The sequence below is a fragment of the Erigeron canadensis genome, chromosome 7 (assembly GCF_010389155.1).
Source record: "Erigeron canadensis isolate Cc75 chromosome 7, C_canadensis_v1, whole genome shotgun sequence".
In the NCBI taxonomy this organism is placed as follows: Eukaryota; Viridiplantae; Streptophyta; class Magnoliopsida; order Asterales; family Asteraceae; genus Erigeron; species Erigeron canadensis.
The window spans coordinates 36,883,542-36,955,630 of record NC_057767.1 but is presented as its reverse complement, the minus strand read 5'-3'; the positions used below and the strand labels follow the sequence as shown (position 1 = coordinate 36,955,630).

The 72,089-nt window shown below is 33.6% G+C and overlaps 5 protein-coding genes across 6 annotated transcripts; all 5 read left to right on the top strand.

The window, feature by feature from the left end:
* Window positions 1-10,408: 10,408 nt before the first annotated feature.
* Window positions 10,409-13,315, top strand: LOC122606997 (60S ribosomal protein L19-3). The gene is made up of 5 exons (XM_043779914.1): window positions 10,409-10,559; window positions 12,067-12,189; window positions 12,342-12,655; window positions 12,993-13,045; window positions 13,131-13,315. Exons 1-5 carry the CDS (start codon window positions 10,448-10,450, stop codon window positions 13,153-13,155), a joined length of 627 nt encoding a protein of 208 aa, XP_043635849.1. The 5' UTR covers window positions 10,409-10,447; the 3' UTR covers window positions 13,156-13,315.
* A 674-nt stretch (window positions 13,316-13,989) lies between these two features.
* LOC122608691 (splicing factor YJU2-like) lies at window positions 13,990-15,042 on the top strand. The gene is given in 2 exon segments (XM_043781781.1): window positions 13,990-14,478; window positions 14,480-15,042. Coding segments are annotated over 2 exon segments (846 nt in total). The 5' UTR covers window positions 13,990-14,116; the 3' UTR covers window positions 14,964-15,042.
* A 25,153-nt stretch (window positions 15,043-40,195) lies between these two features.
* LOC122607034 (probable galacturonosyltransferase-like 7) lies at window positions 40,196-43,080 on the top strand. 2 transcript variants are annotated; one of them, XR_006325012.1, is made up of 3 exons: window positions 40,196-41,320; window positions 42,587-42,620; window positions 42,724-43,080. XR_006325012.1 is itself a non-coding variant. In XM_043779954.1 (2 exons), the coding sequence occupies exon 1, from the start codon at window positions 40,217-40,219 to the stop codon at window positions 41,285-41,287; it is 1,071 nt and encodes a 356-aa protein (XP_043635889.1). In that variant the 5' UTR covers window positions 40,196-40,216; the 3' UTR covers window positions 41,288-41,320; window positions 42,724-43,080. The 2 variants fall into 2 exon arrangements, 1 of the variants encoding a protein (XP_043635889.1); XM_043779954.1 differs by lacking the exon at window positions 42,587-42,620.
* Window positions 43,081-50,602: 7,522 nt separating this feature from the next.
* On the top strand, window positions 50,603-51,031 carry LOC122609461. The gene has a single exon (XM_043782506.1). It carries the CDS (start codon window positions 50,603-50,605, stop codon window positions 51,029-51,031), a length of 429 nt encoding a protein of 142 aa, XP_043638441.1.
* A 9,990-nt stretch (window positions 51,032-61,021) lies between these two features.
* LOC122609460 (extensin-2-like) lies at window positions 61,022-61,339 on the top strand. The gene has a single exon (XM_043782505.1). It carries the CDS (start codon window positions 61,022-61,024, stop codon window positions 61,337-61,339), a length of 318 nt encoding a protein of 105 aa, XP_043638440.1.
* Window positions 61,340-72,089: the final 10,750 nt, after the last annotated feature.

Sequence of the window (72,089 nt, the reverse complement as noted above, 5' to 3'; positions counted from 1 at the left end):
AAGTCAGAACAAGTTGAGATGAGATAAACTTAAATTTCATGCGAAAAGGGTATATTTTAGGGATATGCACGGATCAAAACCTGGCATAAACCGTGATGACCGCGACCTGCAAGAGCATGAAAAATGAAATCGTGACCCAGTCCGTTCGGTTCGGGCGGGTCACGAGTTTCCTTCATAACTTTCGGTTTTTGGCTTCACCCGACTCGGCCCGACCCGTCCAACCCATGACCCGCGAATGCACTAAAAACATGACCCGTGACCCGGCCGGTTAGGGTTTCAGACGGATCGGTTCGGGCTGGGTTCGGGTCGAGCACGAATTTCCGAGTCTTTTGCTCATCCCTAGTATATGTTTTTAATAAGGTGTATTGGAATTATGCCTTATTCATAATTCATAGTTTCATACTACTCTAAAAAGAATAATTGATTGATAAGTTCAAGATGTAGTCCTAAAAATATTTCGAATTAGCGAAATGATCAAAATAATTATAGTTAGAAGTTTATAAGAAAGACAAATATGATAACTATGTCAAATCACAAATGTATGCATCAAATTGATTATGTTTAATTGGGATTAGTATGCTTTAAACCCATCCTTTATGATGATTTTCTTGAGATGTTTAAACTTACATTTTCTTTTTACGGCAAGCTCCTATTCTTATCCTTAAGTTATACGAATATCCGAGATGGAACTCACGGCTCGATCTTGTTATGATATCATCCATCACGTTACTGTTAATTATAATGTGTTGTTATTTAATTAATTAAGATTTACTGTTCAATAAAATAATTAATTAGGATTTCCTTATGAATCATAAAAGCTAAGTTGTTTAAAATATGTATAAAATGTAATATGTTATGAAGGATATGGTGAAGCTAAGGAATTTGTATTGCTAAAAACGTAAATCATATGGTGAAGGTTTCTATTCATAAAACCTAAGTTAGTGAAGGATATGGTAATTAGGAGAAATCGAGAAAATATATTGATACATGTGGCTTGAGATCAAACAATCGATAGCTCAAACTTTTAATTTGATGTCAAAATGTCAACTTTTTCTTTTGCTTTCCAATTTGTTTTAAATGATTTTGTCTAGCACCAGAACTTTGATTATGTTCCAAAAGTTTTCCAAGTAACAAACCTTTTAATTGAACCATCTTTAATGTTCACATCTATGGTCTATGGAAAGTGATAATTTTATCATAATTTTTGATTTATATACCATACATATATTCTACTGACTTATACAGTATGCTTTAATAGTTATACAGTGTAGTAATCAAGTAAATATTTGCGATACGGATAACACTTCTCATGATCTATATATCCATTTACATATCTTTGATCTATATATCCATTTACATATTATTGTACGTACCTCTATAGCTTATGTCACGGTTTTCTTTTTTAGTATTTTATCACTAGAGCATTTTTCCTTTTCTTACAATGTACATCAACATGTAATAATGAAAATGTTTTTGGAGTTTACGGGGTTAATTAGCATCGAAGATTTTGACATATTTTAGTCGAGAAAAATGAAAATATCAAGTCTGTATGTATTACGAACCAAGGATTACATGTAACTGAATGAAATTTAGCAAATAATTAATAAATGATAAGTATACTATATTACTATATGTGATATGAAGAATATTTCATTTGATCTAGCAATCAAAAACTTATTGGAACCGTATTATGATTCATATAGGAAATGATATATCATTGGGAATATATATTTACCCTTGGATTGAATAACATTGAAAGTTTTTGTTAGGGTACACTAACATAGTTTCCATGCACGTAATGAGATAAGAGTGGAGATTTTCTATTAGTGACATTCAACGATTTAAACTACTGATTCTGGCAGCTGGTTTAATAGTTAAAAAAATAACGTAGTTTCATTATTTTTTTGGAAAAAAAAATGGGAGATTTTCATATATGTCATATTTTAAAGACATAATTACATATATGTCCAAAACATGTTTTAAAGGCATTGTATTTATGCATTAAAACTTGCACCTAAGGCATATATGTAATTCTGTCTTTAAAATGAGATATATATGAAATTAAAGAAAATAATAAAAAACTAATTTATATATGTATTTTAAATTACTTAATTTTTTAGCAAAATAATATATATATATATATATGTTAGTCCTAATATCCGTACGATGTACGGTAGCTATATATATATTGTATCATAAAAAAATTCGAATACGCCGCATACATGATTCGTGGGTATGAAATAAATTCAGGTTAAAGTAAATCAATGATCGATGTTAAATTATAATAAACAGTAATAATAAATATAATATATGTTTAGTTAAAATTTTAAGTTTACCATAAATTTTTATAATCACATCAAAATCGAAACTTGTAAGCATAGTGAATGACGACAAATAGCCTTGTGATTTCGGATCATAAACTCAAATTTTTGAAGTATTCATGTTAATAATTATTAAGTGATATAAGTAATAGGAGTTGAAAAGTTGAGAAAGAAAAAAAGATAATTTATTAATGAGAAACAATCAATTAAATAAGGTTATAATGACTTTTGTATTAATAAGACAAGTGTTATATTTTAATACTAAGTCTAATAAGAAAACTTAATCTATATACATTTGAAAAAGCTAATTTAATTAAATAAATAAATTAAAACGACACGTGTCGATCAAGGATTACGTCACGTGTCATTTCAAGAACATTTCAATTCTGTTTTAGTTTATTGGTGTATATATATATATATATATACTAACTAAGATATTAAGTTATAAGAAATTCCTATAACTTAATGGGACTGACATAGGCTTTTAGAGGCTTTTTGGGGCTAGAAGATGGGGCTGTAAAAAAAATCTCTTATAACCTTGTTTGGAAGTTAAAACTTAGGCTTTTAATTATAAAAAGAAAAAAAAAAGCCCCAAAAGGCTTGTAAATAAAAACTCATGTAAGAAGCTTTTAAAAAAAAGCCCCAACCCTTATTTATCAAAATTACTCAACTACCCTGAAAAAACTTGCACTATCATGTTCGATCCCTGTCTAGAATATGCTCTTTTATTTTGTTGGGTACAATTCCATATCTGGGTTTAAAGAAATTTGCAACAATATATAAATTCCTCTAGTGCAATTCTTTTCTATATAGAATTAAAGTGGTTTTCTTTATTCAGTGATGAGCACAATCGTTGTCAGTTTGACTCTTAACTATCATGTCTTTTAACTGTTAGAATGATTCTTAATTCATTGAATTCACAATTTTGCTACGCCCATCACATATGTGAATTTCAGTATTATTCTTTTACTTACTATAATTCTATAGATTACATAAAAATTTTATAAATTTTCTATGTTTTTTCTATAAAAATAAATTATATGTCTATTAATGTAATTATGCATTTTTTAGCTACATCTCGAAACTTGTTTGCCAAACAATTTTATACAATTAGAGGCTTCATTTTTATAACCCCAATCTCCATCTCCAATCCCTAATTTCAACCCCAACCTTTAATTCCAACCTCAACCCCTAGCTCTAGCTAGTTTTGCCAAACATACCCAATATATTAGGTATTTTGCATATTTAGAATTAGAATTTAAAATAATTTAACATTTCTTAGATTATTTTTAAATGGAAAATGCTAAATAAAGAATTGAGAATTATCACAAATCGTCCATGTGGTTTGCTCGATTCGCATTTTTGTCCCTGTACTTTTTTTTTATCATTAGGTGTTCCTGTACTTTTCATTTTCATTGTCAAACGTCCCTGCCACTAACAACCGTCAAAAAACTCCGTTAAACCCCTCATGTGCAAAACATGTGAGGGTATAATTGTCCATATATATACATTGTTATCTTCCTCATCCCCACATTCCAAATCTATACATAGATTAACTTCCTAATTTCACTTGTCAGCTCACAAGATTCCATCTGACCAAATCCCAAAACTTGGTGTTGTATCTCTTTTTCTTTCTAGCTTAATCTCAATCAATCGAATCACTTGTAAAATATATAATTATCAAGATTTAAGATCTTGACTTCTGAAACTTTAAAAATATCAAATTTTCAACCAGATTTTCCAAATCCGATCTAAACACTGCCATTGAGTTCCTCCATCGCACCTCCGCCATCTCCGATTCAGGTTGTGTTAATGGCGACATCTTCTTCAACAGTGATAAATATATACATATAAGATATATATATATATATATAGATCTTGATCAATCTATATCTTCAACGACGACAAGTTATTATGAATGTTTTTTCCAAATTTCGATAGATTTAGATTCTTTTGTATAAGCCCACAAAAAGAATTTTCTGGAGTGAATATCTTTGAATTCATATAAAGAAGAAAAAAAAGAAGCATGTGGGAGGAAAAAAAATAGATCTGAAACTGATGAGGCGGCAGTGACATTATCCATGATTATTTGGTATAGTATAGATGTGTTGGATTTTGTTTGGAGCCACATGGAATGATAGATGTAAGATGGATATGTATTATGTAATTAGTTGGTTTATAAATTAAAATGTTTTTATGGGGTAAAATTTTTTGGGGGAGATAAATAAGATCAAAGTCGTCCCTGTGGTTGTATATTAAGTTGGCTGGACAATTATACCCTTAACAGAGCTTTTTTGACGGCTGTTAGTGGCAGGGATGTTTGACAATGAAAATGAAAAGTACAAGGACATCTAATGATAAAAAAAAAGTACAGGGACGAAAATGCAAATTGAGTAAACCACATGGACGATTTATGATAATTTCTCTAAAAAATTATATTATTCCTGTATCAAACAAGTCAAAAGAATTATTTGAATGAGTATTATGATTGCTGATGGCAATGATTGGCATTCCTTTAAATATTATGAGATTAAGATATATAAACAGAGAACCACCAATTGAGATTCATGAATCATTGAAGCTGTGGATGTAACCCACCACAAACTATTGTTATGATTTGTTTCTATTATTTTTTATATCACCATTTTGTTTTCCCTTCTTTTGTCTTCTATGATCCTGCTTTTGTGGAACATGAATACCCAGTCTGGAAGTTGTTTTTAGCAGTTTGAGTATTTTCAAAGTTTTGAATATGCATAAATTTTCTACTGAATTTCCATATCCATATAAAATACTAATCAAACAACTCAAATATTCTTGATATTACAAGAGTTTGATTGATTAGACAAGATATACTTCTGAAGTTTTAAGTCTTAATGTCATTGTAGATTTCTATCAAAATTCTCGTTGCAAATTGTCTTTCTGCCCTTAATTAGGACAAAGCAAAATCCATATTTATATATTTACAATTTACCGTTAAAATGATCCTTAAACAAAATATTCTTTTAGACTAAGAAGAGTGGGAAGAAGAAGAGGAGAGGCGACTTGTGCTATGTGGCATATGGGGTAAAAAAAGTTTCTCCTCAAAAAAGGTGGAAATGAGTGGGTTTTTAAGTAGGGGGCGACTTGTGTCATGTGGCAGTGGTAATGATTGATTTAATTTTATTTTTGATTTTTTTTAACTTTGTTATAATTAGAAACTAATATATATTTTTTAAACATAAATAATTTTATTAAACATAATTAAAATTGCTACTAGTTAAACATAAAAATAACAAAGTTTTTAAAAATTTAATCATAAAAATAACAAAGTTCTTAAAATAAAAAAGTTCTTAAAAATTTAATCATAAAAATGACAAACTAATTAAACATAAAATGAAACACTTTAATCAAGCCGAATATTTTTCACGAAGCGCTTGTTTTTTGCGTTCCATGATGCTTCTCTCGGGCTCTTCAAGGTGGGAATAGTCGGTACCCAACAATTTACAATCGCGGTCTTCTTCCATAATCTTAAATTTATTTTCCTTCAACTCAATTTTCTTCGAGCTCATATCAAACAACTTATCCAACTTTTTCGCTGTTCCTTCAAACGTCTCCAGATACTTACCTTTTCCTTTCCCCTTGCCTCCCGAGCTCGACCCGCCTTCCCCTCTTGACGCTTTTTTTGATGCGTCCCTACCAATCGGCCGTTCTTGAAACACCAGCTCCTCATCATTATCACCCAACTCTTTAAACGAGTTAAGGTCAAAGTTGACCCTAGCATCCGATCCTTGACTAGCCACTGGATTGGGGGATGATGAAGTCTTTGACCTTTTTGCCATGGGTTGATCGAGATTGGTCCTCATAGTGCTTTTGTCCACGAGATAAAACTTCGAACTATACCTAATTTTATATATTTTAAACATAATAAAAAGTAATATATATGTATATTTAAACATAAATAATTTTAAAACATAATTACATAATTTTATTAAACATAATAAAAAGTAATATATATACCTAATTTTGCTCCAAATTGAACTATATGGAAATGGCTTGCCATAAGTTCCTTCATACTCTTTGTTGGCCTTTCTAACACGGTCTAAATCGTTTTCCCCACTTGCATGACCGACTCGAGTATAGATTTGGTTGAAGTTTTGAATAATTGGACATATCTTCCTCCATTTCGCACTCACAACTTCGGGTCACTGTAATATTTCGGCTTTTTATCTAATGTCACCAAAGCCTCTGTTATTCGTGACCAATAGACCCCCTTTTATTTGATAATTTCCTACAACAAAAAACCAAACAAAAGTTACACGAATAATTTTAAAAAAAAACAAAAAAAAACCCGGCTGTTTTTTTTTTAAAATTTTTTATTTTTTTTTAAAAACGAAACAGATTTAAAAAAAAAACTGTTTTTAAAACATATTTTAAAAAAAACTGTTTTTAAAACAGATTTAAAAAAAAAAAAAATACTAAAACAGTTTTTGGTTTAAAAAAAAACAAAATAGATTTAAAAAAAAACTTTTTTAAAAAAAAAAAAATACGGAAACAGTTTTTTTTTTATAAAAAAAATACTAAAATGTTTTTTAATTTAAATACCGAAACCGTTTTTTTTTAAATGGACATATATTTTAAAAAAAATTGTTTTAAAAAAAAAATATATATATACTAGTATGCGTAAAAAGAAAAATACCACATTCGGGGTCTTCGGTCACCGATAGCCAAGCCGTAGCTAAATTCATTTCTTCCGGCGGTAACCACGTTTGTTGGACATTTCTTGGTCGTGGTTCATCGGTGTCGGCCATGTTTTTCCCATGCCGCCTTGGTTTTGATGGTTGAGGTGGTGGTTGTGTCTCTTGAACAATATCATCATTTTGAGAATCTTGTGTCAGTGGTGGAGTATCAACTAGCCTTTGACGATCAAAAAATGAACCCGGAGTGTTTTGTTGGCTAGAGGACCCACCAAAAGTTTCATGTTGGCTCGAACCACCCATACCCATACCCATACCCGAACCCATACCCGGACCCATACCTATAATCGAACTCATACCCATACCCATTTGTTGATTTGTGGACATATGTTGAATCAATCGAAAAGGTTGTGGGTTGTTGAGTAAACTAAGGTCGTTCATCATATCGGGTTGTTGATTTGGGTTGTTTGGACGTTGAATACGATTACCCAGGTTAAAAGGATTGTTGTTGAAATTGTTGTTGGGAAACATATTAGATAAAAAATGAAGAAGAGGATGGAATGATGAAGAAAGGTGTGTGAAATGTAAAAAGGAAAAGGAATAGAAAGAGGTAAAGTAGTAAAATAAAAAAAAGGGGCAATTTTTTTTTATAATCTAGTCAAACTAGCCGGTGGGGGTATTAATTGTCTCGGTCAACATGCAAGTCAAAGGGGAGGAGAGCGAGCTAAGTGGGTCGGGCGAGAGGGGTGTCGGCCGACGGGGTGGTGTGAGGGGCGACTTTTGGAGATATGGGGCGAGAGTCGGGATAAATTCTTTCCACTTCGTTCAGTCTTATATACGAAAATATAAATATATGCAAATATGCGATATGACTTCATCATATATGTATCTATGACAAAAATGTGTTGTTTTTTTTGAACTACAATTTATATTAATAAAATGTGCTTTCGGCGAATTATCGAAAGACATTTAGGTGGTGTTTGATTAATACTTAACAAATAAGTTGTGACTTTTTATAATACTTAATTCATTAAGTTATGTTAAGTGTTTGTTTTTTTGACTTAATAAATAAAAAATAATTGTATTGACTTAATTTATACAGACATTATTTATCCATTTAGTCACTTTATCAATTCAGTCACTTAATAACTAAAAAAACAAACAAGCTTTTACATCAAGTAGTTAGAAGAAATCTGCCACAATGTTTATACTAAACTACTTTTCCTACTACGGCAATTTATCCACACACAAAAAAAAAATGTGTTGTGTGATAATCACTTTCATTATTATAACAAACATATGTGTTTTTGTCCTAACTGGTATCGAGAGTTGGACAAAATACACATACATATACTTACATACATCTAATTCTTAACTTTGTATTTAGCTTTTACCATTGGTAACCAAATAGATCATTGTTAACTTGGTCCTAATGCGTAAGTTTAATGGATAAAAGTTGTAACTTCTGGTGATCAAATTCATATGTGTTGAATGTAACACATGATGGTACTACTATTTATGTGCCTATTCTAGTCATGTCCAAATTGAATCTATGCAAAAACATATAGATAAAATGATGCATTATGTAGATTTTATGCAGTGCCGACTAAAGTGAATATCTTCTAACTAAATGCTTAATGGTCTTACGATATCATGAAGCAAAAGTTCTTCTCTGTTTTTTTTTTTTTCACTTTTCGAAAATAGTTTTGCCAACTCAAAAAGTAAGTTCTTTTTTAATAATTAATCACTAATTTTTATACTTCGATTGCTTGTCTTAGTTCAAGTGTCTTTTTATTAATGATTATCATATGTATTGGATTAAGTTAGAGATAAACATATAGTTATCCCAAAAAATACGAATTTATTAAATCAACCGTATGTAGCCTAAAAAAGTTTGATCCCGAAACTTCTTATGTGAACTATTATATAGGTCACCTTATAGGTAACTATATGGAATTTATTTATAAAAACATTCGATCTTCAGAGCTTGTTAGACCCTGAGTAACTCGAGCAAGTGTTATCTCAAGAAACTTAGGGAAAAAAATCCACAATATGTCCCTCCAGATAGTTGAATTCAAAACCTATGAGAAACACAACTTGTATAATTAAGGGGTATCCTCATATTTAGATAAATTTATGTTTACATTTGTAAAAATATTACTTCCAAGTGGATTAGATATAAAGCAATCTCCCTTCAACTAATTAAAGTTAAATCAATTATCAATTATGCATCCCATAATCAATCAAAATGACATCAAATGATCTTTAGTTGAGTTAATTACCTTTTATGCGTATGATTTACCCCTCATTAGAAAAAGCTCAATTAACTGTTTATTTTTAGACAATAAGTGTTTTTCGAAGATCTTTTTAATTGATTTCCAAATTAGACTAGGTCGAATCAGACTTTTATGTCTATTTTCAGAATCACGTAAGAGTTCCAAACAGGGTCGACCATAAATATTTTGTAGGATTCGAACATAGCTTTTATTAATACGGGAGAAAGGTACTCGCACGTTGCGGCGATGATGGAGGTGATGACGATGGTGGTGATGTAATGGTGGCAGCGGTAGTGGTGGTGAGTGGCGGTAGCGATGGTGGTGGCGGCGGAGATTGGTCGTGGTGGCAGTGGCGTCGGTGAGTAATAAAAGTTATTGATTTAATGTTGCTATAATCTATGATACACCATGCATTAAAATGTGTACATTGTTAAAACTTAAAATCAATATTGAATTTTTAAGTTCAATATTGAAAATCAAAAATAAATTTGTTTTATAATATATTTATAAACTATAGATAAACCCTAACAAAACCAAACTATAATGTTTAATAGTTGCAAGTAAGCCTATTCCCAGGTTTTCTTCAGCCCATTTAGGTGGGCTAGCATCAACCTCATAATTTAAACCCATTTGTAAACCTAATGATCAAAACATAATTAAATAAAACCCTAAAGACCTGATAACCCAACCCATAATCAACTCAACGAAAATAAATGAAAGAAAAAGTGCCCACTATCGTCTTCAACGGGTTTTGGACCGCAATAGCTCGATGGTGTTTGGAAGAGGTTAAGATGTAAACAGATCTTACGTCTACTTAGGTAGAAAAGTTGTTCCCAGGTTTTACCTAAATGGTAATAATGGACCTCTAGCCTTTGCATGTGATGAAGATCGAATCTCTAACCTATATCTCCAATTCTAAAATGTTTACCACTGATCCAAACTACGACGCTTATCTACTCAACGAAAATAGGTTCATTGGGCCACAATAAAACACATTTATATGCATCACCATGTGTATAAAAAAGAAAGGTTCATTGGGCCATAAAACATTTACAAGTAGTAACAATTAATAAAGCCCATATGTAATATTCCGTCCAAACAGATATATACATCACCATATATATACAACTCATAACCCTAATAACCAGTCTTTATTTGCCGCCGTTAGAGAACAAAAATGGTGTCGCTGAAACTACAGAAGCGGCTCGCCGCCAGCGTGCTAAAGTGCGGGAGAGGCAAAGTCTGGCTTGATCCAAATGAAGGCAATGAGATCTCCATGGCCAATTCTCGTATGTTTTTCATTTCTTCCTATTTCTTATATCTTATTATATATTATATTTTTATTTGTATATATACATGTATATAAGTTCTTGTTTCTATTGTCTGTTATGTTTTTTTTTGGAACATTTGTCTGTTATGTTTTTGTTACTGTAATTTAATTTTTGTTTGACTTAGAATATAAAACTGGCTTAATATATAATAAGTCTTGTTTGTATATTTTGTATTTATGTATTATGTGTTTAATTGATTGATTATATTTGTTAAACTGGTTTGCTGAAAAGGGTAAAATTTGTTTGTGGTTACCTTAAAATAAGAACACGGTGAGAACACTTAAAAACTACTTTCTGATGCATTAAAAGTACATAAAACTAACATAGTATGTAACTAGTTATCATTATTTAAGTGTGTACATAAAACTAGCATAGTATATAACCAGTTATCATTATTTAAGTGTTTAACAACACATTGGTCTCTCAAAATTGAGAAAATCATGTTTTTTGTCTTATGCATCCATCTTGGATGCATATTCATCAAAATGATGCATCCAACAAAAAACGTGATTTTTTCGACTTTGACGGATTAATGTGTTGTTAAACACTTAATGATAATTAGTTATGCACTATGTTAGTTTTATGGACTTTTAATGCATCAAAATGATGTTTTACGTGTTCTCACTGTTCTTATATATATATTTGTGTATGTGTGTATGTATGTAAGTAACTGGTACATGTTTGAGTATACAAGATGATACAATGGACGGAAGCAAAAATATAGAAAGTGATTGTTATTGTATGTGTTTATCAGTTTATGAGACCTTTGTATATGGTAAGTTGGTTAAATAGGTAAAAAATTGAATTGTGATCAAAGCGGAACGGGTCCAATGGGTAAAACTGTATTGTCTATATGCTAAAAGGGTCAAACAGGTAAAATTTTTGAGCTATAACCAAGATGGAAATTGGTTGAGTTGGTTTAGCTTGTTTTAGGTTATCAAATGTTTTGAACATTCTAAGGGGCTCTATCAAATCTTAGCATCATACCTGTGCAATGTGGCTGTGGCGAATTTTTTGATTATTTTAGGAGATTTTGGGTCGTTTCTGGCGGTTTTTGGCTTTGGCTGGTGGTTTCTGATGGGGTATTGTTTGAGTGGGAGATTGGTTGTGAAACTGTGGAGGGAGGGATATGGCACATTTCAATTAGAGTGCCTTAATTTGTAAATAACGATGGGTAAATGCTTTAACGTATAACAGGATAGGATAGGAGTATAGAACTATAATAATTGTGTTTCTGTTTGTTGGTGCTTAAAGATTGTATTGTAAGGTTTGACTTATATTCCTTGCTAACTCTTGATTAAGCATATGTTATACAATGTGTTGTTAATGTTCTAATTATTTCTTAAAACTAGGTTTCCGTTATAGATATGACATGATGCAATGTACTCATTTTTTGGGTTTATGGTTATCTGTTGAAGCCCATCAGTTTCTGAGATGGTTCTAATTTGTTGGTTTGTGTTTGCAGGCCAGAACATCAGGAAGTTGGTCAAGGATGGATTTATCATCAGGAAGCCAACCAAGATTCACTCTCGATCACGTGCTCGCCGTATGAATGAAGCTAAGAGAAAGGGACGTCACTCTGGATACGGTACCTTCTAGCCTTTTTATTTGAGTTCTAGATAACTCTTGTATAGATAGATGAATGGCTATAGTCTATTCAGTATATGGTTTTTCATCTTTTGTTTAAGTACAGGTATATTTGATGCTTGTGTGAGTTAATTTGATGTTTCTGACCATTAGGAAAGCGCAAGGGAACCAGGGAGGCAAGGTTGCCCACCAAGATCCTATGGATGAGAAGGATGAGGGTGCTGAGGAGATTGCTTCGTAAGTACCGAGAGTCAAAGAAGATTGACAAGCACATGTATCATGACATGTATATGAAGGTTAAAGGTAATGTTTTCAAGAACAAGCGTGTTTTGATGGAGAGCATTCACAAGAGTAAGGCCGAGAAGGCTCGTGAGAAGACTTTATCTGATCAGTTTGAAGCTAAACGTGCAAAGAACAAGGCTAGCAGAGAAAGAAAGCTGGCTCGAAGAGAGGAAAGATTGGCCAAGGTAAGATATTGTCACTATGGCTGTTTCAGTGTGCATGTTTGGATACTTGAATGTGAGTTTCTGTTTAGACAGGTTGTAGGTGATAGATAGTGTTGTGCTTTTGCTGTTTTAACTTGTAGCACTGTAAACAGAGTAAACCTATTCAAATTAGGTTATATGGAAATAGGTATTTAGGGTAATTCATATTTATACTTTGGTAATCAGTTATGATGCAGTCAGATTATAACCGTTTACTTCACCATATAAATTGATTGTAACATAATTAGACTATCAGAGCCTAGTTGTTATTGTTGTGGCATCGTTTTAGTCTTTTCACACATGTTTTTGATATTATTAGGGTCCACAAGAGAGAGCTCCTGCTGCCCCCGTTCCAGCTGCACAACCTGCACAGTGAGTGTCGAAGAATTTTTTCTGTCGTATATTTGCTAACATTTGTGGAATGTTTGTTTTGATAAAAATATTGATTCTTTTTCAGGCCATCAAAGAAATCCAAGAAATGAGGTCACTTCAATATGTTGGATACCATGTTAGTCTTGTGGTTTATTTTACTAATCTGCTTGTTACAATTTCATTTTGTTTTGGAATATTTCTATCTAGAAAGAGATTCAAACTCTTGATACAATGAATTTTGTCTGGGTATTCCATGTTTGTTTTGTTGTATTCTCTCCAGTATATTTTCTGATTCAGCACTGAGCGCCCAGCATGTTATTTTTTGTTAAATAAGTGAGTTGGTAGTGTGTAAAGGTACAAGGGCTGTACACTTTCCTGGTTTCCCATAGCTTTGTTGGATGTAAAAATTTACATCCATGTTGGCGGTCAGATGGTTTCCCACAGCTTTGTTGTTCAGTATATATTGCTGAACTTAAGGATTTTGTTCTGGTGTAATCATAGTGCTTACTGGCTACCCCTTGGACTAGCCAAGTTAAAGTGATGGTTTTTTGTAAATAAAATGTTAGAATTAGTAATTATACTTTCATTTTTTTTGCTATGAAATAGTGAGATGAACCTCTGCCTCATAGTCAGTCGTCACATAGTCATGGCTAAAATGTTTATAGTAACACGGTATTGATAAGTTGATATGGACATAAAAACCCAAGTAGTTTGTACGTACATTGATATTTTCTAAGATTCGTTGCCTGTATCTGGTCAAGTATGGAAGTACGTTGTTGTTCCATAGCTTAAACCATACATTTTTTATTGCAGTTGCTGTTGTAAGGTTTCTTCAACTATCGAATAGTTGTAAGGTTTCTTTGTGAGGGTTATTTTGCTACAAATACAAGGTTTGCACAAAGGTTTAACAGTTTTAGTCTTGGGATTTTACTAAACAGAGAACAAAAGGATCTTTTCTTTTGTTTTTGGTGATTCAATTTCAAGCAATCGGTTAATCTTGGTTAAATATCACTTCTTTGGTCAATTCACGAAGATTTTTAGATAGTAATAAAAAAAGGAAAAGAAGAGATCATGGCAGAGCGAAAGGTGCTAAATAAGTACTATCCACCGGATTTCGATCCAGCAAAGATTCCAAACCGATGCATGCCCAAGAATCAGCAGATAAAGGTTCGAATGATGCTGCCTATGAGCATCCGTTGCGGTACATGTGGAAATTTCATATATAAGGGTACCAAGTTTATGTCACGAAAAGAAGATGTTATTGGAGAGACGTATCTTGGGATACAAATATTCAGATTTTATTTTAAGTGTACCAAATGCTCATCCGAGATTACCATGAAGACGGACGCTCAAAACTCTGATTACACTCTCGAATCAGGAGCTACAAGGAATTCTGAGCCTTGGCGTGCAGAGGATGAGGCTGTTGAAGAGAATACGGGGGGGAGATGCAATGAAGTCATTGGAGAATAGAACAAACGAGTCGAAAAGAGAAATGGATATCCTTGCAGCACTGGATGAACTGAAGTCAATGAAGTCAAGACATAATGCACACGTAAGCGTGGATAAAATGCTTGAAGCCTTGCAGCGATCAGCTCCTCCTGTACAACAGCAGCACCTTGAAGAGGAAGATGAAGCCCTTATAAAAACCCTCTTCCAAAAGGGATCAAGAGAAGATATCCGCAGAATTGATGACGATGATATGATGCTTTCACAAAATGGCTCTAAGAAGAAGCAAAAGGTTTTTCAAGGTAGCCCAAGTGGCACTATCACACCAAAGATAAAGGTTTCTGTTGTGAAGATGCAGCAATCAGAGGCCAAAACGCAAGCAAATGAAAAAGAAGACAAGGCTAAAACTACAAGCGGTAGTATTGGATTACAATCGTTATGCCAACAGTATGACGACAGTGATGAAGAATAACAAGAGTAATCAAGTTTCATGTTTTTCTATCATAATTATTATATCTGCCTCTATTTCGCTTATAACTGTACCATATTTGGATAGCATATAGTAATTGATTGGTTTTTTAACAACAATTCATGGTGTTTTTTGATGGTGAAAATTGAAATTGATGGTGTTTTTTGTAGATATAAATGTTCCAACTAGTAAGCATAGTTTCATTTTTTTGCTCTAAAATAGTGAGCAGAACCTACATGTGCACGGCTACATATAGTTACATACATTTTAATGAAGTTTGCTCAAATTTTTCCCTACTTGTTATCAAAGGATGGTTTTGTGTCGTGATTTGGCAACCCAAACAGCACACAAACCAAGGATTATGAGTTATGACTAAGATGAACAAAAAAAAATATGCAAAAAAGCCCTTGTGTTTTGTTTAGTTGAATGTAAAACAATGCACCATCAAAAGAGTGATATAAAATATGTAATTTCTGTTTGTGCAGGCGTACTAATGTGGTAGTTCTTTTATAATACAAGATGCGCAAACAAAACAGTGATCGTCTGCGCACAATATGGACGCCTGAAATGGATAGATATTTCATTTGATTTAATGTTAGAACAAGTTGGAATAGGAAACAGGATTGATGATCATTTGTTTAGTAAACGAGCATGGAAGGACATGAGTACATGACATTTCAGTTCTATACAAAGTTTAAGTTTCAGTATGAAATAGATATTTTGAAAAACAGACAAGAAACTTTGAGAAGTCTATATAAGACGATAAACAACATTCTTGCTGTAGATGGGTTCACATGGGACCAAAGGCGACGAATGGTCACTGCTTGGCCTCATAGTCATCCTCTCAACCTGAGTTTGTACGAGTGTGTTCCGTTTGGGGATTAATCAGGGCTAACTGAAGTGGCTGAGCCAGCAGAGGGCGGTGCTTGGCCCTCCCAGCCTTCCATTGCAAGTTCTGTCTATGACCATCGTCATAGACAAAACTGTCACTATTATGCTTAGGGTAATTAATATTCAAAAAGTTGATTAGAGGAATATGACCTATAAACGTGTCCATAACTTCTGATCATCTTTAGTTTAACTTCTCTGAAGTTACAACTAAAAACTGCTTTTGCTTGGTAATTACCTTCAGTAATTATGTGGATAATTAGCCAGATTGAGTATGAGTTACTTCTAGAGCTTATGACTTATGAGCATGTATAACTTCATATGCAGGTACACCCTGGTACTCGATCATATCGAGTTAGAACCATTCCATATTGTAGTGATTTATGTCAAATATATACAAACATATCCGTGGAAGATAATCTTGACAGTTCTGTCAAAAATCCGGAATTAGGAACTGATGGAGGTTAATATATGGTAAAATCATCTTCAGAATCTGTTGGTGATTTTGTTCTTGAAAGTCTGAGACTGATATGGAGATTCTTCACAAAATTATGATTGATGAAGATTTAAGGTCTCAATATCTAAAGAAATTTCTGACGTCATTTCCCCGACGATATGTTAGGGGGAGGCAGTCGTGTTAGGCCATACTGGCAGCCACCAATGGACCGTTACTTCATTGACCTTATGGGTTGACCAAGTTCAGAAAGGAAACCAGACTGATGGTTTATTCCAGAAACAAGCATGGTTAGAGATGATCAAGTCATTTAATGGTAGGTTTTGTTTCAAATATGATGCTGATATTTTAAATAACCGATACAAGATCTAAAAGGGACAGTATAATGTCATTAATAAACTTTTGACATCAGAAGGTTGTTTATGGGATGAGTTACGTCTAATAGTTATTGCTGATGATCGCGTTTGGCAAGATTACATTGAGGTTTAGACCACATTACTATTGATTGTTCTTTTCTTATCATTTATATGTGTTTAATTTACAACCTGAATATGCAGAAATACATCTAAACTCTTCGTTCATAATGTCATCTTTCTTATACTTAAGCCGATGTTGATCCTTCCGTATCACTTAATCACTTTCAAAATGATATGCCAAAAATCTCTATAACTTTTTGGCAAGAAGATATACTTTGTTCTCCTTGTTTGTTATCATTATTTATTTTGATGGTTATAGCCTTTTAACAATTCAGTCGAATTCAGATGCTAGACAATATATGACAAGGCCCGTGCCTTACTACAGAGACTTGTGTGTTGTAAAGAAACGAACACCTACAAAAAATACAGTCTTTAACACTTTATGATAGTCATTCAAACCAAAAAGGGCAAGTTTCTGCTTCAGCAGCTTCAACCGACGAGCTGGATCTTAAAGCTTAAGTGCCATCCTGAAACTAATGCAAGTTCTGAAGAAAGCAAAAATGGAGGATGAGGGTATGGTGAACGCTCATCGTGAGATGGCTACTGCAGTTTCGTCTTTGGTAGCAAAGAGGAAGAATGATGATAACCAAAAAAAGGCCATCTTGAATGCTTGTGATTTCGTAGAAGACGATATGAAAGCAAAAACATTCTTAGCATTGGATGTTAAATTGAGGAAGAAGTGGTTGATTAGGAAACTTCGCCTACAAAATTCTAATGTAAGTTAACTTTGATGCAAACCAAGTGTTTTTGGAATGGGTAATATCCTTGTAAAGATCAAATACTTTGTTGTCAAATGGTTAATTTATGTGAATAGAGCTTTGTTGCTGGAGTTTTCAGTAACAAGGAAAAAACAAATGCACAATGTAGTCTTTTTCGGTGGATTTCAGTTGCGATAATAGACAAACAACTATACTCAAACAATGATACTGAGATGTAGATAGCCGTATCTCTAATTCAAGATAGAGTTTTAAACATTGCTTCCAGAAAGACCTCTGGCAAAAGTGCATCATACTCACTTTAGCATACTAGTTTATTAATTGTAACTTAAGCCTTCTGTGTTTAGGCAATTTGGCATACATTTCATTTCGTAGGTTTTATGTGTTGGATCCATATCCGACCATTCCTATTAACCTATTGTTAAAGTTAAACATCATATTTCAAGTGGCAGTTACATGACATGGTCATTTAAATTTCTGCATGTTTAATTTATTGTTTTTAGCTGGTAGTTCAAGAATAAGTCATGGTATTCTATTTGACCTAGTAATATGGTTAGTTAACTTATTTTTAGGAAGTAGTGGTAGACTGATTATGTACGTTGGCTTACTGCCTATTTAAGTTGTTCCATTTTGCAGTTTTTTAATATCATCATCACTTTGAGAAAATACTAAAACCCTTTCTGCCTTCTTTCTTTCATAACAATTTTTTTGCTTGTGAGTTGCAAAGTTCAGTGAGTGTGAGTGTATTATTATCTTTTCAATTCAACATTTGGTATCAGAGCCAGGTGATCTTAATTGCGGAAATGCAATTGGTTGGTGGTGTAAAGAAGTTGAACAACACGAACTATAACACGTGGTCTACGTGTTTGATGTCTTACCTTCAAGGTCAAGACTTATGGGAGGTCGTGAATGGTTCGGATACTACAACACCTGCTCGTGAAGATCAGAATGGCACTCTCAAGAAATGGAAGGTGAAATCTGGGAAAGCCCTGTTCATCTAGACCACTGTTGACGACGAAGTGCTCGAACATATTCGAGACTCAGGAACTCCTAAGGAAGCGTGGGACACTTTGGCTGCCTTGTTTTCTAAGAAGAACGACTCAAAGTTGCAGCTCTTAGAAAATGAGTTGTTGTCGATATCTCAAAAGGAGTTAACCATTTCCCAATACTTTCATAAGATTAAAACCTTATGTCGGGAAATAGGAGAGTTGGATCCCGAATTGAAGATCAGTGAGGCGAGGATGAAAAGAATAATAATACACAGTTTGCAACAAGAATATCATAGTTATGTAACGGCGGTTCAAGGGTGGCCCACACAGCCGACCCTTGCTGAGTTTGAAAACCTGCTAGCGAGCTAAGAAGCACTCGTTAAGCAGCTGGGTAATCTCAATATTGGTACGCCGGTCAAAAGTGATGTTGAGGCCCTTTATGCTAATAAGTCAAAAGATAGAAGAAGGTCCAGATTTGAGCCCAAAAAATTGCATAAGCTCAACAACAATAATTATAATAATTATAACAGAAACGAATCCAAGAAAGATAACGATGATGGGGGAGAAAAAGATCGTAGCTATTACAACAGTGAAAATAGCTATAGAAGAGGGAAATATGGAAATCGCAAGTTCCCCTACAATTGCCGCATTTGTGGTCGACGTGGACATATGGCGAAGAATTGTCGGTCAAAACCATTAGATCAGGGAAATTCAACAACTGTTGAAGAAGAAGGCGATTGGGATGTTCAAGCCTTAACTGCTCGGATTGAAGAAGACGATTCACCCATGGAAGATCGTCCCAACAGGCTCGATGAGTGGATAGTAGATTCTGGTTGTTCGAACCACCTCACCGGCGACAAAAAGAAGTTGTCCGATCCAATCAAGTATGACGGCAAGAGAGTGGTAGTTATCGCAGACAACTCAAAGCACAAAATTGCTCACACTGGTAAGGTTATTTTTCCCTCTGGTGATAGTAGACGTGAGCTACATTTGACAAATGTTTATCATGTGCCCGGAATGAAGAAGAATTTACTCTCAGTCCCTCAATTAACTGATGAAGGGAAGTATGTGTTGTTTGGGCCAGAGGAGGTATTTGTGTTCAAGGAATTTGTAACCAATTCGATTCCTATTTTGAGAGGGCATAAGAAGGAAACCATATATGTGTTATCTGCTGAACACACATATGTTATCTGCTGAACACGCATATGTTGAAAAGACAAAGGAGGTTCAAAATGTTGATCTGTGGCATTGTCGATTAGGCCACGTGGGGTACGATAATTTAAAGCTTATGATCGATAAGAAGCTAGTAGCAGGGCTCCCAAGACTTGAAGTCAATAAGGAGATAATATGTGCGGGCTGTCAATATGGTAAGGCTCATGAGAAAAGTTTTAGTACATCAAATTACTGAGCAGAGTTGCCTCTTGTACTGGTGCATTCAGATGTTTGGGGACCGGCCAGGAATCCGTCAATAGATGGTTCAAGGTATGTAGTTACATTTATTGATGATTATTCGAGGTTTACTTGGATTCATTTCATGAAAGAAAAAGGAAGTCTACTTGCCAAGTTTAAGGAATTTGAAACTGAAGCGGAAAGGGAAACCGACTGTAAAGTCAAATGCTTGAGATCAGACAACGGAGGTGAGTATTCATCAAATGAGTTTCATTTATACTTGAAGCAGAAGCATATCAGGCGACAACTTACATGCCCGAACACACCACAACAAAATGGTGTGGCAGAGCGTAAGAACAGGCATCTGGCTGAAGTTATGAGAAGCATGTTACACGATAAGAATTTACCAAGTCGGTTTTGGGAAGAAGGTATGAAAACTGCTTGCTATGTAATCAATCAAACTCCTTCACAAAGCCTGAAGTATAAATCTCCATTTGAAAGGTTGTATCACACTAAACCAAATGTTCATTATTTTCGCATTTTTGGTTGTGTGTGTTATGTGTTTGTGCCTAGTCAACTGCGACACAAACTGGAGAAAAAGGCAACTCGTTGTGTTTTTGTAGGGTATGATTCATAGAGAAAGGGTTGGCGATGTATTGAGCCAAACTCAAGAAGCATTCATATCTCCAGAAGTGTGGTGTTTGATGAGATGAGTTCGTGGTGGGGTCCTGAAAACCAAGAGCTAAGAGGTTCAACTCAGCTTACTGAAAGAGTTGACTCTTCACTAACAAGGCTAAACACGGAAGATGAGAGGGCTGTACTAGAACAAAATGAGCAGCTTGGTGAGCAATCTGATCAGCAGCAACATACAGCAAGTGAACCAGTACTTAGAAGGTCGGAAAGAGAAAGGAAGCCAAATCAGAGGTATGCTCAGGTCGCTACTGTTGAAGATGAGTTTAGTGAGCCTAATTCATATTATGAGGCAAGTGAAAAAGAAGAGTGGATAGAGGCCATGAAGTGTGAGATGGCAGCCCTGATCAAAAATCAGACCTGGGAACTTGTTCAAAAGCCGCATGATGTCGAGCCCATTTCATGTAAATGGGTGTATAAGATCAAGCAGAAAGCCGATGGAACAGTTAAGAGGTTTAAAGCCCGTTTGGTGGCACGTGGTTTCTCGCAGCAAGAGGGGTTGGACTATGATGATACTTTTAGCCCGGTGGCTAAAATCACTACAGTGAGGTTGCTTATTGCATTGGCAGCAAACAAGGGCTGAACTTTATGGCAGATGGACGTACACAATGCATTCTTATATGGTGAGCTTGACCATGTAATATATATGGATCAACCTTTGGGATTTGAAAGCAAGAAACATCCTGACTTCGTTTGTAAGTTAAATAAGGCATTGTACGGTTTGAAACAGTCTCCAAGATTGTGGTTTGGAAAGATAGCTGAGTTTCTGGAGCATAATGGTTACATTCTTACTTCAGCTGACTCCAGCTTGTTTGTGAAGAAAATAGGTGAGAAGGTTGTATTTGTTTTGGTTTATGTTGATGACCTGATCATTTCAGGTGACATTATTGAAGAAATTGAACTGCTTAAAGAGAACTTATCGACTAGGTTCATGATGATGGACCTAGGTGTTCTCAAACATTTTCTGGGCTTGGAATTGAGGTATGTGAAGAATGGAATGGTGCTACATCAGCATAAATATACAATGGATTTGCTACACAAGTATGGGCACACGTTATGTAAGCCTGCTACGGTACCCATGGACAGAAATAAAAAGGTGTATGCTGCTGATGGTTAAGTTTGGAGGATCCTTCAAGGTACAGAAAGACGGTTGGTAGTTTAATCTACCTCACCTTAACGAGGCCTGACATAGCCTTCATTGTTGGTGTGCTCAGTAGGTTTATGCAGGACCCAAAGAAGTCGCATATGACAGCAATGAAGGGTGTTCTTAGGTACCTAAAAGGTACTGCTAGAAAGGGTTTGATGTATACAAAAGAAGTTGAGCCAAAATTGTTTGGCTTCTGTGATGCTGATTATGGAGGCGACCTGGATACTAGAAGATCCACTACCGGGTATGTCTTTAAATTTGGGTCAGGTCCTGTATCTTGGTGTAGTAAACGACAACCAACGGTGTCGTTGTCTACTACCGAAGCTGAATATAAGGCAGCTGCAATGGCAGCCCAGGAAACCACTTGGTTAGTTGAGTTACTAGGATGTTTAAACCAAAAAGTTGATTATGCTGTTAAGTTATGGTGTGATAATGTGTCGGCAATCAAGCTCGCAAATAATCCAATGTTTCATGCTCGCTCAAAGCATATAGAAATTCACTATCACTTCATCAGGGAGAAAGTCTTGAAGCAAGAAATTGATATGGAGCACATTGAGTCTGATGAACAAGCAGCAGATATGCTCACTAAGTGTATGACTGGAGTGCAGTTAGAAAAACACAGCAGGAGCTTGGGGATGGTGGATTATGATGTTTAGAGAGGGTGTTAAAGTTAAACATCATATTTCAAGTGGCAGTTACATGGCATGGTCATTTAAATTTCTGCACGTTTAATTTATTGTTTTTAGCTGGTAGTTCAAGAATAAGTCATGGTATTCTATTTGACCTAGTAATATGGTTAGTTAGCTTATTTTTAGGAAGTAGTGGTAGACTGATTATGTACGTTGGCTTACTGCCTATTTAAGTTGTTCCATTTTGCAGTTTTTTAATATCATCATCATTTTGAGAAAATACTAAAACCCTTTCGGCCTTCTTTCTTTCATAACAATTTTTTTGCTTGTGAGTTGCAAAGTTCAGTGAGTGTGAGTGTATTATTATCTTTTCAATTCAACACCTATGTCGAGAGTTTGCTTTGCTATTTTTATCGATGTACTAATTTGTGTGCTACGGTTACACTATATCTCATCATCATAGCCACGGGTGACCTATTTCATACAAAAGATAGAGTGATTGAAGTTTAGTTTTTCAACCCGTCTCAAGAAAAAGTAAACCCGATACTTGGTTTCAAGTTGGTGTTTTGAGGAACAATCATGGGCATCATGTCTCAGACTTTATATTGACATCAAAATTTCTCTTGTCCGTGTATCTAAATATCACTATATCAGACAAATATATACAGACGCATAATACTACATGGATATAGAATATTAATAAGAAATTCACTATGTAAGAGACAGATAAGCTATGTTTATATTGGAAAACTTGTCATTTGCCCAATCTTTCAATGAATAATTCAACTGAAAGCATCACACCCCATGGTCAATGATGAAGCTGTTTTCCATATCACCCTGATAAAAAAAAAAAAAAAGTAAATTGATGGGAACCCCCAGGGTCATGTACCTTTTTGGTACCTATATAACCACGACAAGATAGTGTCAAGGTAATTTAGCCACAAATGAATCCTACTAATCGAAGTGATAAATTATGTTCAAACCATTAGCCAATGACCCAAAACCCGTATCTAAATTTAATCAAATCTTTTTTTTCTTTGTTTTGGTACCTATTTAGTTTAGCCCGAAAGTTAAAGAACATTACTCGGGCTAGCTTCAAATTTTATAGAAACAACGTCGTCGTTGTTGACTATTGAAAGTAACGTGAAAAGGTATATCTTCCATTGAAACTATATATGGGCTACAAGAAAGGAAGAGTGCTACACTTTTGCATCTTTTAATAGTTTACAAAACAAGTTTGGCAACTCTATTCAGTATTCACCTATGATCACACAATGCAGACCTCAAACTTTTGGTTTAATAATGACATTTCACAAATGCACAAAGGGTTGGGACCCCATTTAACCACAAAAAATGTATGGCGTAATGGTCAAACATCATAAATTCATAATATCCTGCGAGTCACATAATACTCTGTTAGGCTAGGCTTCGTACATCTGATTCAAAAATTCGTCCTCACTAAACAACATGAACATAAAAAAAAAAAATCACATCCGTTTATTTCACATTTGCACAAATAGTTTGGGACCCTATTTGATTTTCATAATCGGCATCGTGTGTAGCAATACTTGTAAAATCAACATTTTGTCATGTTGGTACGGATGGATGCTTTCCCTCATGATATTTTTTTTAAAAAGCTGCTCTCTTTTATTATTCATTGTAATCTGTGCATTGTTAACTGTACATAGCAATACAACTGGAAGATGCTCACAGTGGAATATATATATGTGTAATATATATATTATATGGTCCCTATTGGAAGTGTGTGAATATGAAAAAGAGCTGGCTTGCTAGCTGTAAAAGAAATGTTCTCATTTTCTATGGGGCTACCATCTTCAACATTTAACATGCATATATCCTAGCTTGCGTAACCATGTCCATTCCCTAAAATATTGCTATATAAGTCGACAAATACATACAAGACAAAACGATCGTCGTCGAGGGTATTAATTAAGACCATGAATTCGACCTATGTATAAATTGATAAGTACGGTGTCGTATTTGTACTTGTTTGGCTCGTGTTAAATGTTACATGATTCTACGACGATAAATATAGTTTAGATTTCTTTTATGAAATAATGTAATGTGACAATAATATTATCTTTTTCCAGTTTTTTTCTTCTTATATATTTTGCTTTGAAAGGTAGATATAAAATACCAAGCAATAATTTACATGAGACTCAAACATATAATTTTTGGTTGATGGGTCAACACATATACCTGTTGGGCTGGAAAATGTATATATACAACTAGACAATCATCTAAAGTGCTTGAAAATGTATCATTATGACCTGAATTTTATACTGTAGTATGTATCAACTCCAAATACTATTATTAACCTTAAAATACATAATAACAAATCTTTGATTAGAGATTTTGAGGCCTATAAGTCTATAACATTTGTTGTTTTAAAGTCAATGGGGGCTTTCTTCCACCTCTTGCATGTTGGATATGTTCATGTCGGTTGGGGCCATTATATATATAACATATGGTTTTTTATGCAACAAAAGGACAATTAAATTAGCAATATTCAAAATGATCTATTGATACGTATGTAGGTCATTAACTTCTAATTTAATGTCTTATAATAAGATCATTCATTTATCGACATAGTTTTGTAGCCCATTCAAATATGAGTTTGTTTTTATTCATGGTGATTCTAGTGAAATATAAGCCTTAAAAGGTTATAAAAAACGATTTAAAGAAATACTCTTAACTTTATCAAAGTCAAATCAAAGAGCTTTCTAGCATGATACATGTGAGGGAGTTAGATTTAGTAGATATTGATGGTTAATAAAGTGTAAAAACTTATGATATTTTTAGTGTTTTTTATATGTATGAATTACCTACAAATATCATGATATCAGTATACATTATTATGATTGGGTTTGCGTTAGAAAGTCTTTTATATAGTAGATTCACATTAAAATCTCCAACATACACAAACTCAAATTTCTTATATAATCTCCGCATCTCCAACATATTTTAGCCATCTACAATAAAAATACATATTTTACTGCACAATGTACAACTATGTAAAGCATGTATTGTTGTAGATTACCAAAATTTATTGTAGATATATCACTCCCCTTAAACTAATGGTTACTCATGATTCAAACCGCATAGTAATTAGATTTTTTGAATAATCGAATTGCAAGTGATCATCTAACATGGTTCAATTTTGGCTAGTAAAGAAAAAATAACATCCCGTACAAAAGTAAAAAAATGTTAAATGAATCCCTTAGGGTTCCACTTAACGTGCATAGTAAGATTGTACATTTCCATATTAAAAGCTCCCACTGAATTTTATGATAAGTGTACAATTAATTAATGTACCTTAACGAAAACCCTTTAAGACTTCGTTTAACATAACCAAAAAATACAACTATAACTATACTACAAAAAAGAAAGTATATGACGTGTCATTGCTTTGTGACTGCAAGCACCTCAAACACCGAATGCTCGAATCAATCATCGACATCAATAATATCTATTTATCTATCTATAGCTTTTATATCACTACGTCATATTTGAGAATCGTATTATTATTTTTATAACATTTTATTTTTACTTAATATATAGGTTACAGAATCTAATCATCTAATAAATATAATAACTTCTTAATTAACTAATTATTAGAGATTCAAAATTCATTAAGAAAATCATATCCAAAATTAAAACCCGTTCATAGTTACAATACGTAAGTACGTAACAATCTTATCAGATACGTTATTTTCATGGATAATCCAACTTTATATCTAATCACAACAGATATGGGAAGTGTAAACAGTAAAATCATATCTAAACCAAGTTTAGTTACATTTATATCCAATCATTTTAAAATAAAAGTCACCTATTGATCGATGTCGTTGGACCGATCAAAAACAAAACTAATTACCACTAATTAGCTAGGGTAAGTCGAGTATCGTATCCACAGGGAATCAAGGGAAAGTGTTAAACAATTTTACAAAGCTAATTAAACTAGACATAAACTTAAAATCGATTGATTGATTGATTTGTTTGATTAAAACTTAAGTTGAGCATAAACTTAACAAAATACTTCAATTAACAACGTAGACCATTCTCATGCTCCCAATTATGCTTTCAAATATGTAACCTAACTTATATTCGTTGGAAATCACATAGACATGATTCGTTATAATGTTTGGAATGAATGAACTTAAGAACTAAAGTAATCGGTTGTGATGATTCACGATAATGAAAAACCGAGGAATTGACACAACTAGATTTTCAATTCATTAAAATAGAATTACAAGTTCATGAGAGATTCTTTCAATAATCCATGATTAACAATAATTTGGAACCAAAAGATGGATGAATTTCATTCAAAGTCATAAACTAGTAATCATTCAAACAATCCAAACAACATTAGATGCAAAACACAATTAAGAATTAAACATCTAATCCAACATGAATATGAGAAAGGTTGAACATAAAAGTCTTACATAATTGTTCACATGAGAATGATCAAAGAAAACCTAGCCTATAATCTTCATCATTGATTCTTCAATTAAGGCTTTGATCTCCATGAAAATATGAATTGATGATGAAATTGGGGTGTTGTGTGCGTTAGGAAACTGCACAGGGATGAGAAAATATGAAGTGGTAACTTCCAAAGTCGTCCATGAGGGAGTTATAAACTGAAAATTAATAAAACCCTTTAAATTCGGAATTTTGATGCAGCTGTGGCCGTCCTAGACTGCCTCCTGGCCGTCTGAGACTGCCCTCCAGAAATGGCAATTTTTCAGATTTTTGTCTTGACTTGATTCTTGACTTTGCTTGACTTGTTTATGATCCATTTAACTTCAATTTGTTACCAAAGACCTGAAACACTTAAACAAACATAAACACGCCCTAATCGTCTATTAACATTCACAAAACATGTTCGTTTTCATACTTTAAGATTAGACGAATTAGGCGTTTATCACATTCCCCAACTTAACTCTTTTTCGGGACTCTTTTTCGTCCCGAAAAAGACATTTATCATGTGACAAGTCAATTTACAATCTCATAATATATCCTATCACCAAAGAAGCACCATATAAGAATTATATCGATTATATATATTTGTAAAACTCAATCTTCAAGCAACCTTCAAAATACACTTGGGCGAAACTAAGTAATGCAAACCAAACCACATAATACAACCAACTCACAAGACTTACAACTATCAAAGGATTTATGACTAGCAAATAGAAATATATAAATGTGCAATTAAACCTAATAAACCTCAAATTCGCCACAATACATGCATCACACTCTCACAATGTGCACTCCCCTCGGTTCATATTTGAGTGAATTAGCAAAAGATGTGCCAATATATATATATATGAAGCTGTCAGCTCATTATTGCACACTAAAAGTCATAGGCTAGTACACAAATCGAATCAAGACCTCATAACTCAAACTATTACTTCGGTACTCATACAAGATTGATGGAAATATGGAATGAAACACGGTAATGATTCTCAATTGGGCGATTTACTAGAATGATTTTGGAACAATTCACTTTTGGTTCTTTTGAATCAACTTACATGGATAATTGAATTGGATTTCACTTATGACCATATACTTTGACTTTCTTAACCGGATTTTTCAATTTGACTTCAATTTGTTCTTTCTTTCGATTCATCATCATAAACAGCACAACTTTGAACTATTAACGGATTTCATGACGAAGTGAAGTGAACTATGGAGTGATTTGTATGATCGTTTTATGATTTTAAGCACATAATTCAAGCTAGAGGTCTCGACACGGTAAGTATACTAGTTCTAACCTAATGTACAATAATGGTTCACACAATATGATAATCACGATCACAAGAAACAATGCTACGCTAACAATCTAAATCAATCGTCGATGAGGCGTTTTTCTCATGAAATTGAAGGATATAACGGATAAATAAGTGTGATACATGCATTGCGACTCACAATTGGCGTATTACCTTCAATTGTACATTTCTATGTTTTTACTTGCTAGCAACTCTATCAAGCGGCTCATAAGTCAATCATATCATGCAATCTAGCCTACACCACCTAGCCCCACTTACATGTACTCATCCAATCACATGAAAACCTCATTTTACAAACATATATAACTAATATAACTCAAACATTTTTTCTCTTTGATTCAATTCCATATTACAAGAAAGTAAATCAACATCTAAACTAGAAACATAAATGAAGTTAACTAGAAATTAAATCTACCTACGAATTGAAAATGCCAAAAATATAAAACAAACACAGAAAAGCACATAGTCACACAAGAGAAGTAGAAAAATGGATAGAAGGTACCAATCACTGGCGTGGACCCTGAGGTGGTCCAAAGATTGACTCCATCAAACTCCGATACAAAGACTGACCATCAAATGAATCATGAGTAGCAGTAGAAGAAGAAGCTGCAGAAGATGATGCTGGGGGATCACTCGGACCAGTCTCCATCCGTCCTACACAAGACTGCTGTGGTAACCACTCAGAATCGTGGCTCTGAGGATACGCGGGATGTTTCTCCTCCTCATAATCTCCTATGGTCTGAAAGTTATAAACCGGAGGAGTCTCGATAAAAGGAAGTCCCGCAGTGTGATCCTCATGATGACGAATGGCTTCCGTATATTGGAATCTTCTCCTGATCTCCAACTCATGAGCATATGCCATTGCCCGCTCATAATCTCTCTGCTCTTGTCGCCTAACTCTTGCTTCTTCAGCTTGTTGAGCAGCTAAATCCCACATACTCTTCTCAAAAGAAGTCCATCGATGGTAGTCACCAGGCCGCTTAATCCCAACACTCGGCCTATTTCTCCCTGTACCTGCATCTAATACACCACCACATATCCTTGGTGGTTCTTCCTCATTCCCCACATTATCACCACTAGGCTCACCATGCTCGTCAACATCCATAGGCCCCACAAGCTCCAATTGCGCCTCAACCTCCTCCAAAGTTAATCCATCCTTAGGAGTTATCAAACGCCCCATTGATTTCAAATCCTTTAAAATCCTACATTGAGGCCTATCCTCCAAAGCCCACTCAGTTCCATTCAACAATTTCTTCATGGAAACAACAACTTGATTAACCGGAATTGTGGGTGAGTCAATTGTAGCAGCTTTATGACTCAAGATTAGGCGAGTAATGAGCCTTGGATAAGGAATGATCAGTTTAACCTTCTTGTTGCGACCCTCCCAAATGTTTGTCATGATAATGTGTCTAAGTGACAAATTCAACTTTCCCGTTACCAAAGCATACAACACTACAACTTCTTGTAACCTTATTGAACCCTTGTCACTACTTCTTGGACAAATATTCCAACTAATAATACTCATGATCAAACGAGGTAACGGTTTCAACCTAGCACGACTCAAGTTCTTGTTTACATTCAAAGCATCTCGAGGATAGGTGAACAACTCGGCTATCATCTCTACCAAGTTCATATCCGGGGCAACCCCATTTAATACATCATCAGACACAAAATCGAATGACTTTTTCGACTTAGGACCTAAATCAAACTTCACTATTTTATCCAAAATTTCAAAAGACATTGTGACATCTTTACCATCCACCTTACCAACTAACTTGGTGGTCTCGGGAGGTTTCTTACCATCAATCTTTTTCTACGTACCCAACCATTCCATAATACCTTCTAAATTCACTTCGGGATCATCATTATTATTCCATACTAAGACATTTTTCCAACCAATATTTTCAAAAGCTTTAATGAACCCAAAACCTCTAAAATCTTTCAACAAAACTTTTCTTTCACCCAACAATTGTTTTTTCATATTTTCGGCCGTGCCCATTTTATCTCTAAACAATTCACATTGCCATTTATAAGGTAAAGAAGATAAGGGCTTACTACATGGCCATTCGGGCTTTTCTTCTTGTTGTTGAACTTCCATTGCTTGTTCTTGAGTTGTGTCATCTTCTTCGTCATAATTAACCATCTTTCTCCTCCTTTTTTGTTGAGGTTGATTCGAAGAAGTAGGCTCGGTTGATTTGTCTAGAGTTTTCATCAATGCTCCTGCTTTTTTCTTCATCCTATCAACACAATTAACCAAAAAGTATTAAACTTTAATAAAGGTTAATAATTAAAAGCAAAAACAAGAATTTTTCAAAAAAATTCGGTTTCTATACTCACTTTTTCAGAAAAATCTAGGTCGAAATTGAACAAACAAAGGTAAGGGTTTTGTAGTCTCGAAAAATTATGCACTTTTGAATCAAGAATTATTTGATTTGGTTGAGAATTGAAGAAGATATGATGGTTTGAAGATTTAGGGTTTATTAAAAAAATTAAGGGGGAAGAAAGAATTTGAGAGGGAGAAGGAGAAAGGCCCAATCGGTTTGTATGTGGATGTAATTAAAATATTTTTTTTTTAGATTAAATAAATAATAATAATAAACTAGAATAGTTAAACTAATTCAAAATAATAAATAATAATAACAATAAATCAAAAAGAATAGATCAAATGACCATTAGTTGACCCGGTCAACCCTCAGACTTGTCGACCCGACCTATCCTACCAGACGGCCCCACCTCCCCTTTAATGCTCAGCCAAACACACCAGTTGACTTGGTCAACGCCCCATCTCCTTCATCAAGTATTCAAGAATTGTTTGCTAAACCCTAATACCGTCTCGCACGCTCACTGCCACCGTCTCATACGGTGGCTTGGGTCTTGAGGTTCCCCCGTCTATAGGCCGTAAAACAAGGTACCAGACCGTCTGACCACCGTCCCTCGTGTTGGAGTGATTGGTGACACCGTCTCGTACGTCAAGGTGCAGTCCCAAGCGCTTTCAATTTTTTTGAACCACTGTGTCAGACGCCCCCAGCCACCGTCCCAGACGGTGGCCTGGAAAATGGTGTTTCACCGTCTCGTGGCCGTAAAACAGAGAACCGAACCATTTGATAGTCGTCTTTCGTTTCAGACCATTCGAGAGGGCTGTCCAAGACGGTGGTCAAACGTCCCAAACGGTCGTTGACTATTTTTTTTTTTTTTAAGTACAGCCACAATCAAGTTAACTTTTAAAACAATCAAGTTAAATTTTAAAAACAAATCAAATTAAATTTTAGACTAATTAAACTTTGTAATTTGTAATTAAACTTAACACTTGACTTAATAACAATTGCAATTATATAAAATTTGAACTCCCTTCCCCAACTTAAAGGTACATTGTCCTCAATGTACACTTCAATTAGAGATAAGTTACTTAGCTCGACAAATTGCAAAAACGTTTTCATTCTCACCCAAACCGACCTTCACCAACTTAATTTTCAAAGATGGATGCCGAGAATTATCCAACTTGTGTAACTATGCGATAAAACTCTAAAATTACTAAAAAATAACTAAATAAAAATGTACGAAAGCAAAACATACCGACTAGAAGCTAGAAAACAAACAAACAACGGGTTGCCTCCCGTTTAGCGCTAAGTTTATTGTCCTCATCCCGACATTACCTCAACGATTTAAGCAACCTCATAAGATGGTGGACTTTAGATAAAGTTCACCATTTCCTTTGTCGCTCCATTGATGTCAGTTGCATCCAAATACGGCTTCAAACGGTGTCTGTTGACCATTTGCTTCATTCCATCTTTTGGATCTTCAATTTCAACTTCACCAAACTTTCCAACTCTTGTGATCACATACGGACCCATCCATTTGCTCTTGAGTTTTCCCGGAAAGAATTTAAGTCTTGAATTGTAAAGCCAAACCTTTTGGCCAACCTCAAACACCTTTTTCTTCAACTTTGCATCATGAACCGCTTTCATCTTGTCTTTGTATGTTGATGCGCATTCATATGCTTCATTCCTCAATTCTTCCAATTCACATAGTTGCAACTTTCTTTCTTTGCATGCATTCTCAAAATCCATGTTAACGGCCTTAACGGCCCACAAAGCTCTATGTGCAAGCTCAATTGGAAGATGACAACCCTTCCCATAAACCAACCGATATGGTGTAGTGCCAATAGGTGTTTTAAAAGCGGTTCGATAATCCCATAAAGCATCATTCAATTTTGTTGACCAATCCTTTCGGTCGGGTCTTACCGTCTTTTGCAAAATCTCTTTTATTTGCCTATTAGACACTTCAACTTGCCCACTTGTTTGTGGGTGATATGGGGTGGCAATCCGGTGGTTTACTCCATACCGTTTGAGAAGTTTGCCAAACTAAAAATTTTTGAAATGAGATCCCCCATCACTTATGATGACACGAGGAATTCCAAATCTTGAGAAAATGTTACTTTGAACAAACTTGCAAACAACGGTAGGATCATTGTTTTTAGTGGCAATGGCTTCTACCCATTTGGAAACATAATCTACAGCCACTAAAATGTAATAATTACCAAAGGAATTAGGGAAGGGAACCATAAAATCAATGCCCCAAACATCAAAGATATTAACAACTAAAATTGGTTGCATGAGCATTTCGTTCCTCTTAGTTATACTACCTAGTTGTTGACACCTAACACACTTTTTAACAAATTCAGCGGCATCTTTAAAGATACTAGGCCAAAACAAACCACACATAAGAACTTTATAACCTGTCTTTTGGCCGCTGAAATGACCTCCACATGCAAATGAGTGTGCATGAGTCAACACCTCCTGAATTTCTTCTTCCGGAATGCATCTTCTCACCATTTGATCCGGGCCAACTTTGAACAAATCTGTCTCATCCCAAATGTATTGCTTTGCTTGTGCCAAGAATTGTTGTTTCTTTCTCTTAGGCCAATGTTCCGGTATCTTACTTGCGGACAAAAAATTTACAAAATTTGCATACCAAAGAACAACGTAAACGGTTAGTAAATGTTCATCCGGAAATGTTTCATTGATCTCCTTGGTTGATCCATCATCCATTGATTGAATTCTTGACAAGTGATCCGCCACCACGTTCTCACTTCCTTTCTTATCTCGGATTTCCAAATCAAACTCTTGTAGAAGCAACACCCATCGAATTAGCCTTGGCTTGGCATCCTTCTTTTCCATCAAATGCTTCACCGCGCTATGATCTGTGTACACAATGACCTTGCTACCACAAATGTAAGAACGAAACTTGTCAAGTGCATAAACAACAACAAGCAATTCTTTTTCGGTGGTCGTATAATTCAATTGGGCATCTGATAAAGTTTTGCTTGCATAATAAATCACAACGGGTTTCTTGTCTACTCGTTGTCCCAAAACAGCCCCAATTGCAAAGTCACTTGCATCACACATAATTTCAAAAGGCATGGACCAATTAGGTGATTGCAAAATGGGGGCTTCAACCAATTTGTCTTTCAAAGTTTCGAAAGCTTTCAAACACTCTTCATCAAAAACAAAAGATACATCTTTTAGCAACAAATTACACAAAGGTTTTGTAATGACACTAAATCCCTTGATGAACCTTCTATAAAACCCGGCGTGTCCAAGAAAAGAACGGACACCCTTGACATTGGTTGGAGGGGGTAAAGTAGAGATGACTTTGATTTTGGCTCGGTCAACTTCCATGCCTTTGTTTGAAATCACATGACCCAAAACCGTCCCCTCTTGAACCATGAAGTGGCTCTTTTCCCAACTTAAAACCAAATTTGTCTCAACACATCTTTTCAAAACTTTTGTAAGCTCATCAAGACAATTTTCAAAGGTTTGGTCAAAAATTGAAAAATTATCCATAAAGATTTCTAGTGAATCACCGACCATATCTGAAAAGATACTCATCATGCACCTTTGAAAGGTGGCTGGAGCATTACACAACCCAAATGGCATTCGCCTAAAGGCAAAAGTCCCATAGGGGCATGTAAATGTGGTCTTGTGTTGGTCATCGGGATGAATAGCAATTTGATTATAACCTGAATAACCATCTAGAAAACAATAAAACTTCTGACCTGCAAGTTTTTCGATGATTTGATCAATGAATGGTAATGTGAAATGATCTTTTGAAGTAGCGGTGTTCAATTTTCCGTAATCAATGCACACCCTCCACCCGGTGATGGGTCGAGTTGCAATTTGCTCACCACTATCTCCTTTCACCACTTGTATTCCAGCTTTCTTAGGCACCGTTTGTGTTGGACTTACCCATGTGCTATCCGAAATTGGGTAAATAATTCCAGCATCCAACCATTTTAGTACCTCTTTCTTCACAACTTCACGCATATGTGGATTCAACCTTTTTTGAGCATCACGTGAAGGTTTTGCTTCAGAATCGGTGATTATCTTATGCATCACAATTTATGGACTAATGCCTTTCAAGTCGGTAATTATCCACCCAATGGCTGCCTTGTATTCCTTGAGCACTTTTAACAACGCCTTTTCTTGCACTTCTTTCAAATTTGATGCAATAATCACCGGCAAAGTTTGTTCTTCTCCCAAAAGTGCATACTTCAAATGAGATGGGAGCTCTTTCAATTCAACTTGTGGTGGACTTTCAATGGAAGGTTTGAGATGAGTGTCAATGTGATCCGGTAGACTTTCAACCAAATGAGTCCATGGTGGTCTACCTTCTTGAATTTCCATGATCTCCCAATCCTTCTCTTCCTTCTTCAATGTCTCACTATGCTCCACAATTAACCTGTCAACCAAAGCACAAGACTCCCGTGTGTCTTCCTCACTTTCATGAGAAATGCACTCATCAATGACGTCCGCCATAAAGCATTCGTCACTAACTACGGGGTTAGGAACACTAGCAAAAACATTTAATCTAATCTTACGGTTGCCAAAGGTCATTTCAACTGTACCCCGCCTACAATCAATTAATGCATTAGCGGTGGCCAAAAAGGGTCTTCCCATGATGACATTGGGCTGCCTTACATTACCGCTTGGTGCAAAATCAAGAACCAAAAAGTCTACGGGGTAATAAAAGTCCTCCACCTTCACTATGACATCTTGGACAATTCCTCTTGGAAGTTTTAGTGACAAATCAGCCATCACCAAGGTGGTGTCGACTTTTTCCAATGGTCTAAAGTCATATTGATCATACAACATACCCGGTAGGATACTCACACCCACCCCCATATCCAAAAGTGCCTTGTTCATTTTAAAATCACCAACTTGATTTGTAATTAAAGGCGCTCCAGGATCTTAGAGTTTAGGTGGGAGTATACCCATCACAACGGCACTAACTTCCTCATTCAAAACAATCTTCTTTGGAAGTTTATGATGCCGTTTTTGGGTACACAACTCCTTAAGATATTTAGCATAAGCCGGAACTTGTTTAATAATGTCAATAAGAGGTATATTGATTTTCACTTGTTTAAAAATTTCCCACATTTCTTCCTCATGGGGACGTCTTTTCTTAAGTGTAGGCCTAAGTTTTGAATCAATCAAAGCCAAAGGAAAAGGAATGGTATTACCCTCCATATCCTTTCCTTGTTTTTCAGAAAATTTTTCACTAGACCTATTGTTTTCTACCTCTTTAAAAGACACTTTTTTACTTGGTTTAGGCAAAACAAATTCCGGTTCATGCTCACTATCTTGGTCATCATCAACATCCTCCACCACACCATCAACAAGTGATGATGGAGGTTCAACTTTATTATCATAAATTCTACCACTACGAAGAGTACTTACATTGTTTATCTCCACATTCTTGACATTCTTCGGACCGCCACTTTGATGTTGTGGATTGATCTTCGTGTCACTTGGTAGCTTTCCCGGATTCTTCCTCGATTCGGACACCTCCTCCGCCAATTGACCTACTTGCTTTTGCAAACTCTCAACCGTCTTGTCCCGAATCTCATTCTTCCTATCCATCTCTTTCAAGTATTCCATAATCTCCCCGGTTGATACTTCATTGCTTCCCGAAGGTCCACCTTGGTTATTACCTTGTTGATAGTTCCTTGGGTAGCCTCTATTGAATCCTCCCTGATTTTGGCCACCTTGGTAATTCCCTTGGTTGTAATTTCGACCTTGAAATGGTTGAGATGATGCTCCTCCGGTTTGATTATTTCCTTGAAAATTCGGGTTGAGTTGATTTGAAGAATTTCTATACCGAAGATTTGGATGGTTTCTCATTCCCGGATGATAAGTGTTGGAGTTCATGTCAAATGGTCTCTTTTCTCCATACACTTGATTAACTTCTTCAACTTGTTCCGGGATCAATGGACATTGCAAAGCCGTATGTCCAAGTTCATCACAACTTTCACAAATTGGGTATTCTTGAGAAACTTGAGCAACACCCTGATTTTCAACTTTCCCCAACTTAGCAAACTTCCGTTCCAAAGCTTCAAGTCGATCTTTGGTGGCTTGATCACTTGTAGATGATGAAGAAGCTATTGGATGTCTTGCTCTCCTATTTGATTGAGCTTGTCTTTTCGAGTTCACGCTCATTTTCTCTAAGAATTCCCAATCAACATCTTCGGAATTTGTCAAGAAAGTTCCATTGCTAATTGAATTCACATCTCTTTTCTCTTCCGGTAGTAAACCATCATAGAAAGTCGTGATCAACTCCCATTTAGCAATTCCATGTGGACAAGTTCTCAACAACTCATTAAATCTCTTGAAAGCTTCATGAAAAGTTTCACCCGATTGTTGCTGAAAAGTTCTTATTGAAGTTCTTGCATCACTAGTCTTTTGCATCGTGTAATACTCATCCAAGAATTGTTGTTGCATTTCAGCCCATGTAAAGATACTACCCGATGGCAATGATAAAAACCATTGCTTTGCTTTATCCTTCAAAGTGAACTGAAATAAAACTAGTTTAACTTCATCCGGAGAAAATCCTTGACCTCCAATGGTACCACAAATAGCCTCAAACTCCGACAAGTGCAAATAAGGCTCCTCCGTTGCTTTACCATAGAAACTTGGTAAAATACTCAAACATTGAGGTCTAACTTCAAAAGCTCTACCCCTTAACACCGGTGGTACTATAGGTGAAGCATTAACGGCTATGGCGGGTCGGAAATGACTATCAACTCCTTGTGGTGGAGGTTGATAGTTCATATTAGGAATGACACGGTTGTGTGGTTGGTTAATTGGTGGGACTCCACGACGGTAGTGACGTGGTGGTGGTCCTTGAGGAATTCTTTGGTTGATGTATTGAGGTTGGTTAAATTGAGGATATTGAATGTTTTGTGGTTGCCCATAATCATCTCCGTCATTCCAATCATATCCATCATCATGATTATCAAACCTCCCATCATTCTAATTATTAACCCTTTCATACACCGATTCCGTATACCGTGATCCTTCTCCAACAAAAGTTGGTGTTCCAGTTCGGTAAGGAGTTGTGAATCCGCTTCTCACGGATCGGGGTGGATGTTGTTGAGGTTGGTTTTGGGGTTGGACATTTTGTTCAAGGTTAGGTTCTTGTTGGGTTCCGGTTGGTTGAATGATTGGTGGTATATTTCCAGGATTACTCATGTTTTTACGATGAAGTACTCGGTTTCTCCTAGCTGTTTTCTCAATTTCCGGATCAAACAACAAAGGTGATTTCTTCTTTGAATACCTCGTATGCATAAACAACCTGTAACCTACACAAATAACACACCTAGCGTAATTCGGAAATACAAAAATGTAAAGAAAATCAATAAACTAATAACAAAACTAAACTAATTCTTTTTGTATTTTCTGAAAATTTTAACAAATTGAAAGCAACTTTAACACTTTGCACACCGATTCCCCGGCAACGACGCCAAAATTTGATCGATGTCGTTGGACCGATCAAAAACAAAACTAATTACCACTAATTAGCTAGGGTAAGTCGAGTATCGTATCCACAGGGAATCAAGGGAAAGTGTTAAACAATTTTACAAAGCTAATTAAACTAGACATAAACTTAAAATCGATTGATTGATTGATTTGTTTGATTAAAACTAAAGTTGAGCATAAACTTAACAAAATACTTCAATTAACAACGTAGACCATTCTCATGCTCCCAATTATGCTTTCAAATATGTAACCTAACTTATATTCGTTGGAAATCACATAGACATGATTCGTTATAATGTTTGGAATGAATGAACTTAAGAACTAAAGTAATCGGTTGTGATGATTCACGATAATGAAAAACCGAGGAATTGACACAACTAGATTTTCAATTCATTAAAATAGAATTACAAGTTCATGAGAGATTCTTTCAATAATCCATGATTAACAATAATTTGGAACCAAAAGATGGATGAATTTCATTCAAAGTCATAAACTAGTAATCATTCAAACAATCCAAACAACATTAGATGCAAAACACAATTAAGAATTAAACATCTAATCCAACATGATATGAGAAAGGTTGAACATAAAAGTCTTACATAATTGTTCACATGAGAATGATCAAAGAAAACCTAGCCTATAATCTTCATCATTGATTCTTCAATTAAGGCTTTGATCTCCATGAAATATGAATTGATGATGAAATTGGGGTGTTGTGTGCGTTAGGAAACTGCACAGGGATGAGAAAATATGAAGTGGTAACTTCCAAAGTCGTCCATGAGGGAGTTATAAACTGAAAATTAATAAAACCCTTTAAATTCGGAATTTTGATGCAGCTGTGGCCGTCCTAGACTGCCTCCTGGCCGTCTGAGACTGCCCTCCAGAAATGGCAATTTTCCAGATTTTTGTCTTGACTTGATTCTTGACTTTGCTTGACTTGTTTATGATCCATTTAACTTCAATTTGTTACCAAAGACCTGAAACACTTAAACAAACATAAACATGCCCTAATCGTCTATTAACATTCACAAAACATGTTCGTTTTCATACTTTAAGATTAAACGAATTAGGCGTTTATCACCTATCTATATAATAACTAAAACAATAGTTATCAAATCTCTCTAACAAATTTATGAGATAGTTTTTTTTTAATGAAATAAACAATTTTCAGAACATTCTTGTGTATTTTCTTAAAAAATCATATTTTTATTTAAAAGAAAATAAATAGATAAAAACCTGAAACACTTAAACGAGATAAAAACCTTTTTGTCTCATGTACAATCATGGTATCTAAAACACAAATCAAATAGATTTTATACGAGATGACTTACTATTCATACATGACTCTTTATCATGAACTCGGTTAAAACAATATAACTCATACGTTCTGATGTGATGTTTGATCTGTTTAGGTAAAATAAATAAATAAAAAATAATAATGTTATGAATACCTCCACATCCCATAAACCAAAGAACAAGAAATGAAATAATAATAAAAAAAAAAAAAGAGACATAGCAATATACAAATCCTTGGTTCCACCAACAAAATAACACTATGTCACCTCACAATCTCCAGAATCCCACCCCCATTTTCATTATACAAATTACAAAACCACAATATATCCCAAATCTCCCCCTTTCTTTCCATCTTTCCTCTTTCTTCATTCTCCGTCCGTCCTTCATTCTCTTCTTCTTCCTCCGTAGAAGAAGAAGTTTCTGAAGCGACGGAATCCATTCCATTCCTTCCTTTCCCCTTTTCGCCGGCCAGATACTTTCCTTCCCTTTCCCTTCATTTCTTTCCTTTTATATACACCCACATTCATATTCTTATATTCATTATAAACACAAAATAAATAAAAACAATATCACCATCATAATCACAATAATCATATTCATCATTCCACCATCAATACGACACCGTTTTCTGGTCGGCGCAACACATCAATTCCATTCTTTCTCTCTCTCTTCTTTTCCTTTCCTTCCAATTAAACGACACCGTTTCATTTAAAAAAAAAAAAACTTGGCTTTATTTTCACGGCACCACCAGAATCCATATCATTTGTTCAGGTTCCGATTAAACTTTTCAGACCAAACAGAGTCTTAAAACCTCTGATTGGCTCTTTTTTTTTTAAGACCACCAAACTGTCTTGTCTTCTTATCATTATCAAGATAAGACATATTGGTCTGGTGGTTTTAAGATTTCAGCCAAGATTTTTTTTTTTTTTTTTAGAATATAAAAAAAAATAAAAAATGCAATGGATAATAAGGTTTTCAGGGTTTATATCAGCAATAATGGTGATGATAGTATTAGCTCCATCATTACAGTCATTCCATCCAGCTGAAGCAATCAGATCTATTCATTCTCCGGCGACCACCGACCATTTTCCGGCGCCGGAAAACCCACATTTCCGACGAGCTTCATCTTTTCGTAATGCAGGTACTTGTGAACTAAAATCTGGTAACATTTGTGACCCTTATATTGTACACGTAGCCATTACGCTTGATTTCGAGTATTTACGAGGTTCTATAGCTGCTGTACATTCTATATTGCAACATTCGACTTGCCCCGAAAATATATTTTTCCATTTTCTTGTGTCGGATAATGGTAAACTGAAAGAATTAGTGAAAACCACTTTCCCTGAGTTGAAATTTAAAGTGTATTATTTCGATCCGAATGTCGTTAAGCGGTTTATATCGAGTTCGGTTAGACAAGCCTTAGAAATGCCCTTGAATTACGCTAGGAATTATTTAGCCGAATTATTAGAGCCTTGTGTGAAAAGGGTGATTTATCTCGATTCGGATTTAGTACTTGTTGATGATATTGGGAAACTTTGGAGTACCGATTTGAAAGGGAAGACGATTGGGGCGCCCGAGTATTGTCACGCGAATTTTACAAAGTATTTTAGCCACGGGTTTTGGAGGAACAAGGTTTATTCGGGGACGTTTGATGGTAGGAAACCGTGTTATTTTAATACGGGTGTGATGGTTATGGATTTGGGGAAATGGAGACAGTTTGGATACACGAAAAGGATCGAGAGATGGATGGAGATACAAAAGAATGATAGGATTTATGAACTTGGGTCGTTACCGCCTTTTTTGTTGGTGTTTGCTGGAAATGTGGCGCCGATTGATCACGGTTGGAATCAACACGGGTTAGGTGGGGATAATGTGAAAGGAAGTTGTAGGGATTTGCATCCGGGTCCGGTTAGTTTATTGCATTGGAGTGGAAGTGGGAAACCGTGGTTAAGGCTTGATACGAAAGAGCCTTGTCCTTTAGACGCATTATGGGCTCCTTATGATTTGTATCGACAAGCGTTGTGATTGTTTTGGATTATTAGAACGAGCTTAATGCCGGTAAATTTCTATGTTTTTTCATTTGTTTTTTTTTTATATTGTTTTTTTTTTGGTGGGGGAAGGGGGTTTATAGTTTTTGTTGAATTAATAGAGACATGTTAAATCTTGAGCATCTGTATTCTATTCCATTGTTTCTGCATTCTGGTAATAAAAGTGAAAAGATATTCAATTCGGTCCTGTTCCATATCCCTCTTTCGAAATCTCGATAGATTTTTCATGATGTTTATAAATGTGTAATTGAGTATGTCTTCTTACAACTCCTTTAAAAAGACTTATGATATGATGAAATCCACTTTGGTTATATGAAATGGAAAGGCACTCATTTTAATGCTAATGTTGTAGGACATTGTTGAGTAATTTTTAGTAAGATTTACCTTAGTTGAGTGATGACAAGGGAGAGAAAAAGTAAAAAGCACTTAATCGCGCAAAATAGTATCGGACATGACTTGAAAAATGATCAGAAATAACAAGGTACTTGCATCTTAGGAAAAGTATCCAGTAGTGCATTTTTTTAGGCCAAGTAGGGAAGCAATCTTTTTGGCTTTAATATTTTGTTGATGAATAAATTCAGTCAGTCAGTTTTTACTCAATACTTGACATATATTACTTTGTATCAACTCTAAGAATACTGATCATTTAGGCCAAAAACTTTGCTTTCCTACTTCCTCCAAAAACCAGCTTCCCGGCCCCTCTAATAGTTGCTACAGGCTAATATTGATAATTCTTAAGCATCGAGTTCTGGGCTTTAGCAATTTGATGGCTGTTACAAAAATATATTGATAAGAGATTAAGAGTAATTTTTAAGGACTTGACTGTTATTGTATAATGTGTGAAAGTATGTTTCTATTTTATTTGATGATCATCAAATAATTTATGAATACGTGATGAATGATTAATGTACACGTTGTCGAATTACCTCAAAGCTTATAGTTGACCTGTCTATGATAATTTACAAAGATAGAAATAGTTTATTTATTTTTGTACTAGTTATGCATAAAGGTGATTAAGACCTGGCAACTGACACCAACGTTCTCTAATCTTAAGTTAATCATAGTCTTTTAAAAAAAACCATATATATGTTGGCAGCTAGCAGTCTCTCCTGTCACTTTCTATTTTAAACAACACACATCTCTTGATCTCAAATCCAATTACCTAATACCACTTATACATATATATTTTATTGTATATGTGTATGTATATAATACTTACTTAAAGTTATGAAAATAATAATAGAGACAGATTAATGTGCGTGTCTATAATGCACAGGTTGCTCATGTGTACTGCATTGGTGGCTTGTTTGGTATGTTGTATCCATTATTTGTATCTATTTGTCTCCCATGTGTGTTGTGGTAAAATGAGGTTTGTAAGTTTTGAAAAATTATCCATTTTTTGTTTGATGACAGTTACGCAACGAATGTGTATGTGTAACTGCCTTCTATTTTGGCAAAAATCGTTACCCCCACAAAGTGCAAGTGAAGTAACAAAAAGGCTTCTAATCTCCATGCTGCAAATAGCCATTGTGCATTTGAAGATTGTTGTAAGGATCAAAATGTCAAATAACTAATGGAAGTCAACTTGTATGGAAGGTCCATGTGTGGGTTTTGCTTGTACAGTTGTAGCATCCATATTCTTCTTGTCATTTAGGAGTGTACAAAACTTGGGTTTAAACCTTAAAGGAGAAATGTAACGTTCGATTTTTTGATGATTGCGAAAGATTTTGTTCTGTTTCCGTCTGGTCCAATACAAAGCCTTGTCTTGTATTCTTGTCTTAGCTTAGGTTAGTTCGATTGTTACGGTACAATGTTGTGAAGCTATGATACATGTTAGTGATGCTTGCGTTATATGTGTATACATATATATTCTTGTGTGTGTGTGTGCACGCGCACAAAAATAAGCTCCCAATGAACAAAACTGCTAGAATGAGAATCACTTGTCCATAGGATAAACTGCCTGTTGTAACCTCGTTCCTAGATATTAGTTTAGAAATCACATCCAAACTCCCTGCAAATTATGTGCAAGTGAAAAGGAATAGAAAATTGTATGAGATGAAAATCCACCCCAGTTTATGTTTAAAAAGTTGGGATGTCAACCATAATGAGACTCGAAATCCACATGTAATTGGCACAAATAAAGAAGAGAATAAGGTTGTATGCTTCTCATATGTTCAATTTTAGTGTCGAGTTAGATAAACGGGTTAACACACCAACCCAAAACTATTTTGTATGATTTTTTCAATTAATTATAAGATAACTCATTCAAGGTTAAATGTGTTTATTTTGGGGTTTTTAAAGCATTTGTATGTTGTCATTGAATTTAGATTCATGTAGTAGGTACGAATACACTGTTATTTACATAATTATATTGACAGTTGCAAGTTTTGACATTGAATTTGGGTTCATATATAGGTACACTATGGCAGGTTAAGTCTGAATTTATGATGTACCTCAATTTTTTTCATTAACTGTAACTTATTTTCATAGACTTGCAAGAAGCTTTTGAGCCCAAAAACTTGTTAAATAGATCTCCTTTCTGTCGTCCTAACTATGATAGCCAAGTATCGAGTGGCATACCGCTTAAAGATGGATATGATTTATCTCTCTCATGTTGACTGTGAGACTGGTTAGTAAAAAACCGATATGGACCAGTTTGTTCATTTTATTTCTTCCCTCTCCTTGTGTGGAACTTAGAACATAGTATTAACAATCCCTTATTTTGTATCTCATTTTAAAACTAAATGTTTGGTTGAAGTTTCACATAAGATTTCATCTCATTTATTTATATATAAATAGATGAGTTAATTTAGGTTTTACTTATATCTACCATGTCAAATAGATCAAACTAAAACTATTTAAAACAGGTATAATGTCACAAAAGGTGCATGCACATATATATAACCACTCTATATACTGAAGCATTCAACATATTAAATTAGTTGATTCAGAATTTAATTATACAATAATTCTAGTAGATATCTCTACCTTCTTTTTACTCATTCAAAAAACGAAAGTCAAATGTTTTAAAACCAACTCTAGTGAGAATATGCCTTTGCACTCCAAGAGGTGGAGAACATTTGCTAAACATGATCCGAGGATGGTCTCCACAAGATAGGATTCTTCCAGATTAAAAGTCGATACATTTATATGGTTTTGGCCTGGATATATAAAATATATACAAAGAAAAAGTTAACATGAAACTCGATTTTAACGATAGAAAAAGAAGTCAAAACGCATTTATTCTTGTTGTTCGAAGTTAAAAGACAAGACAAGAGTTGCTTCAGTAGTATCTCGGTTTCTTCTTCTTTTATAAGTTGTCTAATAAGTGTTGACCTGTTGGATCTATTTAGAATGACATTTATATAATTGTAGGAAATGAAAAGACTTTAGTGATATGGCGGTGTGACATAGAGAAGGAACCGAGGAAGGATGCAAAGAAGCGATTTATTATAAAACCCGATACTCATAAAGTCATAGTTTTTTTTTGAAAGGTGTATTTCGACTCAGACATGGCTAGAGACAATTTTAACCAATTATCTTTGGACCTCACGAGATGTTGAGCATAAGTTGCAGTCTCTCAGCCTCCCTCCTTGTAGAAAATTCTTAGATGGGAAACCCAATGATTGTGTCAGCCGAAGCTCGAACCCCCAACTTAGGAGAAAACCCACCGGGCCCCACATAGTGAGAAGTATAAACACCCCTGGCCACTAGGGTTTAAGCCAGTGGTTCCATAGAGTGATTCCAAAATATAATATCAGAATCAAAAACATATGGTTTTCTTAACATCTCCAATGTTACGAATATAAGCAAATGCTTACATATTATTATCATCTAACCTCAACTTTTATTGCAATTACGATTCATTTTAAGTGATTAACTATAGCACTCTAGCAGGGATCAAACATCAAAATTACAAAGTTTCATTAAAAAATTCTGACACCATAAATATTCTAAATCCAATGGTTGTGCCTTCCCCCATGTTCAAAATGGATGATGCATAATGGTCAAAATAAACATGATTATCATTGTTTGACAATATAATTTGCTAATTTATAGTATATTTATTAATGATGCATTTTCAAATTTCATTTTCTCTACAAAGTTAAGAACTATTATAACACAATTAGCTTTAAAATACAAAGTTTATTCTATTCTCTCTCTCTTTTTTTTTTCTTTCTTTCCTTTTGTCTTGGATCTCACTTCACTTTAAACCAAAGCCATGTACGCATTCTTTTTCTTCCCAATTTTGCTTAAAAAGAAGACATATATGCTTTCATAATACACCAACTTAAGTTCATAATTTGTTAGTATCTCGAAAAGACAAAAACATGGGCAATCACTTTTTCTCCTAGTCTTCTACTAATAGGGCAAGATTAAGTAAGTAATAAGATAAGCAAATTATTTGAAGTTGCAACATGCTAGCTAGTATGTTATGTCAATGTTGTTTCAATTTAATAAGAAACGTGCCCATCCCTCCCATAACAACTCAAAGCGTGTTATACCACACCCTGGAAGATCAATATTCTATTATTAGGTGTAATTCTCATCATAGTTTAGTCATAAAAGAGTTTGATACCAGTATACCACTAACCACATAAAAATAATTGGCATGAGTTGTAATATAATTTAAATCTTAACTTTCGATTTTATGATGTTAAACTATCATGGAAACAATATGATTTAATCATTGCTAAACAGTGTTAAGATATATCTAGATTCTAAAAACATGTTATATCTCTATACCAACTAATGCAATCCATTGTCCCCATTTGCCGAGTGTGACACACTTGTCTCTTACTTGGGAAAACTCTTATTCTTTGTATATCTGTTTAACATGTGTTTACTAATAGTTGTTCACAAAGACCACTCAGCTAACAAATCAATCAATATAGAGTAACGTGTTTGGTTTTCTATGCTTATACGTTTATATATATATATATATATATATATATATATACACTAGTATTGATACTCGTACATACAGATTGACTAATAATATTTACATTTATATTTTGTTTTATTATATTAAACTTTATATATCTATACGACTAATTGAAGCATAAACCATGTAATGCCACTTTAAACATTTATAAACCATAAATAAAATTTAAAAAGATTATAGCATATAATCAAGAAAAAAAACGAAAGTTAAATCTATCAACCTAAATTTAATCATATGCTCTTACCCAAATTAAACGTATAGTCTACAACTTCATAAGGTAAAAAATCGTTCAAAATATGAAAAACAACATCCTTGTTGTGAAAGAGTAATTTTTTAAAACCCAAATCAATTAACTTAGAATTATAAAATTTCAATAATAACAACAACAATAATAATAATCTATCAATATAATAAAATAAAAAATTAACTTTACAATCAATGGAGTTTCTAATTACCTATTAAATATTCAAAACATTGTATAGAATATATTATTATGAAAAGTAAAAATAGGAAAAATAAAAAAAGTTATCTCTATGAATGAATTTATATTATTATCGTTAAATGATTATATGGATAATAATTGTATAGATTAAAATCATATGTTGTTGTTGCCATATAAATAATATTCACTAATTTAATTAATTTTAATTAGAAACATAATGGGATTAGAATTCTTTAATTAAATATACATATTTAAAAAATTAAATTAAAAAGACACTTGTCGATCAAGGATCTCGCCACATGTCGTTTCAAGAATACTACAATCCTGTTTTACTATATATTGGTATTGGTATATATATATAAAGTTACTTTGAGAACCTTTTGATTTGCGAGAAATTTTGAGAACTTTTGCAAATCAAACTCAACCAATTATTTTTCTTTACATGAAAATTGTTTTTTGATTGTTTTCTGAATAACTTATGCGTAATTTTGAAGTTGTTAATTATGTGGAGCATGGATTATCATCCGTTATACAATTATGTGGAGATTAGGATTCTTGATCACATGTGCACGGATATTGCTATGATCACATGTACGCAAGTCGATCACATGTAATCATAGCAATATCCGTGCACATGTGATCAAGAATCCAAATCTCCACATAATTGTATAACGGATGATAATCCATGCCTCCATACAGTTATAAACTTCAAAATTACGCATAAGTTATTCAGAAACAATCAAAAAACAATTTTCATGTAAAGAATAATTATCGGTTGGACTTGATTTGAAAAGTTCTCGTAAAAAAAGGGTTCTCAAAATAACTTTTCAATATATATATATATGGGAAAAGGGAATATAAGGTTGTCTGACACCTAAGCTTAGGTGTGGAACCCCTCACATACTAATATTTTATTATTTCTTTTTGAATGATTAAATGCATGGGCCCCCATGATTTTAATGGATTAAAAAAACAATATGTGAGTGTTCAACACCTAAGCTTAGATACCCGACAACCTTATATTCCCATCCCCCTATATATATATATATAAATAGGGACCCCTGTTTTGGAAACCCATTTTTTTTTGTAAGAACCGTAAGAACTTTTAAATTTCATATTGGATCACATGTTTTTTTGTTCATTCACATGTGAAACGTCATAAAAACATATGTTGAGAAGAATTTTTTTTTTCAAAACCTTATATATAGCCGTTTATCACATGTGAACAAAAAACATAATCAAATTCATTCACTAGTTCACAAAAGGCTATTTTGAAGGTTTCTTAAAAAAGTTTATTCTACAACATACATTTTTATATTATTTCACATGAGAATAAACAAAAAAAACTTGTGAACAAATAATATTTTAATAGTTCTCATGGTTGTTACAAAAAAAATGGTTCTCAAAATAAGGAAAATATATATATATATGTATATATAGGGTAGAGATCAAGAGAGAAGGTTCTTAAGGAGATAAGGGGGAGAATGTTCGTTTTTTTTTTTTCCTTTCTTTTTTTCAATTTTTTTTAATTAATTCAATCCATAAAAAAACTTTAAAAAATAAATAAAAATAACAAATTTCAAACCCGAGTTAGTGAGTTATACATATAAGGGTACGGTACGGACTTCGTCCTTAAGGATTTAATAAGGGGTAGCTGGTAGGAGTGATAGATCATAGAGGGTGATAGGTCATAGGGGGTGATCGGTGATAGGGTGATTTATCTAACGGGCTTCACCCTTAGCTATTATAGCCCCGCCATAAACCGAGAGGCTTCGCCTATAGCTTACGGGCTACGCCCTTTGAAAAAAAATTATTTTTAACATTTTTATATGGAATAAATTAATTAAAGAGAAAATGAAAAAAGAAACAAGTTCAAAAAACAAGTTAAAAAAAATAATCAAAAACGAACCTTCCACCTCCTTAAGGTACCTTCTCATTTGATATATATATATAGAGAGAGAGTTTCCTTATTTTGAAAATATTTTTTTGTAAAAATCATGAGAACTCTTAAACTATATATTTGTTCACTTATTTTTTTGTTCATTCCATGTAAAATGATATAAAAATGTATGTTGTAAAAGAAACTTTTTGAAGAAACTTTCAAAGTAACCTTTTGTGAACTTGTGAATGAATTTGTTCACGTTTTCAACAATAGGTTTTTCTTAACTGAAAATCACTGTGCATCATAAAAATCATCGTGCATCAATTGCTTCATGAATCTTCGTGCATCAATTTAACCATGGTCTAAGGGTCAAGATCTTGTCTTCTTTGTTTTACTTTAATACTTGTTTTACAATTCTCAACCCCTATATATATATTAACTTAGGGGGACAATCAAATAAGAACAATCTTAAAATAAGAACCGGTGAGACCACTTAAAAACTACATTTTTGATGCATTAAAAGTCCATAAAACTAGCATAGTGTATAACTAACTATCATTATTTAAGTGTTTAACAACACACTGGCTTGTCAAAATAAAAAAAAATCATGTTTTTTTTGTCATTTTGATGAATATGCATCCAAGATGGATGCACAAAACAAAAAACGTGATTTTTCGATTTTGACGGATCAATGTGTTGTTAAACATTTAAATAATGATAATTAGTTATGCACAATTTTAGTTTTATGAGATTTTTAATGCATCAAAATGATGTTTTTAAGTGTTCTCACCATTCTTATTTTAAGACTGTTATCACCGGAGTGTTACCCTATTAACTTAATACTATTATGTGAAAACCCAACGAAATTAAGATGGTGTTTGATCAGGATCAAAAATATGACATGCCCAATTAATCTTTCTTAAAACTTTATATTTGATGTTTACATGATTAAAAAAAAAGGATTAAAGTATAATGTGATGATACATTGTCATATTGGTATGAGTGAATGACTAAAAGTTGTTTTATCGTTTCTTAAATTATATGAGGTTAAAACAAACAAAGCACCACAACTATTCCTCCTTTTTTAATTATATGATTAAAACTATATATTTGAAAGGATTAATTAGATCTCTTTCTTATAACTCGTGAGAAAGTTATGAAGTTATCAAAGAGGAATCCACATTTGGATGCTCTTATGCTAACAATTTATCTAGTAACCTCATAACGAAACACTTCATAAAGGTATATTCCCGATTATGCAATGTCGAAGTTATGCCAATGACCAAATAACTACTTTGGGCCGAGGAAGCCCATATTGGACTTGAAAAGAGATGCTAACCAAGTATAGCCCAATAGTTCTTATTTTTTTATTTTTGGATCGGCCTTAGCCCTTATGGGTATAAAATGTCTACTCGTACATCTTTGAGATGAATTTCGATCATCAGCTTTTTCTTCCTAAAACTTTTTATGAAAATTTACTGTAATATTCAATTTTTGATGATGTTAATTTTTTCTGTCTGGATTACTTAGGATTGACGAGTCCTTATTGCATACGGGATCCCAACCATTAGACTGTCTTGGTAGTGTCATTTTCAAATTTAAAACGCTAGTTATGAAATATAATGGTATGTAAATATGTAAATCTTAGTTGTGGTAACTTGTTAGTTATGATAATTCTTGGTGTGAAAGAACATATTAAATTTGTACCTCCAATAAATCTGGAGGGTAAAAACGCGACATTTTAACTTTAATAAAATAATAATAAATAAAGATAATGTTAAATCCATATATTTAGGTGGTGAGATCTGAGATGCTATTTGACCAAAATGTCAAAACATGGGGATCCAATCCAACGGTGTAGATGATTCAATGAGAATACCGTGCATTAAAGAAATCCGCGAGAATTATAGGTGAGTACCAACATCAATCTCCCTCATTAATTTAGCTAGTTCACAATATAACCTCCCACCTATTCTCTTAATTCATTGTCACAATTTTTTTTTTTTTTTTTTTTTGGCAAAAAATGGAAGGCTTGTCAACAAAAGTGTACAATGGTGTAAAATGCTATTGGAGAAGAAGAGGCTACCAACGTCTTGGCACCAGCACAGCCTCTGCGGTTCACAATGGACACGCAGAGGCAGTGCCAGATGCCAAGAGAAGGAGGAGAAAGTTGTGGCGGATTAATATTAATCCAAGGTTGAGAATAAAGGTAAGGAGATCTCCGAAAAAGTTTTTTTTAGGGCTTCGTGATGCTTATGTCAAGATTATGATGAAGCTAGCGAATACCTCGGTTGTAAGAGGAAGAACAATGACGGGTTATAATGTAGATGGGTTTGGCAAGACGACAATTAAAGAATATGATGAGAAAATGATAATTGAGATCTACAAGGTTTTGGCGATCAAGCAAAATCATCAACATGAGATTCAATCTAGAGTTGTTTGTTCGGTTTAAGTTAATATCTTTTAAGTTGTTGTAAACTTGAAGATGTGTATGAAGCAGCATGCAATATTTTGTACAAATATTATGTAATGCAAGTCTGCAAGATTTAGTAATTAATGATGATGTTTAGCTTTACATATCATGATATGATATGATACGCAAAAAGAAGGTAATTTCTTTATTCATCAAGTTACGACTCTAATATTTTTTTTTACAGATCAAACTGAAACAGCTTGTTGAGATTTATTTATGTGTTTTTTTTTTCTTTTGTAAGCGATAAACAATGACCGGATACATTACTAAATCACAAATTATAACTGTCCAGGTCAAAACAGTACGGATTTAAGAAAAATTCGTTTTTGACCTAACAAAACCGTTGATCTAAACAACCAGTTAGCCAAAAACTGCAAATGAAACCCGCTAGTCGCTGATCTGTTCACTGATCAGCCAATCTGATCGCTAAGTTGACTTATCAACAACTTTTTCTATGGGCAACCTTTTCATAAGCAACTTTTTTACTCCACATCTTTTTCCGTTCACCCCTTTTTGGGCCCGTAAAATATTTCTCCTAATAGGTGTACGTATACTTCGTATCTCCTGATTCTGATTCAAGTGACATAATCATATCCTTTTAACTACACTAATTTTTTGGAAGAAGATTAAGTTCTTTTTTTTTTTTTTTATGTTTAATATGCTATATATCATTTTACATAGTATTTTTTTAAAGGTAAATTTAAGCTAAACAACATGTCTTTTCATATATGCAACTCCATTTCTAAAGAAACCATTTTAGGAAAACCATTATCTCCATTATTAAGAGCATATTGCTCACTCCAAAATTAATATAAATCCTAAACCTAACATTTTCAAAGTTTTAAATTCCCCAAATATCAATCAAAATAACTTCAATTCTTGTTATCTAGCTATATATAATTATATATATATATATGAAAAAGTGAGTATGAAGTTGTTCCTTATCTAAGTTTAGATGGGGAACCTCTCACATACAAATATTTTAATATTTGTTTGAATTTTAAATAAATACATAGTTCCTCATTTAAGTTTAGATGTGGGACAACCCATACTCACTTCCCATATATATATATATATATATTAAGGGAAAAGTGAATATAAGGTTGTCTGACACCTAAGCTTAGGTGTGGAACCCTCACATATAAACTTTTTAATATTTCTTGATTAATGAATTAATGTTTGGACCCCCATTAATTTTATAAATTAAAAAAACAATATGGAAATATTTAACACCTAAGCTTAAATGATCAACAACCTTACATTTTCTATTTCCAATATATTAATGGAATAGCCGGCTAGTTGGTAATGCTTTCAACTGTTTTTGTTGTTGAGCCTGTACTTTCATTAAATTCAATTCACGTTATCACGTACTATATAAATATATAAATCATCATAACATCACTTCTTATTGTAGCATGCAGTTATATACAGGTAAAATGATGGGGGGTGGGGTTGGGGGTGATACCTAGGATACCATATTAATTGAAGACATTCACAGGGACGGAATTGGAGCACAGGGTCCAAAGTTTTCATAGGGGCCCAAATTTTCTATAAGGGGTATTAGGTATGATGGAATGGAAAAAGGAGAAAGAAAATGAGAAAGACTTCCTTTGTTTGTTTACAATAAAGAAAGGAAATGAGAATGGAGAAAGGAGAATCAATTTCATTCTCTCCATTTTCTACAACAATTTATAGAGGATGGGTGAGAATGCAAAAAAATTTTTTTTTTTTTTGTTTTCTATATGTTGTATGTATTAAATTTATTATTAATTAAAATTTTATTTTTTTATATATATTTATTCTTTGTGTGTACCAAACCGCGAAATTCATTCTCTTTCCAAATACTTATTCTCTTTCTCACTATTTTCATTCTCTATTACATTTTCATTCACTATGATTCTCTCCTACCAAACACCCCTAAAACTGTGGTTCCAGTGTTCCACTATATATCGATCCCATACGAAAAGCAAAACTTTTGGGGTCATATGTTTTTTTTTCTCTAACAACAAAAAATAATAGTAAAGTCATCAAGTAATAAAAATGCGATGTGATGGGGTCATATGTTTTAGTCTATTGGCGGTTTGACACATCAAGAATTCGAGAACTTACCTATGTACTTCCTAGTTAGCTAAAGTAGTTGAGCATCTGCCTTACAAGCAGGAGGTTTTGGGTTCAAGACTTGGGAAGTACATAGGAAAGTCTTTTTGTGAAGGCTTGGCTTAGGTATACCCAGGTTCAAGTCTGAAGAGGCAGGGTTTACCCCTATTGATCGTCGTGCCTTCGGACGGATTAGTAGAGGGTTGTCCCCCTATCGGGTATTTTAAATTGACATTTCTACTTCGAGGGAGCTCTCTAGCGCGGACCCAGTTAAAATAACGTATGTTAGACCTCCCGCTGTCGAATCGCGACACGAAGTTTCAAGCGAAATTCACCTTTGAAAAAATTCGAGACCTTACCATTCAGCAGTCCTTTTTATAACCCCTTCCGTTTTTATTACCACCTAATGTTGATGTTGGTTTTAGTCTAAAGGTTAAAAATTTTTCTAACTTAGATCCATCAAATTGGAAACAACTTGAAGATTCCCTCCTTTTTCTTATATGCATTAAGCATTATCAACCTTCCCATGTTTCAAATTTAACTTTTCTATCATTTCTGTTAACCTTTTTATAGTGTCAACTTCTCTATCTATTTGTGTAACGAGCTTCCTCTCTATTGTATTATAACAAAGAAGGGTAAATGGATCATTAGTGTCTATTAGTGGATAGTTAAAGCCTACAGGTGGTGATAATGTGATATATTCAAAACAAATGATGGCAAGATTATTATGAAAATACACAAATTGTGTTTATAACAACTCCCAATGCCCTTGTTAGTTATGGGCTCGTCGTTGAATCTTGAGGGGGCTGACACGAGCTAACATCATTAGGTGTGGTCCGCGGTTACCTCGTGGCGGAGAGAATAGTGATAACAACCGTGAAATGGGTTGAAGGAGAGAGAAAGATTCTTTTTTTCCTCTCATAGGTGGTATATAGAAATAAAAATTTATGGGTCCCAAACAAGTGGTTGGTCATATTGGGATGTTTAAGGGATTCGTGGGTACTTAGTGGTGGAGGAAAAATATTTCTAATTTGGCGTTGATGTGACGTTAATAAGGACTAATGATGATTAATGATGATTCGGACATTAAGAATGCTCTAATAGTGTAATTATCTAAAATAATGGCAAGATCACTATAGTGATGCAATGCTGGAAGCCTGGAATATATTCGATGCAATCAATCTTTTGGTGGTAAGTTAGTAAGTTATCATACTATGTTTGAAACTACGAATGAACGTCACAAAAGAGTTCCAAAAAAGATGCATCCTCTAAGGCTCTAATTTTAGAAAGTGTGTCTATGGGCCCTTTCTTTGGGCTCAAAATCGTCAAACAGGTGGGCTCCTATTGAGATGTTGGGCTTGGTTCCACAATTCCAAGTTCCAATTTTGCAATATAAAAAACTAGATTTTTAACCGCGTATTGATTGGAATTGGAAATATCACATTTTTCTAAAGAATGACGGAGTTTAGAGTTGCTCTCATAAGCAAATCTTGTGGTCTATATATCAACTTTATTAAGCAAAGCATTGTATATACAAATACCGAAGGTAAGTAGAAGTGATAATATGGCATTGCCAAAATGCATTAGACCAAAGATTACATACACTTTTGGTAGTTAAACTGTGAAAATGGATTATTATCAGCCACTATAAGAATGAAAGGAGTTAAATTTTAGCAGAAGTAGTAGAGCCACTCACCAATTGGTTCTGATGGATCTGCAGCATGGCCCCTTGGATCCTCCTTTCACTTCAGCTTTGGTACCTACAGATTAGTACCAGATCGTTGGATTGTCCATGTATTTAAGGAAAGTAGCTTGACAAAAGATAAATGAAATACACATTGGCCACATATTTTCCAAAAACCACTGATCACAATTTGCAACAGTTGAAAGCATGCAGAATTGGATTATGATATGATAATAGTTGAAAATACAATAAGCAAGTGTGTGGTTCAAACCTTCCAATTTTATGGAGCTACTTTGTCCATGACCAGAACATGACTATCCCACCTCTCTGCTACAGCCACCAACAATATTATTGTACGTGAAGCTGCACCGAAGCAAGAAAAATAAATAATGCTCTAAGAGAAGACGGCATTTTAGGTTATACATTAACCAACTGTTTGTTTATTTATGCTGAATGCTTACCGCAGATTTAATTTACTATACACCAACCTTAAACGGGCTGAAAGAACTTCTGCCTCTAAAATACAAAACCCAATCTTTCATCAGACCTGTAAATCAAGACCTGCACTATGATAGGCAATTTTAAAATATGTATCCATAAGATACAAAGTGAACCTATCAGTACAACTATTTGTCATACAATGTAGATTTACCAGTAAAAGACTATATGATATCAAGACACAATGTTGATTTACCAATAAAAGGGTATATGAAAATATGATGTCAAGTAAAAGAGGTTGACTTTATTAATGATCAAAAAATGAGTTTCATATTACTATGGACATGTCCAGAGAAAGATACGAATACAAAATATGCTAAAGTAATAAGATTGTCATCAACCATGAAACATGTAGTCTGCATAATTTCCATAAATTGCTATAATTTACCATTAATGAAAAAGCAGCCGTTGCATTCTTTGAACCAGCCTTGAAAAAGTGTACCATTGATGTTTATATATTAAAAAAGAAGGCAAATATATATGACCATTGAAACCAAACTTGAACTACCCTATAAATATTAGGCCAAACACATTATGCAATTCCATCTTGGTTTTACATATACTCTATAGCTCACATAGTACTAACATATACAAACAAAACAACCCAGCCATATAGATCCATATCACCGTATGATAAGAAGAATAAACTGCCTTTCCTTAATTGAACAAATTTTGTTCTTGTACGTAAATGAAAAACAGGCAAACCAACAGCCATAAAACAGTTAACTCAAGGCAATTATACTCTAAAAGCATAGAATTAAGAGCTTCACTTGTGTTCACAAAAGAAGAGCATAGAACTAATTACATGAGTAATATATGAACACAAGCAACTACAATATTGTGCAGTTATAGATGAATGATATCAGTGGACTACTCTGCACATAACAATCATAGGTTGCTAGTTATATATAGCGTAATCTCAAATGTAGTAAAAAAAAAAATTAAAAAGCAAAAAAGGTACAAAATCACATACCAGACACTCCAAGCATCGCTCCAAATTGCGTATGTAACCCTGTTTAATGAAACTCATCACACCAAAAACTGCTCCATCACAAAAAAGGGCATAACCCTGTCGAATGAAAACTCATCATACTAAAAACTGTTCCGTCATTAAAAAAAAGGGGGCTAACGGTATGAAAAATCCCCAAATAGCAAAAACCTAATTTTCACACGAGAGTTTCGTCAAGTGATTGTAACTGTTCAAGAGGAAACACCAACCACCCGTAAGAAGTGAATAGAGACGGTTACTCCGACATTGATGAATTGTTATATATAATAATTCCAACTTGAAATAAAGATGCCCTTTTATTGCAGTCTAAACAAATAACATGTTTGCCATTTAATGGTGGTTTCAGACTTTCAGGGATGGTATTGAAACCACATGAGTCAACAGAAACATACCTAGGTTGTTAACTGAACAAAAAAAGAATGACGTAATTAAGAGAACTAAGAAGGCCATTATCAAACCTATCATTGTAGGTATCCCCCAAGGCCCTGAAACAATAAAAAGATTGCAGAGCCTGTACCATGACAACAATTGATAATTATAAGATAGAATGGTATACTTTATGAACATCAATTTATGTCATGTTCGGTTTGGCAGGTAAACATGTTCGTATCCCTCAACACTTAGTAAGATTGTTTAGCTAATCGTGTCAAAAAGTTAAACCATAACCAAAATAATGCTAAACCTTAAAAAAGGTCAGTTATTTGGCGTGTCTTTTTATTGTGACCTGTTAGCCACAATAACAGCAATATATAGGCATCATGTTGACACCATTACAACAGTTAACTTGAGATAAACTACAAGCGTGTATCTTTTGAGTCATACTTCATTCGAAGAATGGATGTTTGCCCAAAGATCAGGTTTTTGAGAATCTCAACCACAGGATATCCTAAAACCTATAAAACACCTTTCTTTCACTTTGCTTACTATATAAACAAACACAAAATTACACATCATTATAAAATACATACTAGTACGAAAAATTAATACTGGTAGGAAAAAGTGGTAGAAGCAATGAGAGAAGGAATGCTTATAAGTACAGTAAAGCCCATGATTCTTATCAGGTGTGAGACGTATCACATAAATAGATCGAAGACATGAATGCAGACAACGTTCAATAAGATTTAATGTAAAAAGGCCCATAAGTGAGCAATACAACCTATTCAGATAACTAATACCTACTATATAAACTTATTAAGGGTTACCACTAATGCCTCTTAGATCAAGGTGGAGGGACTTACCATTAGTCACTTCATGATAATAAATATGTCTGCTTGACTCTGTTCACAGCGACATATTCATTGACAAAATACGTGTTTAATCTCATTTAAACCCAAGCATCAATCTATATGTCATCCATCTCAATTTCTATTACTTTAACTAATCTGCACCAATATGAAATTGAAAAACAATAGGGAGAGACATGATGCTTTGTGTATTTAAATTTCACTTTGGCCCATTAACATCAAGGTACACAATATTTCGTTCAAACACTTCCATTTTATGCAAAACCAACCATACAAAACCTCATCAGAAAAGATAGAAACGAAGATATCCAAGCATTAACTTTGAAAATGCGGCTTGTGAAAGAAAAATAACGAAACACTCTGATATGTCATTTTGCATGTCACATCAAGCATATGGAATTATTTTAGAATTCAAGCACTTATACAAAACCAAAGTAATCTATCCTAACTTAATAACAAGACAAGTTCGTAGGTGTGATCATTTACTCACTATTGGAAGATATGTAACCATCGGGCTGATCAAGCAGAAGTAGTGTTTCCATATAGGAACACATAAAGGACAAAAAGTCGAGTCCAAGAGTATCAACGGCTTCTGAGTTGGTATCGTAGATTTCAAGTTTGGAATAATACATATATATATATTCATGTCGCCTTTCTATTATTAGTTGGCCAGTCTTCCTAGTATTCGGTTTATTGGGGAATCTGATAGGTCAATGGTGTAAAGCTTTGTGAAGAATCTACTAAACCCTTGCACGTTCATCATCCATAGATAGCAAGGTGATATGTCTTCCTCATACTCTTTACGGACTGTATGGTATTCAAGCAAAACAAGAGACTCCCGTAGCTTAGATATAATGTGAATATTAGAAGGCCGGTTTGTTAAACGATCTGGAAGATTTATCTCTTTAAACTCTTTGGCAGTCAAATCAAATGACATGATTAAAGAAGGTGTTTGATATTCAACATCTTGAGCATCAACCATATCATCTTGAGCATCAAGCATATCAAAAGCATACCTATGGATTTCCTTATCGAAAGATTCCAAAGAACAACCATTTCAGATGAATGAGCATCTGGGTATTTGTAATGACCATGAAAGCACAACAAACCGTGAGAATTACAAGTTTTTCCACAAGGTCAGGGATAGTGGGTGTAAATTTTTTCTAGGATTAAACTATCATCATTATCAACTAAAGTTATAAATTTATTAACATAAGTTAAACCTATTTTCTCACATGGATCATCCAAGTACCTTAAAATAAAACGCTCATATGGGGGCTGATGAACACCGTAAGGAATACGATTGAATGAAATTGAAAACGTTTGAATGTTTTATATCGGGTGGGTTTTCCAAAGTGACGAAGGCTGAGATTTTGTTCCATGCCTCAAAAGAAAATTTGTTTTTTAAATCTTTTGGTTTTTCGGTTAAAAACTAGAAAATTTCAACTTTACTTGCCATTGACCAATAATGCATCTAAACTGTTGACTGTCGCAAGATTTGCTCAATTTTATGATTTTATCTATCTTTTGGGTAGCAATTTATATGGACCGGTCTTCATGGGGTGTGATTAAGTTCCAAATGAATCAAATTAATAGTAAATTCGGATTTGAACTCTCTCTTTTGTTGATTGATGAAAGCAAGTACCTGTGTGTTACGGTGGTAAAATGATCAAGGTGATAGATCATAAAATGTGATTGGTCATAGGAGGTGATATGTGATAGAGTGTCATAGGCAAATGTTTTAGCCGTACGGGCTCCGCCCTCGGATTTAAAAAGTCGTCGAAAGTATATCGAATGACATCTCTAATGAAAGAGCATGAAATTGTAAGAACACCCATATAAATTTTATAATTTATCGATGTATGGATTTTTTTGAGATAAAAGATTTTGAAAGAATTAGTGGAATAAAATGATTTATGGAGAAGAGAGAAAATTGTAGGCATTGATGTATGGTACATTAGGTATTATCATGTGTACATTGTTTAAATTGAGAGTTGAAACCCTATTTGATTTATAATATAGTATCAATAGATAAACCTATTATTTGACTCATTGACCCACTTCACATAAATATACAATCCAAAATGACCGACCATTACAACTAAAATTTTCTTAGTCACTTTCAAATGGTTTGTTAGCGTGTATGGGAACCAACAAGCTTAGGTTCTTTATAGAAGTGGTATAACGGATGAGTCAGGGGAAGTGGGTAAACAATCAAAAATGACTTTGGATCACACCAAGCGTCTTGGACAAAGCGAGTTTCATTAGGCCGGTGCTTATAGGCCGTCCCCAGGTGCGAACCCTGGGGACTTGGACGCTCGATCTCTATTGACACTCGGTGTCCTTGTCCTTGCGTCCTCCCCTTTGTTCTCCATCAAGAAGATGGTGGGCGTTCTAAGTGGGTCCAAACATCAATCTTTTATCTCAATTTTTTTTTGTTTTATATATGAGTGGGGTATATATAGGTGTATTTGTGTGTGTGAGATATATTATAATTAACTGATGATGTGACGAAAAAGTTTTGAAGAAGTTGTCCTTATAAACACAGTGAGTGTCTGAAGGGAGTCATGTGTTATGTAATACTGATGTGGCAGGGAAAAAGCTCCAAGAAGTTGGCCCTTATAAGCACAAGCTTTACACATCATAGGAAATTTGGGCTGGTTACTCAAGTTCAAAGACGACTTCAAGATCCTAGTCATATCGTACATGACAAACCAGACGGGTTACATTGGGTTGACGTAGTTCTCTTTTTAGTTGATGATTATGTGTTGCTCAACAATCAGATTTGGTAATGTTGCTAGCATTAGCAATCTTATGATTTGCTTCACACCCAAAATAACACCTGAACAAAATGGCAAGAGTCTACTAAATGGGCGACTAAAAAAATACTAGTCGAGTGGCATTAGTTTTCATGATATTCAAACCGATGGATTTATTAATGTTTTAAATGAACAAATTGAAGCAAGGTGAAACTATTACTCTTTAATATAGGTACACGAGTATATGACAAACAAAATAAATTCATTATTAAACCTTTTTTTTTCTACAATTTAATATAGTTACGGGAATAAAGTTTGACTTTTCAAAGTATTCTCAATCTCCATGAAGCCTGAAGGAAATTAAGGTGCATATATATTGCTTGAGATACAAACTACCATAAAGTGGTGCGGCGATCTATACACATACACATGCTAACTCTTTCACTATAAGTAGTATATAAGTAAGACCTTATAGGCCTTTCTTTCAATCAATTAATCAAAATGAAGGATCTTCTCCACATATTCTTCTTCTTTCTTCTTTTAGCCTTGGTTTCAAATGTAGCCTCTAGAATTACAAGTTTGTCAAAAGATCAAGTAGATTGTGTAATGTGCGACGTTTGTGAAAATCCTTGTCAACAACCCGTAATCGTGCCCCCTCCCCCTCCACCTACTCCAACTATGGACACTAATTGCCCACCACCACCTTCACTTCCTCAGCCTCAGCCTCAGCCTACCACGCCTTCGATTCCTACTTATACTTATTATTCTCCCCCTCCTCCATTTACTAGAGGCGGTGGTAGTAGCGGGGACAGAGGAAGTGGTGGTGGTTATGGCTATCCTACAACAATGACACCACCACCAAATCCCATTGTACCTTATTTTCCATATTACTATTACAACCCACCACCTTCTCGCCGTCAAAGATCATCCTCTTTGAAGTTGAAGATCAACCCATTTCATATCGTTGTGCCACTTGGGTTTCTCTTCTTAGTTTAAACTCAAATTAAATGCGTTAATATATACATACACATGGAAGTATGATAAAATATATGATAAATTGATTATGAGAAGTATAGTCGTGAGAATGCAAGACCTATCACGTGACTCACAAATAGACCATAATCTGGAGTGGCGTTTTCTAAATAATACACTTTTGCTATAGTTGTGTACGTAGTAATATTAATTTTGTAACAAGTTTTAGTAGTAATGAAATGGAAATTCATCTTGATTCTTGTCTCTAGAGGTTATTCATCTTTGCAATTAAGTTTAAATTCAATTTGTGTAATTAAGCATATGCATGTGAGGGAGCTGATCGAATACATAAGTCCAGGGGTAGGGTTTTATATATATATATATATATACTCGTATATGTTATGAAAATACAGATAAGAGATCAAGTAGTTATTTGTAAGAATGGCAATGGCAGGCTGTGTATATAATGATTGAATCGATCATGGTGGCAATTGGCATATGTCATTTGGCTTGTCATATCACGATTTGTTATCTGGTTAATTTAGTACTGTAGAATGACCGCAAAATTGATGTGTCTACTCTCTACTGTACACATGCTAAAATCATACATAACAACGCTATCCATAGTTTGTTTGTAACGTGAAAAATTTAGTAACGCCCAATTAATGTTGTTTTTTACGGGTTTTAGGTCTCAATACCGTCCTTAACGGTGTAATTAAACTAATTTCATTTTATTTATTTTTTACAAAGTGACCTTTCACTTTGCCATTAACTATTTTGTACTAGATACATTTTCATACGGTGGTGGCATGTGTGTCGCCCTTCTCGAAATTAAAATTTTTCCATCTATCTAAATTTTTTGAGGATTTTTAATATTATTTTTTTATAATTTCTAACATTTTATTCTCTTTCGAATTTAAATTTTATGAATTAATTAACTTTATCCCCTCAAGAACTTTTTTCTAATATTGACTCTACCATCATCGACGGTGATGGTGGCAACGGTGACGGCGATGTTGTTAGCGGTAGCAGTGTGGTTATAAATGTAAGAGTAATTGATGTAATATAAATTGAGGTAGTATAGTTAATTTAAAGGTTTCATAGATGTTTGTTGTAAATAATTTCATTAATGGTAATAATGTATTATAGGTTCATTACGTGGTGATATTTAAACTTAGTGAATAAAAAAAATTGATAGTTTGGGTAGATAACTTTTTCTTTTTCCAAAGAATAACAACGGGGTGAAATATTTAAAATAATAAGATATATATATATATATATATAAAAGTTGTAAACAGAGATCGAAATAAGATAAGATGATAATACTAATTGGTAACACAATTCTCTTTCCCCTTCCCAAACAGAGTAACACGGAGTAAATGTTAGTTAAAATGCAATTACATTATATAGTATGGTACCTGCACAATATGATGGTGTTTGCAACGGTGATGGAGGGTGGTCGGGGACGATTGTTAGTAATAGAGGCGGCGATGAATAATGTAGATAATTGATGTAAAGGGCTAATGTAGATATTTTAAAATATAAATGACTGATAATGTAATATAATCATTAAGGATATTTTAGATAATTATTTCTCATATAGTATAAAAGTATACATAATTCAGGCATTCTACCAAAAAAGTTACTTCCCTACAAAAGCAAATAGCCAAATTAAAGTAGATAGAAAAAATTTAAAAAAAACTAATAAACTAATCAATCATAACTTTGTAGAATTGTTTTGGCAGTAGCATAGCTCGTGTTCCAATTTGAATATCGTGTAAATCATATCTTTATAATATATAAATAGATAAGAATGTTATTTACAATTATTTTTAGAAACTTTTAAGATATGGCAAGCCTATTATTTTTCTTAAAAAGCTTTTATTCTGGTAAGGCAGCCCGCTGGTTTGAAGAAAAAAGAAAACGAAAAAAAAAAAATATTTGAATGATGAAATTGAGAAATAAAAAAAAAAGTTCACATGATAAAATATTAAAATGTAATTCACCTTTTTCTGTTATCTTTTATTATTGATGAAAGTTATCTATTATAAGGGAATTTTTTCTATAATAAAGGTGCTAATTAAGGACAAAAGCTTACAACAAATTAACACATGAAAGCCGTTGGAAATCAATGTGTGGAAAAGGTCCACAGCTTTACTACTAAAAAAATATAGATTCGGCGATACATGAAAACGAAAGGAAGTTTCTTGCAAAATGCATCCTTTCGTAAGTGACAATTAAGCCCTTACTATTTCTTCACAAAGTGACAAAACATATGCTTTATATCTAGAGCAGAAGGGTTAGTATCGTCACACACAAACTTATGATCTGGAATAACACTTTTCCACATTTTTTCTCCTTACAAACAACCACTCTTAATTCATTCTCATAACATCTAACCGCGTATTACAATCACATTAGCAACTAAGCATATATATACATACACAAACATTGCCTCTTTCAACTCATTTACCACATCCTCATACTTCATACCCCATAAAAAAACATCCATCACCTTTTTCTTTAATTTTGCTATAGACTAGCTTTTGGTCTTTATGGATACCAATTAAGTACAAAATGTACAAGAGTTCTTCGAAATCCAATATAGGCCGTCGACGGGCATGGAATATACTACGATTAGCCTTGTTATGGGCAAGAAAAGGCGGAGTTTTCACTTTGAAGAAATTAACGATTAATAATGCTATCTAATTTCCATCATCAATCAAACAAAAACATCATCGGATCCCTACAGGATGGAGACCGTACGTCAACTCTCTTTTGATGCTGCTCCTATCATACTATACATGTTAGGATGCATCGTCCCAACTCATCATTGCGCTTCCATTTGCCTCACATTCCTTGCATCAACCCACAAATTAGTACCCTAGCTTGATTCAGATATTTTCGACCTAGCTGGATTGTAATAGTGAAAGTGAATATTCTTATCATTGTCAACAACAACCTAGAAGAAGTTTCTTGATTAAAAACGAAGAAGAAGATGAACAAAATGACCAACAAATATTATGTGACGAAGAAGGAATTGATGTTAAAGTTTCATAACTAAATTTTATCATCAACTTAAGCTTCAAAGGCAAATCTCATACCTTCAATATAATAAAAATTTAACGGGGATGTGTAAATGATTTATATATATAGAAGACTCCACTTTCAAATTTTATTTATTCATATATTGATTCTGCTCGTCCTACGTACAAATTCATTGGTTAATTTATACCATTTTTTGGTTAAATTTTGAGAGAACGATTAAGCATGTTGTATAATTTACATCTATATTGTAGATGTGTTAATATAAAAATTTGCATTAGTATTATATATCATGTGAATCATTCCACTAAAAGCGTGGACAAATGAAATTTTTTTTTACTTTTAATTTTCTTTCATTTCTTTCATTTGGTCTTAATTAATTAATTTCTTTCATTTGTATTCATTTGTTTTCGTATTATTTATGTGTCTGTTCATTTTTATGTATCATTTCATTATTTGTCCGATAACGATTTGTTATGTTACATGATAGCCCCGTTAAATTAATCTGTTTGGTTCGTCTACAATCATATCATGATGCTTCATCTATATACATACATACATATATATATATATAAAGTTTTCACGACTTTTTATTTTTGAAAGTATTAAAAAAATGTAACATTTTCGCTTATCACCCTTAAAATGATTTCACTTACATTATTCCTTAACATTAAATACATATACATCAATTACCAACATTACTCGCGCCACCAGTCGCCACCAACACCAATTATTGCCACCATCACCATACCATGCACCGCCATTACCACAATGTCATCTCCACGATCACCAACACATTACACGGGTTACGGGTATCCTTTCTATTTTTTGAATTTGTTAGGTGCATCTTATTTATATTACAAAATGATTCGTTATAACTTATAACTTGTAGCCTGTAACAAAGGCCCATTCTACCTCATTCAAGAAAGTGGGCTACATATGATAGGACCAGGCTATTAGCCCATAACTTTACAGATCAATAAAAAGGTAAAATATATTGGACTGGTTTAACGCCACAATACCATTTACCAAATACTGCCAAAGTGCCAAGCAAATAATCATGAATTAATGATTTATTAAACATTTTGAGATATGTTTTTTCAGCTTCTTCGCCGTTAAATTTTATTTTATTTATTCTTTTTTAAATATGAATATTAAATCTAAATATTTTTATTTTTTCTAACAACATATTCTTCTATTCATACTCCAAAATTATTATTATAAAAAAAAAAAAAAAAAAGGGATATTATATTTTGATTCTGATGTTAATATTATATATTGTTGGTCAAATATATCTATATTAGAGAGGTGCCCTCGCAATGAGGTGGTGACAGCAGTGTGGTAGTGGTGCCGGCGCCGAGTAGTTTAGGTGATTGATGTAAATATAACAAGAGTGATAATTTAAGTATATTAAAAGATAAATGATATATGTTATAAGTATGTAAGAATGGTAATATGAAAAGTCTGAATTTTTAAGACATTCCGAAAATAAAAATCCAAAATGCTTTATAGGTAGTTATAGATATAGATTATAGAAGAGTTCCAAAATTCCTAATTAACCGATTTGCTCCATTTACAACGCTAATCATAAGCGACAATTTGTCGTGATAATATATACGGATATTAATCTGTCATGATTCATTAACCAAATTGTAATGAGTTTAACACAACATTATGAGCTATAATTTAGAGGAGCGAGCGAAACTTCGGAGGTAATATAAGAGCTAAGCGACACATAATTAAAGAAACACACTAGCAAGCTAGTTGGAAACAAATCTGAGAATAACTTTATGGTTTCTCGGTATTGGACATCGGTCTTTGAAAAAATCTTGAGAATTGTTTGTGTAATCATTATCTTTCCAAAGAAATACACATCAATGCAGGACAACTCTATAATGTTATTTATACACGTGCAATATTGTCTTTAGACCGATATTCACATATATATTTGAGAAAAGTTAAATACAGCTTTAAGAGCTGTATTTAATATGCATAAAAAAATTTGTATTTTTTCTATTAAAAATCTGTCCCTAATTTTCATGGTAAATATATAAATAATTTATGCACCTTAAACACAACCCTAAGGTCGCATTTGGTTCGCAAATTCTGATAGAATTTGATGGAATTGGAATTGAATTTCATTCCTTAGTGCGTTTGGTTGCTCAATGATGAAGGAATATCATTCCGTTGGAATGTCAACATTCCCTCATTTGATGGAATCTCCATTCCATGTGGATAAGGGAAAGAATCTCATTTCGTCTCTCCCTTAAATTTTCAAAAAATGAAAAACATTCCATCAAATTCCATTCCATGAGATTCCAATTCCTTCAATAGATTCTATTCCATCCAAAAACATTTCATGAACTAAATGCGCCCTAAAGACTGTATTTAACAAACCCCTATATATTTATACGATTATTTTTTACAATTCATTTCAGTTTTTACTATTTATATTTGACTCGGCATGCTTCATGCAAGATGCAGTAGTCAGTGTCAATGTGTCATCATCCATCATGGATTCCTATTTGTCAATAATATATTACAATTAATATAATTGTTTGAATTCCTCGAAAGAGCAAAACATTTTTTGAAATCAGATGGAAATGCTCTGGATGCGCCATAAAAGAAAAATGATAAATTCTTTTAAATATTAGCCTAAAAATTCTCTTAAAACTATAAAAATGATATGTGTCATCAATTAATTTTCTTTCCTAATCTTACTTTTTGATTTTATTCTTTTAGGAAAATTAATCATGTCCCCTCATAAAATAGTTATCATAAATTGTGCTTCCAAGTTCCCGTAACAATCACATAATGCATTATTTTTCCGACATTCATTATTTGTCAAGAAACAATAGATACAAAAAATACTTAACTTTTTATAATTATGATTAAAGAGTAAATACTTTAATACTTTAACTAAACAAAACATGACATGACATGATATCTTTAAAAAAAAAAAATGCCATTTTCAACTATTTTAGTTGAGGGGTAAGGATTTATGTCTTAAAAAAATATAGAGTCGATCCAATCCTTGATATTGATGAATTTAAAAATACTAAGATGAATATTCGCGCAACGTGGCGGTGGTGGCGGCGGCGTGTCGGTGGTGTTGGTGGCGGTGGCGACTTGTAGTGGCAACGGTGGCGGGTAAAATAGATAATTGATGTAAAATAATTCATGTGATTTAAGGTGTTAACCAAAGTAATTTAGTAGATACGAGCATGGTACCCGCGCCATGCAGCGGCAGTAACGGCGATGACGGTTTAGTGGTGTTGGTAACGGATGATGATGACATCGATAATTGGTGTCGGGTAATGAAAGTTAATGTAAAGATAATAAAGTTTCATTTTTTTGTAAGGGTAATTTTGAAACTTCATGGATAAGGTGTGTGAATATAATGTAAATGTTGAGGATATTTTAAGAAGGAAAAATATGCTTAAATCTTAATTCCAATACCCTTTATAAGGGATTATAGAAAAGATGTATGTTATAAATGTTTTAAGAGATTTCAAAAATAAAATACCTAGTTTGTATTATAAGGGAGTATGAATATATACTGTTATTCAAAAGAAAGTATTCTTGTACGAAATGTTTAGTTTTCATGAATATTCATTTTACATCAAGTAAAAATTAACTAATATATACTAATTAATTATATATAAGTTAAAGACTGGTAATTGATATAAAATATAAAAAAAAATTGATTAATCTTTTTAAATATCCTCTTAAAACCTTCAAATAATGACATGTGTATACCATTAAAAAAAAATTTTAATTTCAACTTTTCATTTTGTTGCATGTTATAATCTTATAGTTAGATGAAATTTTAAGGTTAGAAGGATTAATCCTTTTCTCCAAATGCAAATCTTATTCCATCATTAGATTGAAGATGAAAGTATTTTAAGTTTGGATGTAACAAAGTATTTAAGTTTTGATTTAATCAAGACTGGTAATTGATATAAAATAAGTTTGAGACATTTGTTAGTTACATTTAAGGTGGGACCTTATAAACAAATTTTGATATGTGGTTAATATTTTTGTTTTTAAAAATAAAGTTCAAACGTTTTATCTTTATGATTTGTAAGGCTGAAGATCTTTTTTAAAATTGCATAGAGCTAGAAGCAGCCTTTTTACACTGTTATTGAAAAGTAATACTACTTATAACTTAACTTCTTTCATACATTGTCGAGGTACTAACACATAAAACTCATAAAATTAGGACTGTAAACGAACTGAACAGTTCACGAACAGTTCATGAACCGTTCGGTGGAAAGTTCGTTCCTGTTCGTTCGGTTAGTTAAATGAACGAACATGAACAAAGCTCTCGTTCGTTCATTTACGTTCATGAACGTTGAATAATTTGTTCGTGAACGTTCGTTCATTTATGTTCACGAACCGTCGTTCGTGAGCAATAGTTTGTTTATGTTCGTGAACATTTGTTTTTTACATATATATATATATATATACACACACATAATCAACTAAACTATAAAAAATAAGTTTAAATATAACTATTTTTTTATATGATAGTATATATTATTAATACCTAATTATTTTAAGAAAAAGTTTCAATAAAGATACTTAATTTATAAATATTTTCGCACGTGTGTGTTCATTCATTAGTGTTCGTTCATTTGTATTCATGAACGTTCGTTCATGAACACAAACAAACGAACATGAACAAGTCATTATGTTCGTTTATGTGTTCGTGAACCGTTCGTTAAGTTAAACAAACGAACATGAACAAGGTCTCGTTCGTGTTCGTTCGGTTCGTTTACAGCCCTACATAAAATACGAAGTCAGATGCTTACTTACATATATGGTGGGGTCTTACACTCTTACTATGAGGTTTTCCTTTTCTCTCTTTTTTTTTTTACAGCTTTACTGAGATTTAAACACGGGAGGTGGTTCCCTCAAGTTCTCCTAACTTGACTAATTAAGTTGGGAAGATCTTAACCCTTGATTTTTATCCAAGGGTCAAGATCTTCCCAACTTGACTAGTCAAGTTGGGAGAACTTGAGGAATCCTTTCCCTTTAAACACTATCACATATTGCAATCTTGTACTATGTTTATGTGTGACCCCCACAAAGAAAAAAATCATGTGTTTATTGTATAAGCTTTTCTACCTTTCTTAATGGGAAAATAATAAATCTTCTTACATATTAGTTTAAAAATATTCCTAAAATTTAGAAAAGGTAATATGTGATATCCACTAATTCTTTTTCTTAATCTTACTCTATGATTTTTTTACATGTCATCGTCCAATAGTTAAAAAAAACTTTTAGGCTATTTTTTTTAAATATTAATCATTTCCCTTTTTGATGTGCCAATAATAAATTAATAACAATATTTTTCTTTTCATATATACATAAAAAAACATAAAGTAGGAGAAAGAATTTATCTTTCTAGATCCACCTAATAAAATCCATAAAATGCATTTTAATTTTCCAACCCTTTCAACTAATCTTTCCAACCATTTTTACTAGTGGCTCATAATTTTCAACCCTCTCGAATCTATTTATTTTTTGTTTGTCATAATTAAATGAATTGTTCATACAATAAAACATTTTCATTTAAACCTTTATTTTTTAATAACAACAAACATATATATATATATATATAAATTTTATCGGGGTTTCAATTCCCCATCACCCAAAAATATATATATATATATATATATAATCTTAAACAAAAAATGTATTTTTTATATCCAAAATTTAGGTTTAAAACTAAATTTTTTAAAATTATACTAACTATTTTGTAAACAACTAAAATTTAAAGAGACTGAAATTAAATTTAAATTAAATATATATTTTTTTTGTCATCTTCTCTCTCCTTCAACTGGAAGGGAAAAAAAAAAAGAAACGTTACTCTCATTTGCTACCTATCCTCTCGCTCTTCTTTTGACCACCGAACAGAATTTTTTGTATGGATACAAAAAATTTCGAGGGATGTGGTGTAAATGCGAACTTTGGTTTGAAAATTTGCAAATCCACGAAAATCGTTGTCTAAGACACCGGTCTTGAGATTTTCGAACAAAGCTGGTGTCTAAGACACTGGTCTTGGCATACGTGGCGTGACTTACACCCAAAGCCGATGTCTTAGAGGCCACTTTTCATTTTTTGTTCTACCTTCCTGCCAAAGCCGGTGTCTAAGACACCAGTCTTAAAAACCTCTTTTTTTCTCAAAGTAAACACGCATACGTACGTTTAATTTTTAAGACCGGTATCTAAGACACCGACTTTGGTAGGAAGGTAGAAAAAAAGAATGAAAAGCGGCCTCTAAGACACCGGATTTGGGTGTAAGTCACGCCACGTATGCTAAGACCGTTGTCTTAAACACCGACTTTGTCCGAAAATCTCAAGACCGGTGTCTTAGACACCGGTTTTCGTAGATTTGCAAATTTTCAAACCAAAGTTCGCATTTACACGACATGCCTCGAAATTTTTTGTATCCGTATAAAAAATTTCACTGAACACCTACACTCTTTCTCCATTTATGGTCACGGAGTATATTTAACCCGCCATCCAAGCCGCTAGAGCATAAATTTGGTACCAGCGGCGGTGTTACCGACAGTATGGAATGATACCGCCGGGTATATTACCCCTGCTCGATCCGTGTTCCCTAACTACTACTTAAAGCATTAGTTGGTCGATATACGTACGTAATGTGAAGAAAACTACTTCATGATCGAATCAATTAATTATATCGAAGTCATGTTACAGATGCATATATATTTCTTCTCATTAATTGTGAATTATTACGTGATACAATAATTTAACTACCTCAAAAACTACAAACAAGTAAGTAGATCGAGGAACTAATTAACCATGTGACGTATGGAAGTTTGATATATGGTCAAAGTCATCAAACCTTGATAGAAAACTTTGACAGCTATATATTGCTACGAAAAAGAATTTGATATCGAACAAACTAAAACCACATTAACTATTGGACTACCCTCAATTGTCTCTTGAATAATAGTAAACCTTAAAGACATGCATGTACGCACCTTGAAATGCCAGAACAGCAATGTTCATGACTAGTCACCTATATATACATGGATGATAAGGACTGAGGTCGCGTTTGGTTCGCAGATTCTGATGAAATTTGATGGAATTAGAATTGAATTTCATTCCTTAGTGCGTTTGGTTGCTTAATGATGAAAGAATATCATTCCGTTGGAATGTCAACATTCTCTCATTTGATGGAATCTCCATTCCATGAGGATGGGGGAAGGAATCTCATTCCGTCTCTCCCTTAAATCTTCAAAAAATGAAAAACATTTCATCAAATTCCATTCCATCAGATTCCAATTCCTTCAATAGATTTCATTCCATCCAAAAACATTCCGTGAACCAAACGCGCTCTGAGTATTGCAAACGTACCAAAGCTGCTTGGTCTATCGATAAGACTATTCGGAACATTTTTTAAGAAGTCATATGATTGCCATGATATTGATACCTCAGAAATTTCAAACTACGTATACAAAATTTATAAAAATAATGTCAATGACAATTACAACGGCACATATGCCATCTTAGTTAAATTAATTACTAGCTATCTTTGGGTTGTTGATAGGTGCAAAATAAAGTCATAAGTTATTTAACTTACTAAATCTAGCTAAGAAATATATAGTGTTTACAACTTTTTTTAAACAAAACATTATTATGTTATAGATATATACCATGTTAAATAAATAATCCTTGACAGATGTTTATAATC

Excerpts from the sequence above, each read along its gene's own strand:
- LOC122606997 (XM_043779914.1), top strand. The coding sequence starts at position 10,448 with ATGGTGTCGCTGAAACTACAGAAGCGGCTCGCCGCCAGCGTGCTAAAG. Across the intron at positions 10,560-12,066 it reads GATCTCCATGGCCAATTCTC|GCCAGAACATCAGGAAGTTG; the intron begins GTATGTTTTTCA and ends TTGTGTTTGCAG. Across the intron at positions 12,190-12,341 it reads GGGACGTCACTCTGGATACG|GAAAGCGCAAGGGAACCAGG; the intron begins GTACCTTCTAGC and ends TCTGACCATTAG.
- LOC122607034 (XM_043779954.1), top strand. The coding sequence starts at position 40,217 with ATGCAATGGATAATAAGGTTTTCAGGGTTTATATCAGCAATAATGGTG.
- LOC122609460 (XM_043782505.1), top strand. The coding sequence starts at position 61,022 with ATGGACACTAATTGCCCACCACCACCTTCACTTCCTCAGCCTCAGCCT.
- LOC122609461 (XM_043782506.1), top strand. The coding sequence starts at position 50,603 with ATGGAAGGCTTGTCAACAAAAGTGTACAATGGTGTAAAATGCTATTGG.